At 44.0% G+C, this 72089-nt stretch overlaps 2 protein-coding genes and 1 pseudogene across 25 annotated transcripts in view; 1 reads left to right on the forward strand and 2 right to left on the reverse strand.

Annotated features, from left to right (window-relative positions):
* The first annotated feature begins 16964 nt into the window (after positions 1-16964).
* Positions 16965-52945, forward strand: LOC148340969 (SRSF protein kinase 3-like). The gene is made up of 17 exons (XM_088290613.1): positions 16965-17307; positions 17738-17837; positions 36808-38162; positions 38494-38602; positions 38683-38770; positions 39476-39563; positions 39636-39742; positions 39866-40031; positions 40306-40331; positions 41712-41804; positions 45739-45772; positions 45889-46098; positions 49600-49697; positions 49797-49904; positions 49978-50047; positions 52357-52449; positions 52517-52945. The coding sequence occupies exons 1-17, from the start codon at positions 17298-17300 to the stop codon at positions 52699-52701; spliced, it is 2940 nt and encodes a 979-aa protein (XP_088146739.1). The 5' UTR covers positions 16965-17297; the 3' UTR covers positions 52702-52945.
* On the reverse strand, positions 49147-49253 carry LOC148340970 (U5 spliceosomal RNA; annotated as a pseudogene).
* A 15842-nt stretch (positions 52946-68787) lies between the features above and the next one.
* Positions 68788-72089, reverse strand: part of LOC148340971 (peripheral plasma membrane protein CASK-like) — a 77107-nt gene continuing 73805 nt past the window's right edge. For 17 of the 24 annotated variants that reach the window (XM_088290624.1, XM_088290621.1, XM_088290622.1 and 14 more), the window contains 3 exons: positions 70734-70817; positions 70531-70557; positions 68788-70341 (listed from right to left, as the gene is read on the reverse strand). In XM_088290624.1, the coding sequence (XP_088146750.1) occupies positions 70165-70341; positions 70531-70557; positions 70734-70817 (288 nt within the window). In that variant the 3' untranslated portion in view covers positions 68788-70164. The remainder of the gene's footprint in view (positions 70342-70530; positions 70558-70733; positions 70818-72089) is intronic. The other 7 variants (XM_088290638.1, XM_088290636.1, XM_088290625.1 and 4 more) reach the window with 1 other exon arrangement.

Raw genomic sequence — 72089 nt, forward strand, 5'->3', positions numbered from 1 at the left:
TAAAATTACAGGCAGCTGTTGTGTCTTAATGTGTGATCCATTCCGACATATGTTTTGACTCATAGTGTATGATAGATAGAGAGAAATATGAGAGAGAGAAATGAGCTAGAGAGATAGATATGCAATAGACAGATAGATAGATCTGAAATAGATAAGAGAGATATGAGATAGATATGAGAGATAGATGGATGTATGGATGGATAGATAGATGGATCTAAGACTGCACGATTTTGAAAAAAAAACAAACATAATTGCGATTATTCAGACCTATATTGCGATTAGAATTTGATTTGCGTTTTTTTTTTTATGTTACACGTTAAAATGCATTAAAATGCTACTGTTTGTAAAATACGTATTAAGGAGTATTAATGACAAGAGCCAAGCAGTATGTCAGTCAAGTGAAGGCTGTAGCACTGTCTGTCTTTATTGTGCACTTCTGTGACTCGCTGGCGCTCAGTACGGCAAGCGAGATGGACATAAACAATCACGGACAGTGGTCATATCTCACAATACTGTAACGAATTGGGTTGTCTGTTGTCTGTTGACATTTGTGTTTCTCTGAGTTGTGTTGTGTCCGAGTTTTGTGAATGCATCGCACAACTCACTGGACGGGAGGTGTGTGCGAGAGAGAGAGAGAGAGAGTGATCCGTTAAAAATGACGACGCAAGTTGCCAATGTTTGTTATGGCCAACAGAGCCGTTTTCTGTAAGAAATAAAAGTGGAGAACTGAATACAATTCTGACATGGTCTTTTAAGATAAGATAAGATAAGATAAGATGTCCTTTATTAGTCCCACAATGGGGAAATTTGAGGTGTTACAGCAGCAAAGATATAGATCACACAGAGTCGGCGGCGTAATGTAGCCGTTAATGTATAACATTAGCAGCAGACATTCAGAAAAAGCATGCAAATATACACAGTATAAACGTATCTAAGTGTAAGGAAACACTCCTAATGTTTGTCCATTATACGGAGGGGGAAACGCTGTAATGATAAAAACTACTGAATGATTGAAAATACTGCAATCATAAAAATATTGCAATGATAAAAGTACTGTAATGGTAAGAGTACTGAAATGATAGAAAAGTACTGCATGATAGAAAATACTGCAATGGTAAAAGTACTGTAATAGTAAAAGTACTGCAACGATAGAAAAATACTGCAATGATGAAAGTACTGCAATGGTAAAAGTACTGCAATGGTAAAAGTACTGTAATAGTAAAAGTACCGCAATGATAGAAAAATACTGCAATGATAAAAGTACTGCAATGATAAAAGTACTGTAATAGTGAACATCCTGCAGTGGTAGAAATCCTACAGTGATAGAAGTATTGTAATAAGAATACTGTAATGGTAAACAAAATACATCATTGGTCAATATTTAAGTACACCCTTGGCTGAAAGTACAGTAGTAGTTAATATTGCATCCTAGGACTGCACAATTGCACTAATGCCCTCCCGTTTGTAGGCCTGACCCAATGTTCTTGTTAAAAAGTCTGACAGCAGTTGGCAGGAAGGAGCGGCGAAATCTCTCTTTGGTACAGCGAGGGTGTAAAAGTCTGTCACTGAAGGAGCTGTAAAGTGTTCTCAGAGTGTCATTGAATGGGTGGGCTGGTTTGTCCAGCATTGATGACAGTTTTGCCGTCATCCTTCTGCCCCCCACTGAGTCCACAGAGTCCAGGGAGCAGCCCAGGACAGAGCTGGCCCTCCTCACCAGTTTGTCCAGTCTCTTTTTGTCTCGGCCCGAGATGCCTCCTGCCCAGGAGACCACTCCATAGAAGATGACTGATGAAACCACCGAGTCATAGAAGTTCCTGAGGAGTGTTCCCCGAACGCCAAAGGACCTCAGCCGCCTGAGTAGGAAGAGTCTGCTCTGACCCTTCCTATAGAGAGCGTCTGTGTTGTCGCTCCAGTCCAGTTTATTGTTCAGATGAAAACCCAGGTACTTGTAAGTTGAGACCCTCTCAACGTCTGTTCCCTGGATATTCACTGGTGCAGGTGGAGAGTGCAGACGCTTGCGGAAATCCACCACCAGCTCTTTGGATTTCCCAGCGTTGATTTGGAGGCGGTTCTGCTGACACCAGTCCACGAACCCCTGCGTAACCCCTCTGTACTCCCGATCGTCATCGTCAGTGATGAGGCCGACAATCGCAGAGTCATCAGAGAACTTCTGCAGGTGACAGGTTGTGGAATTGTATTTGTAGTCCGAGGTGTAGAGGGTGAACAGGAAGGGAGCCAGCACAGTTCCCTGCGGCGCTCCCGTGCTGCAGAGGAGCACGTCAGACACACAGTCCTGTGTTCTCACGTACTGTGGCCGGTTTGTGAGGTAGTTGTGAATCCATGTGATGAGGTGGTGGGCCACTCCCGCCTGCTCCAGCTTGTCTCCCAATAAGGCGGGCTGGATGGTGTTGAAAGCACTTGAGAAATCAAAGAACATGATCCTCACCGTGCCCCTCGCCTTCTCCAGGTGGAAGAGTGAAGTGTGGAGCAGGTAGATGATGGCATCATCCACACTGATGCCAGGCTGGTATGCAAACTGGAGTGGGTCCATTGAGGAGCTGACCAGGGGGCGCAGATGGACGAGGACCAGTCTCTCCAGGGTCTTCATCAGATGAGACGTCAGCGCCACTGGTCTGAAGTTGTTGAGCTCCTTCGGATGGGGTGTCTTTGGAACCGGAACCAGGCAGGATGTTTTCCACAGCTGGGGGACTCTGCCCAGCTTCAAGCTCAGGTTGAACATGTGCTGGACGATTCCACACAGCTGGTCTGCGCAGGATTTGAGGAGCTGGGAGCTGATCCCATCTGGGCCTGCCGCCTTCCTCGCCTTCATCTTCCTCAGCTGGTTCTTCACCTGAGATGTTGTGAGGAACAAGGCTGAGCAGGAGGAAGTGGTGGTTGTCTGATGAGGCTGGGAACTGGAGCCTGTGGAGAGAGAGAGGGGCGAGAGAGGGGGAGAGAGGGTCTTGTTCGCAGTGGCAGGAGGGGTGGGTGGGGGCTGCATCAGGGAAGCCTGAGCGGGGTCAGACATTTGATCAAACCTATTGAAAAATAGGTTCAACTCATTTGCCCACTGAAGCCCCCCCCCCTTCTGGGTCTTACCTGCTTGTCCGTGGCCTGAGATGGTCTTCAGGCCCCTCCAGACATCCCTGGCATTGTTCCGCTGCAGTTGTTCTTCCATCCGCATCCTGTAGGACTTTTCCCCCTCTCGGATCCTCCTTCTCAGCTGACGCTGCACTCTCTTCAGCTCGTCCTTGTCGCCTGAAACAAAAGCCCTCTTTTTCTCCTTCAGGAGAGCTTTAATGTCCGGTGTGATCCAGGGTTTGTTGTTGGAGAAACATCTTACAGTCCTGGTGGGAATGGTGTTCTCCATGCAGAAGTTAATATAGTCTGTAACTGTGTCTGTTAGACCATTAATGTCCTCACCGTGAGCTTCGCTGAATACCTCCCACACAGTTGTGTTGAAACAGTCCTTCAAGGCCTCCTCGGCTTCTCCGGACCATCGCTGAACTGTGCGTGTCACAGCTGGCTGCCTGCGGACGAGAGGTTTGTACACAGGCAGGAGAGCAACCAAGTTGTGGTCAGCTTTGCCCAGCGGGGGGAGGGGCAGTGACGTGTACGCCTCCTTGGTGTTGGCATAGAAGAGGTCCAATATTTTATTGTCTCTGGTTTGGCATGTTACATATTGTGTGAATGAAGGCAGAGAGGAGGAAGGAGAAGCATGATTGAAGTCACCAGAGATAAGGAACAAGGCATTTGGGTGCTGTGTTTGTAGCCTGCTCACAGCTGCATTCAGTACATCACAGGCTGTCTCACCGTTAGCAGAGGGAGGCACGTACGCCGCCACCGCGATCACATGACTGAACTCTCGCGGTAAATAGACCGGACGCATGCTAACAGCTATCATCTCAATGTCCCGACTGCAAAGTTGATCCTTAACAGTTATGTGCCCAGGGTTACACCATCTATCATTAACAAACACAGCCAGCCCTCCCCCTTTTCTCTTACCGCTCTCCAGTGTCCTGTCCACGACGGCGTCCGGCGTTAGCTCTGTTAGCCACGACTCCGTGAACACCAGCAAGCTAGCCTCCCGGACAATCCTCTCGTGCCGGGTTAGCGCTGTTAGCTCGTCCATTTTGTTGGAGAGGGATCGAACATTCCCCATAATAACGGACGGGAGGACGGGGTGATATCGTCTCCTCCTTGCCTGGCGTTTAGCCCCCGCACGACATCCCCGTCTCTTCCTCCTCAGCTCGCGGGGAATATCGGGTCTCGCTCCGGGAGCCCACGCGGGGTTAGCACGGAGTGCTAACAGCTGATCTCTTGTGTACACGATCGATCCGTAGCTCCGAGTTTCGTCTCCGGACACGATCGCGCAAAAAACAGCCCCCAACAGTAGTAAAACCACCGCAAGTTGGATGTCCATTGCTGAGGTGAGGTAAAAATAAAATAAAAAAGGGTAAAGGGAAAAAACACACGAAAAAGGCTCAATAGTGAGCCACGCTGCTGTAAACAGGCAGCCACTCGCGCGGCGCCGGAACCGGAAGAGGACGCTACACTGGTGTCAGAAGTTAAAAAAAAAATTTGGAATTTGCACTACAGCCAGTCTGCTCCGCTCGGAATTGTGCAGCCGACAAAGGCGTCCTGGTGAGTCTGTCAGGGACCTTGCCAACGACTTTGAAAGGTTGGTTCACCGCACCTATGACCGTATGCCTGCATTCATTCAAGGTGAATGGGCCCGCAACCATTTCCTGCAGGCACTTCCACCAGGCGAACTGCGTGTACAGACAGTGCTGGCTCACCCCAAGTCCCTTTTGGAAGCTGTGGAGCTTGCGTCAGAGAGGGAGATGCTGTGTGTTTCGTCCCGGTGACCATTGTGGATGATTCGCTGAGAATGAGGACTGCAAACGGAGCAATGTTGCACCCGCCTGGGCAGAGGAGCTGACTCAGCTGGTTCGGGCAGCCTCGCTTCGAGGAGGACGGTGGTTCAGGCCTCGGCAGAGGATCTGCTAGGGCTGTGGTCAACCAGTCCACTTGGTCCGGGAGTGCCCTAAGGCAACGCCAAACCAGGGAAAAGAGATGGGGACCGCATGATCGGGGTAATGCGGATTCCCAGGATGGTGCCCCGACATGATACGAGTGACACAACAGCACTACTCAAAGACGGGGGGGACATCATGCCCAGTGGGTCGTGTTGATGGACAATTAGAACAAGTGATAGTGGTGGGTCGGACTTGGGTGGAGGACTGCTAGTACACTCTGTTGACTGTAGAGGGGGTGAACTGTTGTGCACTTGTGGACATGGGTTCGTCTGCGACTCTGGTGAGGCCTGATGTTGTGGGGAAAGAAATTGCAGACTGTTACTGGTGAGCGGGCACCGATGGTGGGGGAGGCATTGGTAACTCTGGGACTGGGAAAGGAGAGGGTTTGGTGCCCAGTGTGGGTTGCAGACCTCAAAGACATATACTGGGGTTAGATATCCTGAAAACGCTGGGCTGTATAATTGACACAAAAAGGGGAACGCTTACTTTTCCAGATGGTCACATTGTCCAGATGGTTAAGCGACCGTCACTGCAGGGCTATTCCTCAACCCATTCCATTACGGTGCTGCCCACTGTGACAACCAACAGCACAGCCTGCCCCGTCTTGCCTGATGGACCGTCTTCACCAAATTCCATGCCTACCACCGCGGCATCCCCGTTTAGCCAGCACACAGATGGACAATGGGGAGAAGAATTTGGCGGTGAAGGAAGTTTGGTTGAAAAACTGTGATGGACTGACTTCTGACGAACAGGATCTTTTGTGGCAGCTCTGACTTGAGTTTAAAGACTGTTTTTCATTGTTAGAGGAAGATGTGGGCCGCACAGATCTCAAAGAGCACCACATTGATACGGGAGCAGCGCGGCCCATTAGGCCGTGTCCCCCTAGCCAAGCAGGCAGCAGCAGACAAGGCCCTTCTGGTGATGCGAAAGGCGGGTCTCATCGAGCCTTCCACTAGCTCTTGGGGTTCTCCCGTTGTAATTGTCCCAAAAAAGGCACAGCCTGACCTCCGGTTTTGTGTGGACTTCAGGCCCCTCAACAAGGTGACGAGAAATGATCCCTACCCCTCCCGCGCATCGATGAGGCCCTGGACATCGTGGCGGGGTCGTCATGGTTCTCCTCGCTGGACCTCCACAGTGGATACTGGCAGGTTCCTCTTGCCCCAGACGCCAAACCAAAGACAGCATTCATCGCTAATGGGGGTTTGTGGCAGTTCAAAGTCCTTTCATTTGGTCTTTGTAATGCCCCTGCCACGTTTGAGAGATTAATGGACAAGATGCTCACTGGTATTCCACACCAAGAGTGTGTGGTGTACTTGGACGACCTCCTTGTTCATGGTGCATCATTTGGTGCAGCTTCCAGTTCTCTCAGGAAAGTTTTGGAGAGGGTGGCGACAGCGGCATTGAAATTGCACCCGCAGAAGTGCCATTTCATGAGACGGGAGGTCGCGTTCCTGGGGCATAGACTGGGGCGGGATGGTGTCAGCACAATGGAGGATGAAGTCCAAGCTGTCAAGGACTGGCCAACCCCCACCTCTGTGCGGGAACTGAAGAGTTTTCTTGGACTGTCTTCATATTACTGACGTTTTGTGAAAGGGTTTTCGTGCATTGGTGCACCCTTATTCCGATTGCTGCAGAAGGGGCAGGACTTTGTGCGGACTGAGGAGTGCCAGTCAGCATTCAGCTCACTACAGCGAGCACTCACAAAAGCCCTAGTTCTGGCTCCACCTGACCTATCCCTCCCTTTTGTTCTTGACACTGATGCCAGCAGTGTTGGGCCGGGCGCGGTACTTTCATAGGTGACGCCTGAAGGGGAGAGAGTGGTGGCATATCACAGCAAGATATTTAACCGTTCTGAACGCCGCTGTTGTGTTACTCTCTGTGATCAGTGCCGTCCGACACTTCAAATATTACCTCGGGGCCTTCATTTCACAGTCAGAACTGAGCACTCTGCCTTACAGTGGTTGATGACCTTCAAGGATCCGGAGGGCCAGTTGCGGTTGTGTGGGAGAACAAACAGGGGGAAGATAGTGACATCGGTCCAGTGCGTGCTGAGGTGGCCGTACAACGCAGACCTTCATGGTAGGAGATTGGCATGTGCTCATGTGCCACAAAGGGACTTTGGTCGATGTTTGACACCTCACTGCCGCAAGATGGAGTGCTACAAAGAGGATGGAAGGAACCAACCTGAAAAATATGTAATTGACTAGTGCTGGGAGGAGTATGCTGTAGCTGTTGAGAGTCCGGTTAGAACTCCAATAATGAGGATATGGTCTTGTGTTTCTCGTCTTTTAATAAAGTTGCAGTCACATTTCTTGATGCTCTATTCGTGTGGTTCTAAAGGGAAAATAATAAACATTGAACATTGCATGTTACCAATTAGCAGTGAAACGTGGATTGTACAGACAAACGAACAGTGTTATTAATGCTGTCACTTACTTGTCTCACGCACAACTCAAAGCAGGATAAATGTGGACTACAACTCAAACTTAGCTCGATAGACAGACTGACACGATTCTCCCCTCTTCCTCCTTCTTATATACACGGACGCACGCCCACGCACGTGAGTTGGAGCACTAAACTCCGCCCCCATAAAGGAGCCCGTGTCACAGTCTCTGAGCAGCCTTTTCTACAGCCGCCCCCATATTCACCTGTGAATATGAACAACAGAAAAGGTGATACAAAGGGTGATTAATCGTCCTTCGGCAGAGCAGGTAGGCTGATGAGTCTTGCCACAGGTCGGACGTAAGTTCTTCCCTTCACAGTCACTTCAGCTGATCTGATTCGAGTGTCTGGTCCAGGAAAGACCTGAGAGACTTTCCCTACAGGCCAGAATGCCCGTGGCAGCTGCTTGTCCACAATCATAACTACATCTCCCACTTGCAGATGAGCTGATTCATTTTGCCACTTGTGGCGGGCTTGAAGTCCTGGCAGATAGTGTCGCAGGAAGTGCTGCCAGAAATGGTCTGCTAGCACCTGACTGTGCCGCCATCTTCTTCGGCCAAGTGTCTCGGAGTCCTCATAGACAACTTGTGGCAGCGAGACGTCCCGCCGCCCCATGAGGAGACAATTGGGGGTAATGGGGTCAGGGTCCGCAATCTCAGATGAAGTGTAGCCCAGAGGTTTTGAATTGAGCATCCCCTCAATCTCAACTAGTACTGTGCGTAATACCTCATCTGTAACTATCTGGGCTCCGATGGTGACTTGAAGGGCAGTTTTCAATGAGCGAATTTCCCGCTCCCAGCATCCGCCAAAGTGTGGGGAACCAAGAGGGTTAAAGGCAAACCTGATTTGTTGGCCAGCAAGCTGTTGCTGGAGCTCAGGATGAAGCTCTTGAAATGCTTCCTGTAGTTCTCGTTCGCCTCCTCTGAAGTTTGTTCCCTGGTCACAGAGAATCTCTTGGGGTTTCCCTCGTCTGGCTATAAAGCGTCTAAGGGCCATCAGGAACGCATCTGTGTCAATACTAGGGATCAGGTCGAGGTGGACTGCTCTAGTGGTTAGACATTTAAATATTATCCCCCACTTCTTTCCGTTCCTGCGTCCAATCTTGATGGTGTATGGCCCAAAACAGTCTACGCCGGTGGAATAGAATGCAGGTTTGAAGAGACGCAGTCTGGCCGGAGGGAGGTCCGCCATCCGTGGAGGATTTGGTTGTCCTTTCCACTTCTTGCACTTCACACAGGATCTCTGATGCCGGCGTACGGCTTCGCGTCCACGTAGCACCCAGTACTTCCTCCTGATTTCAGCAAACACTCGTTCTGGCCCGGGATGCTATAGCTTTACATCATAATCCTGTATGATGAGTCTGGTCAGAGCATGTTTAGGGTCCAGAACAATGGGGTGCACTTCATCCGCTGTCAGGAGGGGGAGACGGCGAAGACGGCCTCCTACTCTGATAAGACCTGTTTGTTTATCAAACTCAGGTGCAAGTGGGATAAATCGACTTGATTTAGCAATGGGTTTGTTGACCTTTAACTGGGTGACATCCTCAGGGAATGACTCTCTTTGAGATTGTTGCAAGGCTTCCAGCTCAGCAGCAGCATAGGAATCAGCCGTGAGGGGCTTCTTGGAGTCGGCCGCCCCATGAAACTGCCGGGCAGTGGCCTCAATGAAACTGTCCCATGTCTCGTATTGAAGAGGATCTGGAAGACTAGAACTGGACAGAGTTAGCACGAGATGATGTTTCAGCTCACCTTCGGGGACGTGGTGAGGTGGAGGAGGTAGGTTGGGCCAGTCACGAGGAGTCTGTTTTAGCAGCGTAGGGCCATGGGTCCATCTACTGCCTCGGCTGATGTCTTGGAGGGTGAGGCCACGGGTTATGTCATCTGCCGGGTTGTCTCGTGAGGGCACGTATCTCCATGCACCTGCTTCTGTCAGTTCTTGTATCTCCGCCCCACGTGTACCCACGAAGACGTTGTATCTGCACGAGTCTGAGTTCAACCAGGTTAAGACAGTAGCGGAGTCTGACCATAGGGTGCAACTGCGTATGGGCAGGGTTAACTCAGTACTAATAACTTTGTAGAGCTGGGCACCTGTCAGGGCGGCACACAACTCTAGACGTGGCACAGACTGTTGCTTTTTGGGTGCAACACGTAATCGGGCTGCAAGGAATGCAATTTCAACTTCCCCCTCTGCATTCTCTGTCCTCAGATAAGCCATGATCCATATGCCAGCTCAGAGGCGTCACAAAATACATGAATGTCTCTTGCACAGTTAGGTTGATCCAGACTGGGGCTAGTGTAGCACCTAGGCAGGGCTATCTCAGGCAAGTGGACTAATTCTGCTTCCCATTCATGCCACCTCTCCAGTAGCTCTTGTGGAAGGTGTGGATCATCCCATTCTCTATCCTCTCCCACAGGTGGCGCACAATGACTTTAGCACGAGTGGTATAAGGCACAATGTAGCCAAGGGGATCATATTGGCTGGCTAAAACTCGATAGATATTTCTCATTGTAGTCACTGTGCAGTCAATGTGTCTGTGTTTGTATGTGAGCGAGTCAGACTTACAGTTCCATTGGAGTCCAAGTGCGGGCTCCTGGAGGTCGACTTGACTTTGGCTGAACCACAGCTCACAACTGGATGACCTCATGTCTGGTGCAAGATGCTCGATGACACTGGGATAGTTGCTTGCCCATTGCCTCAACTCGAATCCGCCCTCAGCCAGAAGACAGCGCAGTTTGTCTACAAGAGTCTTGGCTGCTATTGGACAAGGGAGACTAAGGAGACAGTTGTCCACGTAGAAGGACTTGTGGATGACATCACGTACGTCCTCTTCCGGTTGGCTGTGGTCAGTGACATGTTTCTGCAGCACAAATGTTGCACAGCAGGGGCTGCAGGTGGTTCCAAATGGGAGCACCTGCCACTCATACACATCAGGTGGGCGGTCCCGCTGCATGTCTCTCCATAAAAATTGCAGCAGTGGTCGATCTGCTGGCAGGAGCATTACCTGATGAAACATGCTCTGAATATCACTGCTGAAGGCAACGGCATGCTCCCTGAAGCGTAAAAGAACAGCTAGCAAGGAGGGACCGAGAGTGGGACCTGGTAGCAGAAGTTGGTTAAGGTTGTAACCTTGGTAATGGAATGAGCAGTTGTACACCACCCGATTTTTCCCATTATGTTGGACTTTATGGTGCGGTATATACCACGCTTCTGGGCTGTGCTCTACTTCGTAGTCTGTCAACTTCACGACATAGCCAGCATCTACAAGCTTCTTTATCTCCTCTTTGTAAACAGCGGCTTGTTCTGGGGAATTGGATAAGCGCTTCTCTATGCCTCTCAGGAGTGACAGTACTGCCACAGGGCTGGCTTTGAGGAGAGGCATGTTCTTAACTCGAAGAAGGGGTGTGGCATAACGCTTGGTGCCATTGATATCGACTCTCACCGTTTGTTCTTGAAGTAATTTAACTGCCTCCTGGTCCTGTCTTGACCGAACTGCTAGCTTCTCGCTGCGGTAGGGAAGCACCTCCATCTGCCATAACTTCTCAACGCATGAGAAGAGCTCTGTGGATGAAGGGGTTGACGTAAAAATGCAGTGACTTACATTCGGGCTTGACTTGATGGCTTGGGTTGGCCCTTGTAGAGTCCATCCAAGGCGTGTCTTCACAGCTGCTGGCCCAACAGGTGGTCCTGATCTGACTGGCTCTATAGGTGTGATGAGGTGCGTGTTGTCAGCACCAATCAGCAGCATCGGCTGGACCCTATTCAGTGACAGAAGAGGCAAACCTGACAGATGTTTATACTTCTGCTTAAGTGCGGCAACTGGATGAGAATGCTTTGCTAGACTCAGTTGAGCGGCTGTGAAGGCATTCGGGATACTATGTATCTTGTCAGGGCTGTCAGCTGGCGAAATCGTGAACGAAACTGACGCTCCATAGAGCTGATCCAGTCCTGGTCGGATCGTACGGAGAGCCATCACCTCCTTTCTTCCTTGAAGGCACAACTGTTTGGCAGCAGGCTGGAGCAGTATTGTCCGCTCAGAGCCATCATCTAGAATTGCATATGTCTCCAAGGATTTGTCACCGTTCCTCAGGATGACTTTACTGATCTTCAGCAACACCTTCCGGTTGTAGACTGGGCGGTCTGCATACAGGACTCTGTTGGTTGTGCTTACGAGGCAGCTTCCTGTTGGCGGTGAATGCGGTGCTTGTTCCTCCTCCTTTCTTCTCTCATTCACGTCATGCAGCACAAGCAGATGTTTCCTGCCACAGTCCTTACAGGGGGCTTTGAGCGTGCACTTTGCCGCTTGATGATTGCGTCCACATCGCCAGCACTTCTTATTGACTCTAATCCACGTCACCTTTTGTTCCCTAGTCAAGTCCTTAAAATTAGAGCAGCTGTTTAGGAAGTGCTTGTCATTATCACAATATGGACAGTAGGCCTTTCTCTTTTCCATCGTATTTGTCTTGTCAGCTGACTGTCCAGAGGCAGGTGGGTCTGCTGCACAGCTTGATCCCGAAGCTTTCTCAGTGTTCAGGAGGATAGTAGCAGACTTACTTGAAGATTTAGTAGCGCGCTTGTTATCATGCCTCTTGTTGAACGACTCGTCTCTCTTGGGGGGCATAATGCCGTCTTCCTGAACTTCTAGCTCATATTCCAGCCAATCAGCAAATTCGAAAAGGGTCGGAATGGAAACTCTAAGTGGATGGATGAATCTTTTAAAGCTGGCATTGAGGTCGTGGGGGAGTTTACTTAAGAGCCTCGAGACATGAGAGCCACAGGTTAATTCAACCTGAGCTTGTTGACCCAGCTGTTCTAACATGCCCACTAGTGAGCGCACGTTGAGAGCGAATAAACGAAAGCTCTTAGCATCACCACTACGTATGTTTGGACCATCCATTAGCGCTGCGATCCGTTGCACAGCAGGCTTGTGGGGCTGTCCATACATCTTGGTCAGAGCCAGCATCGTATCTGTGTAGGGTAGCCTGGAATTACAATAAGAGTCAGCCACGAGTGAGGCTTCTTCACACTTAAGATGATCAGTGAGAATCTGGTACTTGTATCTCTCAGTGGCGTCATGCAGTAATAAATTCTCTAAGGCTAACTTCATACGTGCGAACCCTCTGGGGTCTGGTGATGTGAGGCTGGGAATGGTGGGCTTTGGTCCTCTGTATGTGGTCTCTCTCTGTGGAACATGAGAGTAGGGCACTCGGGGGAAGGCTGAATCTCTGCCACCATATGAATCTTCATACTGTGGGTCACTAGCTCTGAATGAGTGAGCGGGATGCCTTTGGCCATACATGTCAGCACAAGATGCACTTTGCGGGGGTGTGGCAGCGTAATATGGACTATATCCTTGATCTGCGGGTGGCTGTGAAACTTTGACTTGTGAGAAGTCCTGTATCAGGTTTCCGGACGACCCGCGTGCCTGATCTTGTAGCTGTGAGTGGGCTGGATTGTCCGGTTGGCTTCTGGTCGGGCGTAGATTGCTTCCGTCAAACCCACTGCGGTATGTGCCTGGAGGTGGAAGGGTAGGAGGAGGAGGATTGGACTGTAAGGCAGTCATCAGGCTCTGAAACTGTTTGCGGAGTTCAGCATTTTCTTGGCGCATCTCTTTAAGGGCGGCATTAAACTCACTGAGTGGGTTGAAATCCTGCCCCCTGGTGGGTTGCAACATAAAGTGCTGAGACCCCTGCTCGTGCTCAACATCCCCCAAATTCCCCGTGTCAAAGCCTTGGCTAGCCGGTGGTGATGGGGATCTACTAGTTGAGCGCTCCGTAGCTACGTGCTCCTCTGGTAATGCTCTAGTAGGAGCAGCTGGTCTTCGGAATTTACTCAGCGCACCTGACCCACTCAAGTCATAATAAGACATATAGGAAGGCACCAATCAATCGTTTAGGTTGGCCGCCAGGTGCTGCTAATTCTGAGTCCTGCATCTTCAAACAGCGATTTGCCATCCCACTCGAAGGACCATTGAAAAATATGTAATTGACTAGTGCTGGGAGGAGTATGCAAATCGCTGTTGAGAGTCCGGTTAGAACTCCTATAATGAGGATATGGTCTTGTGTTTCACGTCTTTTAATAAAGTTGCAGTCAAAGTACACATTTCTTGATGCTCTATTCGTGTGGTTCTAAAGGGAAAATAATAAACATTGAACATTGCATGTTACCAATTAGCAGTGAAACGTTGATTGTACAGACAAACGAACAGTGTTATTAATGCTGTCACTTACTTGTCTCACGCACAACTCAAAGCAGGATAAATGTGGACTACAACTCAAACTTAGCTCGATAGACAGACTGACACGATTCTCCCCTCTTCCTCCTTCTTATATACACGCACGCACGCCCACGCACGTGAGTTGGAGCACTAAACTCCGCCCCCTTAAAGGAGCCGGTGTCACAGTCTCTGAGCAGCCTTTTCTACACAACCACTGGGGAGACACAGTGGCAAGTGGTGGTGCCGGAATGCTTGCGTGAGAGAATGCTTAGGGCATTGCAGGGAGGTCCAGAATCACGGCACTTCGGTGTCGGGAAGACACTCCGCCGACTAGTACAGGGATTTTACTGGGGCCAACATCGACGAGATGTAGAGGACCACTGTTGCCGTTGTGATAGTTGCACCGCAAAGAAAGGTCCCCCGAACAGATCCTTTGCTCAACTCCAGCAATGTCCAGTGGGGGCCCCCATGGAGAGGGTGGGGATTAATGTGCTTGGGCCATTTCCGTGCACAGAGAGGGAACTGCTACATCCTCGCCGCCATAGACTACTTTACTAAGTGGCCTGAGGCCTACTGCTTGCCGGACCAGGAAGCGGAAACCATAGCCGATGCACTTGTGGGGGGAATATTCAACAGCTTTGGGACAGCTGAAGTGATTCAGTCAGATCAGGGCAGGAATTTTGAGTCGTGTTTATTTGCAGCTATGTGTGATAAGCTGGGCTCACACAAGACCCGCAGAACGCCACTTCATCCTCAGAGCGATGGACTAGAGGAGAGATTTAATCGCACAATGTCTCAACAGCTAGCAATTGTAACAGCCAGACACCAAAAAGACTGGGACCGCCACGTTACACTTGTGTTGATGGCCTACCGGACAGCGGTGCAAGACTCCACCTCCTGCACCCCCGCACTTCTCATGCTTGGTAGAGAGATCCGGTTACCAGCTGAAATAATGGTGGGCAAACCACCGGACTCTCCGGTGGATCCTGCAGGACCTGAATATGCCAGGAAACTCCAGGACTGCTTAGAATCCGCCCATTAGTATGCCAGATCCCAGCTGAGGAGTGCTTGCATAAAGCAAAAGACGTACTACGATTTGCGGACCAAAGGACGACACTTCATAGCAGGGGGACTGGTCTGGGTGTACAGTCAACAGAGAAAGAAGGGCAGGTGTCCGAAGCTGGACAGCGACTGGGTGGGTCCTTGCAGGATCCTGGAAAGAGGGGAAGTCGTATATAGGGTCCAGCTGCCGACAAGAGGAAGGAAGGTGGCCCTATATCGTGATTGGCTCGCCCCCTACCCTGGGACTGCTGCTCCTTCAGAGCCAGGACCACAGATCGGCGGAGGCCTCGATGCTGTACCAGCATTATGCCCAGAGTTCCTTGGAGACTCGGGCAGCCAAACCAACCTTGCCCAGGATGGACTGACTGCCCTTAACCCCTTGTCTAATTACTGGGCCTGCTTTTACTCCCCCAGGCCTCGCCGTGGGTCAGGGGCGGCCCCGGAGAAACCGCAGGCCTCCTGGGCATTTGGGAGACTTTGTCCCCTCGGAGGCGAGGGACTTTGAAAGGGGGGGGGGGTTAGGTTAACGAATTGGGTTGTCTGTTGACATTTGTGTTTCTCTGAGTTGTGTTGTGTCCAGGTTTTGTGAATGCATCGCGCAACTCACAGGACGGGAGGCGTGTGCGAGCGAGCGAGAGAGAGAGAGAGTGAGCCGTTAAAAATGACGGCACGAGTTGCCGGTGTTTGATCGGTTACAGCCAACAGAGCCGTTTTCTATAAGAAATAAAAGTCAAGAACTGAATAGAATTCTGACAAAGTCTTTTAAAGACACTACAATACATCACACTTTTATCCGTTTCTGCTTCGATTTTGCTTTATTTTATACACTCTTCAACTTTTCCTTTACACTTGTCTCTCATTTCCTTGCTTGTCACTGCAGCATATCCGCTCATCTCCGCCACCGCACTCTTCCTCACGCATGCGTGCACACACCCACATGTCACACACAAGCTTGTCACAATGCTTGTGAGTCAGTTTAGTTTCAGACAAAGAATTTGATCAATATTATTATACAAATCACTAATGTCGCCATTTGATGAAAAGTACAAGGCGCTCTCTTCCGCCGATTATATTATAGTCATTTTTTGGGGGCTAGAAAAAGCAGTATTTTCACCATTGCTTGTCAGACATGCACAATCACAAGTTACAATATTGCCATTCGTGCTGAAAAGATGCTTTGAGAGGGAGCTTGTCGCCGGTACGCACAAATACTTCAGAGATAGTTTTCCGATACCAATTTTTTTTCATAATGTGAATGCTACTGTTAGCGATCTTAGCTTGGCACGTGAATGACCGTTAGTTATTGCCTCCCCTTCATCTGTTTATTTCAAATCTGTTTGACAGGCTTCATACTCAAATCGGTGGTGCTGTTTTAAACTTTGAAATACGTTGGTCGTGTTGCCTCTGGATCTGATGGTTTTTTTGATGCAGTTCATTTTTGTCAAATCTGCCATACGTCCAAATAATAGACGTACCGCCCGTCTATAGCACGAGCATCTCCCTCTCCTCATCTATGGTGGCTGAAGTCACTTCCATTACATCCACTTCGGTACACGGCAATCACAGAAAAAAACTGATGTGCACGCCTAGTGTGTTATTGTCGGACTGCGCTGACTGTAGGCACCCGAGTGCAGACTAAAACGTGTTAGCCAACAACACTGATTGGCCACCGCCATTAAGACCCGAACATCGGCAATTCTGGTTGGCTAATTCATCTGTCACTCAAATGCCAAAGTTTGGGGGAGCGAGGAAAAAAATACAAAACCTCACTGTCTTGCGAGTAGATAATCGCACAACGTCAAACCTCTATGTCGATTCATTCGTGCAGCACTAGATGGATCAATAGGATAGAGAAACCACAAGAACGCATCATATAAAATGCATTTTAAAATAATAAAAAAATTAAATAAAATAAAGCTGACTACTTCGTGTTTTTCACCTATCGTGGGTTATTTTTGGAATGTATCCCCCGCGATAAATGAGGGATTGCTGTATATATATATATATATATATATATATTTAAAGATACATAGATAGATATAAATTATATATTTTTCTTTACTTTTTTTACTTTAATTATTTTTATCTATTTATTTAACATTTTATTTGCATGTGTACGCTCAGCTTCGTGGAAAGTGCGCATGCGCCTGCGCTGGGTGTCAGGTGTCTGACCGCCAGCAGCTGTTCTGGGCAGTGAATGCTCGCGTCGACTGTAACACACCAAGAATAACCCAATAGGTTCTGCCACAGATATGCCATTGAGCCGGTGCTCACCGGGCAGTGGGGAAAGCCACTGTTTTCACCCCGGCGTGCCGCGATTTACCAAGGCTAACGTCTGACAGACTTACTGACAGAGTTCGTCAGCTGGTGTAACGACGAACCTCACGGGTCGGCTGAGATCCTGACCCGGTTTTGACCTAGTGCCGCTTGGACCCATCTGAAAAGCTGGACTGTCTCACGAGTCTGTTGGGCTAACGAGGTTAAATGCTTACAGTCAGCTGGGACAGTCCACATTGACCCACTTGGGTTCGGGAGCCACAATGCTCATCGGTAAAGTATGATGAATTCCATTTGGTGTGTCGGTATTGCGAAGTCAGTGTTGTGCTTTCACTCGAGCGTGGAATATGGTCATACGCTGTATTGGTCAGCATGCTGAGTGCTAAATCTAACCGGCTTCACCATCACAAAAATAAATGTTCCGTTGAAATAAAATGATTATATTCGCAGTCAACTCCAGTGCATCATCAAATTCAAATGGTCATTTGACTGACGTGAGCTTTTATTAGAGTCCAGTGGAGACGTGCAGATATCTGCTTATACGTGAGCGTGTCTCTTAGGATAATATTTGCTGAGTTGAAATTAGGGGCAGGTCCTTTACATTTTTCTGAACATGACAAAGACACCTGACTAAAACAAGTCATGTACGTTGCAGCCATTTTGCTTCCGTGGCTTTTTGCTGACCATGAATGTATGCCTCCAGCAGCCTCCGCTGGGATCGCACGTGCAACCCCCTCCTCTGGAACCAAGAAGCAAAGGCGGCGAGGCAAAAAGCACCGCAGGGTCCGCACTGACGAGACCCGGTGAGATGAACGCACGTGGACTCTAAATTTATGAATGGTTTGGTGTTCTCTGTACTCAATGCACATGTAATGCACAGATTTGCCAGTGTACTGCACACATGAACTGGGCTAGGCTTAGCTAGGCTGTCCAGACTTCAGTCAACTTTCCTCTCCAGCCTTGTGCTGACATAGCTGGTGTCCACCTGACTCACAGAGGTTTAGTTGTCGGTACACAGCCAGTCACAGCCATTAATAGAACCACACGCAATTCGTTTGTGTATCTGTGTCTCAGTGTCACACTGAGAATGAATATCCAGCAAGTTTTTTTTCCCTGATTATGATGATGGAAGTGCTGTTTTTTTTGCCATTTGTTGCATTTACACTACATACTTCCCATTTATTTTACTGTGTTGCGGTTATGATACGCATCATGTTGGTGTAAAGCAGTGATTCTCAAATAGTGGGGCGCGCCCCCGTGCGATGCTGATGCTCGTGGGACCCGAGGGATCATTCTTTTTTTTTTTCTGCCGTTGTACGGCTGAACGAAGCATCGTTTTGGAACCGAAAAAGGCAATCTCAGACAACGCGAGTTTGAGCTCGTCAAAGCTGATTGTGCCCCTAGTTCACGCAGTACTGATTAAAAAAAAAAAAAGCGTCGCCCTGTCACGCAGTACTGATTTAGAATTAGAATTAGAATTAGAAATCCCTTTATTGTCATTGTACTCAAGTGTGCAACGAGATTAGAGGGCTCCCCTCTCCAGTGCAATACAACAATAATACAGACAAATATATAAATTAGATAAATAAATAAGAGAGTGCAATTGAATTTAGTACTGAATAGTGTATATAAAAACACATCACAATGCTGTTCTGCAAGGTAAGGGTGTTCTCGTGTGTGTGTGAGAGTTCAGAATGGAGATGGCTCTCGGAAAGAAACTGTTTCTCAGTCTATTGGTCCTCGATTTGATGCATCTGTAGCGCCTGCCAGAGGGCATCAGGTCGAACAGGTGTGAGTTTGGGTGGGTATTGTCTTTGACGATGTTGAGAGCGTCGCCCATCGCTCGTTGTCCCGGAAGTGATTTCTTTCGCCGCAACTCAAATGCTCTGCGCCAAGCTATCTTGCGCCGCAGCAGAACGTCTTTATTTGAACTATATGTAAATCCGCGCACATCACCAGTAACAAGCTACGTGATGGCAAACAAACGACTTCGCAAACAAGTAGCGTTCTAAACGAGGAGGTGAAAAAGGAGTCGCTAAGCGCGCTAATCACTAAAATGAATTGCTTCGATGTATGCTCGACTTTTGACAGAAGTCTGACTCGAACCGCGTTTGGGCGGAGTGCCAGCAACTATGAACAGAAATGTTGTATTGCAACCATTACGTATCGAAACATAAAATAAGACGACGGCTAGCAATTTAGCAGACGCTCTCAGGCTGGAACACGGAAATGGCAGACGTCATCACAACGAAGAGGTTCGAACGTCAAACGTATTGTAAACATAAAAAAACGTATAGTAAACATATTAAAACTGTTGCTTTATGTTATTTATACAGAATTTTTGTTTAAAATCCCCCTGGCTCTTTTTGTCTTTTCTATATTATGTACGTATTAATAACTGTTTGGTTTGCTCATGTTAATAAAAATAAATTAAAACAAACGTATAGTAAATATTTATCATCTCATCAATATTTGCACAACAGAGTGGTGAGTTTCGAGATCCTCGCAATAATCGTTCTCAAAATGATATTTTTTTAAGGGCTATTTTATTGCCAATCTAACATCAATATACAAAGAACATGTACATTAGTACGAAATGTGAAAAAAAATGGTGGTGGGGGGCGCAAATTGTTTTCTTCTTGGTAGGGAGGGTGTGACAGGAAATAATTGAGAAGCACTGGTGTAAAGTGAAGAAATCAAGGGTCATCAGATAAAAAGCTCAAGCATATCAGATATCTGCCAATGCAAGTGCAGTAAAAACACATAAATGTGGTACACCCCTTAAATGCCAGCATGATGTCGTCCTAATACATGTGCACTGATCAATGACTTATACACACCCGCGTCTGCTCAATGAACACACATGGTAAAAACATCCATGAACAGTGTTGGGTAAGTTACTTCCAAAATGTATTATTACATGTAATATTACATATTACATGCTACTTGCATGTAAAGGTAATTAGCTCCTTAACAATATTACTGTCTAACTCAGTTAAGCAAGTTTAAGTTACTTTTAAGATACTTTTAAAAAAAATAATAATGATTTTGACACTTAGACAGAAAAATCCCAAATTGTCTACCATACTGTAGCTAGTAAAGTTAAATCGTGATTAAGATAATGAACTATGTAGTGTGGGTTCACTATAATATTAAATGGCTTGACTCCATGTTGGGAAATTACTACATTTTTTACTATATTTGTATCAACAAGATTTATTTTTAATCCAACTATTGTAACTGATATTTTGTCCAGTAAGTCAATAATACCAGACTGTAAACCATAAATGAAATGATCAACATACGCAAATTAATTTAAGCACAAAAATAGTGATGGATGACATGTACTTGATAATTCTGACAAAAAAAGAAAGATGGATAGATCATAAGGGCATGTGAAATAAAAGCAAAAATACTATATTGATAGTCAAAACTGACCTTATTTTTTCGTTTTTATTAATTAATAATTTCTAATTAATCAAGAGGATCAAGGTAATTTTAAAAAAATGTGTGGAAATACGAACGCATTAGACTTATTTATTTTATTTTCACGTCGTTTCTCCTATTGAAGGTGCCAAAGTGTGATGTCATCGGCACCGCGATTTACATTTTGATTGCGAACTGTCAATCAGAATGACCACTGTTTTACATTCTGAAATTGATGGCACAAAATTCATTAAAATCTCGTAAAATTTTATTTTATGAAACCATGACTGTGATTGGTATCACAAACAATAATTTTCAGTCATTAAGAAAAGAAGGCTGATTATTGTTTAAGTACAAAAGAAACTCTACAAAGAGAGTTCTAACGTCCAGTCCACTAATTCGTGCTGCATTACGTATGCAGGGAGATAAAAGAACTCTGACGGTAAGGGTGACATCTTTTTGTAGCTTACCCAGTAAGGGAGGAGGACTGCTGCAGTTTCTTATATAGGAGTTGATTAAATTCCTGTCAAATCTACACTGTTGACTGACGCAGTACCTGTAATAATATTAAAAAAAATAGGGAGTAACTTGTTATATTCATTGGTTACTGCTAAAATGTAAATATATTACTGTAACGCGGAACTTTTGTAGGACGTTACCAACAACATTGCTGATGACATAGCAGATGAAAGAGTGGATGTCATTGCATTAATAGTGAAGAGGAAAGCAAAGCTTGGCTATCTAATGGGATAAAAGAACAGGATTGTGACGATGATAACTGAGGATGAAGTGTGTACACGTTTCACAAACTTGGATAATACTCTGACCAAGTTTATGGATTTACAAACGAAAGTGCACCATTTATTGGAAAAGCAAATCCGATCACACAGACTGGTTCAAACGGAAAATCCTCGCTGTCAAAGCATTTACCCCAACATTGCCCACGAATAATCTAAACTTCAATGAACCACTGGCAGTTGCGTATGGTCTAATTATGCTACATTAGAGGTGTGCAGAAGGCATGGCATTATTTGTGTGGCACATTTCATGTCAAGAATTCAAAGTGCTTTACATATTAAATCATTACAGAAAGCAGACATTACAAAAATCCCAGTAAAATCAATTTAGGGCAAAATGACCGAAAAGTTTATCATGACATAAATACATATACACACACATATATATATATATATATATATATATATATATATATATATATATATATTGTGGCAGTTGAAATGAGCACACACGACTGGCTGTGAACACGTCTTTATTCCAAGACTGCCAACAACAGACTAATGCACAATCACAAATTTGCGCCAACAAACATTCACATGAATACGCCCCCAAACGGGATGCCTGCTGGGTGAGAGGCATGCTCCTAATGTCGGCCACACATCCACCCCCCAACCAACGCCCCGCCCCCCCCCCCCACCCCACGAACACCCAGAAGGTCGCTCAGAACGAAAACCTCACAGGGGGCTTCATCGGCCTGCCACAACGACTACGCAGGCCATCCTTTAGCGGTGCAGTTGAAACCCGGTGGGCAGGGGGGTCAGGCGAGACAGGAGCGGGAGCACGACACACAATGCCGTCGCGCGGAAGTGAGGGCGTGGACTTTGGAGGGCGACCGCGGCGAGGGACGTGGGCCGGCAACAGCACATTGCCTGCAACCAAATGAGCTGGTTTTAGCATACCTAACGAGACGCACTCCCTTCGCCCACCCATATCAAACACAAAACTCTTATCGCCGCGCTCCAGCACCCTAAACAGGCCGTCATACGGTGGCTGCAAGGGCGAGCAGTGGGCATCGAGGAGCACAAAAACAAAACGGGCTGACATAAGCGCGGACTGCACGAATACCTTGGGAACACAGTGGTGAACCGGTGCAGGGCTCAGGGGCCCCCCCCGACAAAAAGGAAAAGGGCGGAGCGTCTGAACCGTCTGGCAGAAATTCACCAGGTACGCGAAGCGGCTGACCGAGCACCAACTCAGCAGGAGCGGCGTTAAGATCTTCCTTCGGCGCTGAACGTAAGCCGAGCAAAATCCATGGCAGACGGTCGACCCTGTTACCGTCCGATAACGCAGCTCGCAGCGCAGCTTTAAGTGACTGGTGAAAACGTTCGCACAAACCGTTAGCCTGCGGATGGTAGGCAGTAGTGCGGTGCACACGCACACCCAAGGATACTGCCAAAGCTGACCAGAGCTCGGATACAAACTGGGGGCCCCTATCCGAGGTGATATCGGACGGCGTGCCAAAACACGCGACCCAGGACGACAGAAACGCACGGGCTATATCCACCGAGGTTGTGGAGGACAGAGGAACCGCCTCTGGCCACCTAGTCGTCCGGTCCACCATAGTGAGTAGGTGAGTAAAACCTTGCGAAGGGGGAAGGGGACCTACCAAGTCCACATGCACATGGTCGAACCTCCTGGCCGGAATCGGAAAAGGTTCAAGGCTCGACCTGCTGTGTTGGTGGACTTTGGCACGCTGACATGCTACACAGGCCACTGCCCACATCCTGACGTCCTTACGAAGCCCGGGCCAGACAAACTTGGCCCCAACCAGCTTGACCGATGCACAGACGCCAGGGTGTGACAGGGAGTGGATCGAATCAAAAATCCGGCGACGCCATTCCAACGGAACAGCAGGACGAGCGCGGCCTGTGGACACATTACAGAGGAGAGCAGTGCCACCGCCCCGCAACACCACCTCCTCACTGCCTTGAGGTTGCGGATGTCAGGATCAACGGACTGGTCGGCGGCCATTTCCGAAAAATCAACCCCGAGCTGGACTGGACACACGATCACGCACGATAAACAATCAGCTACAGGGTTACACTTACCGGCCACGTGCCGAACGTCTGTCGTAAACTCGGAAATGGCCGCCAAGTGCCGCTGCTGACGGGCCGACCATGGTTCAGTAACCTTTGACATCGCAAACGTAAGTGGCTTATGATCCACGTAAGCCGTGAAACGGCATCCTTCAAGAAGGAAGCGAAAGTGGCGCGTTGCAAGGTACAAAGCCAACAACTCCCGGTCAAAAACACTGTACTTGCGTTCGTTATCCCGCAGCTTACGACTGAAAAGCGCAAGAGGCTGCCACACATTTGCCACGAGCTGCTCAACCACTGCCCCAACAGCTATATCAGAAGCATCTGTAGTTAAGGCAACTTGCGCTGTCGCAATCGGGTGGACCAGGAGAGTCACACTCGCCAGTCGTCCTTAGTTTGTCGAAAAGCCTGTTCCCGCCGCGCAGACCACTCAACAGTATCATTAGCTTTCTTATTTTTCAAGGCATTGTAAAGAGGCTGCAGGAGGTGGGCCGCACGCGGGAGGAACCGGTTATAAAAATTAACCATGCCCAAAAACTCCTGCAGCGCCTTAACTGAGGCCGGGCGGGGTAAATCCACCACCGCCTTCACCTTGGCGGGCAAGGGGACCGCGCCCTGTGCTGAAATCCGGTGGCCTAAGAAATCGATCTCAGCCAGACCAAATTGACATTTCGCTGGGTTAACGATCAGACCATGTGAATCAAGACGCTTGAAAACCTCTGTTAAGTGCGACAGATGTTCCTCTGGTGAAGGACTGGCCACCAGAATATCGTCGAGATATACAAACACAAAGTCGAGGTTGCGCAACACAGAGTCCATCAATCTTTGAAAAGTCTGTGCTGCCCCCTTCAGTCCAAAAGGCATGCGCAGGAATTCAAAAAGCCCGAACGGGGTTATCACCGCGGTTTTGGGTACATCTTCCGCCTACACAGGCACCTGGTGGTAACCACGGACCAAGTCCACTGTGGAAAAAATGGTGGTGCCCGCCAAACGGGCGGAAAAGTCTTGAATGTGTGGAATGGGGTAACGGTCATGCGTGGTTACATTGTTAAGGCGACGAAAATCACCACAAGGCCACCAGGAACCATCACTTTTAGGCACCATGTGGAAGGGCGAGGCCCACGGACTGTTAGAACGCCTCACAATCCCCAAACGCTCCATTGTAGCAAACTCCCCTTTTGCTATCGCCAATTTGGCCGCGTCAAGGCGACGCACGCGAGCAAAAACTGGCGGGTCGACCGTGGGTATGAAATGCTCCACCCGTGTTTAGTGCATGCGGTGGAAAAAGCTGGAATCGTTAGCGAGGGAAAGTCTGTCAGCAAGCGCTGATAAATGTCACCCAAAGCCAAATAATTCGCATGCATTAATGGCCTGAGACCCCCAGCCTCACACGGAAAAGTAGCGAAAGAAACAGCGTCAATCAAACGGCGGTTTGCGACATCAACGAGCAGTCCATGTACATCCAGAAAATCCGCGCCGATAATGGGAACCGTGATTGCGGCAACAAGAAAGTTCCACTGGAAATCACGCCCATGGAAGCACAGAGTCACCAATCTGGAACCAAAGCTGATGATGGGCGAGCCGTTAGCCGCACGCAGGGGTGGTCCACAAACGCCGCCCGCCTTGTCAACGGCGGAGGGTGTAAGCAGGCTGACTTGCGACCCGCAGTCCACCAGGAAACGTCTTCCAGAGGACGAGTCTGTGATGAAAAGCAGCTCGCTCTCTTTGCCGGCGCCCACAGCCACTACTGAACGCCGGCGTTGGAGTTTCCCGGAGCCTCGTAGGTGCAGGGGAGTACACAACGCCAAGCCTTGGCGCCAAACCGCTGATGGAAGAAGCAGAGAACCTTCTCGCGACGCTTTCGAACGACCACTCCGGCCACCGTTGACGGATCCACGTCTGATGTCATCCCAAGGGGGGAATCGGCCGCCACACTTTGCACAGCGAACCGTCTCGTAGCCAGCAGAACTCGATCCGCTTCCTCAGCCAAACCTCGATAATCACCGGTCGCCAGACAAGCGGAGTTAGCCAACACCGCGCGCACCGGAGATGGTAGCTGTCGCAGGAAAATGTGCGGGAAAATAAAACCGCCCTCATCCGAACCCAATAGCGACAGCATATTGTCCATGAGATCCACCGCCGTGCCATCGCCCAAACCAGGCAGGGAAAGGAGCCTGTCTGCCCTCTCTGAGTCCGACAAACAGAACCTTCTCAGCAGAAGCTGTTTGAGCGCGTCGTATTTCCCGCCATGTGGAGGTGCTCGCAATAGCTGCATAACACGACGTGTAGTCAGTTGGTCGAGGGACGCCACGACCATGTAGTACTTCGGGTCATCGGAGGTGACTCCACGAAGGTGGAAAAGCGCTTCCACATGCTGGAACCACAAAGCCGGATCGCTCTGCCAGAACTCCGGTAGCCTCATGGTAGCGGTGACGGCTGCAAGATGAGGGAGTTGGGGCGGCATGGCCGAGGAAGACATCTCTTCATCTACTACTTGAAACATACTCAGCGTCGGGGTCACCAATGTGGCAGTTGAAATGAGCACACACGACTGACTGTGAACACGTCCAAGACTGCCAACAACAGAATAATGCACATATTCGCGCCAACAAACATTCACATGAATACGCCCCCAAACGGGATGCCTGCTGGGTGAGAGGCATGGTCCTAATGTCCGCCACACTATATATATATATATATCTCTCTCTCTCTCTCTCTCTAAATATATATATATATTTATATATATACATATCTCTCTCTCTCTCTCTCTCTCTCTCTCTCTCTCTATATATATATATATATATATATATATATATAGATATACATATATATATTATATCGTATTCAAGAATCAAAGAAATCTATTTGAACAGTCTTTGAATTAAATATACTTCATATTTTGTGATTTTGCATCAATTTCAAAATATTATTCAAGTAAATATCGGTTACAAGCTTGTTGTTGTACAGGCGTGTTAACCATGACAGCCCCACAACATCCAGAGCCTTTAGGAACTCCGGGCGGATCTCATCCACCCACGGGGCCTTGCCACCGAGGAGCTTGTTAACCACCTCGGTTACTTCAGGCTCTGCTTCCTCAATGGAAGGCGTGTCGGGAGAATTGAGGAGGTCTTCGAAGTATTCTCCCCACCGACTCATGACGTCCCGAGTCAAGGTCAGCAGCACCCCATCTCCACTATAGATAGTGTTAATGGTGCACTGCTTCCCTCTCCTGAGACGTCGGATGGTGGACCAGAATTTCTTCGAAGCCGTCTGGAAGTCGTTTTCCATGGCCTCACCGAACTCCTCCCACGCCCGAGTTTTTGCTTCGGCAACCACCGAAGCTTGGCCAGTCGGTATCTATCAGCTGCCGCCAGAGTCCCACAGGCCAAAAAGGCCCGATAGGACTCTTTCTTGAGCCTGACAGCATCCCTTACCGCCGGTATCCACCAACGGGTTTGGGGGTTGCCGCCACGACAGGCACCGACCACCTTACGTCCACAGCTTCGATCGGCTGCCTCAACAATGGAGGCACGAAACATGGTCCACTCAGACTCAATGTCCCCTGCGTCCCCCGGTACGTGGGCAAAGTTCTGCCGGAGGTGGGAGTTGAAATTCTTTCTGACAGGGTATTCTGCCAAGCATTCCCAGCAGACCCTCACGATATGTTTGGGTCTGCCGGGTCGGACCGGCATCTTCCCCCACCATCAAAGCCAACTCAGCACCAGGTGGTGATCAGTTGACAGCTCCGCCCCTCTCACCTTGGGCAACTCCAGAGTGGAAGAGTGTCCAACCCCTCTCAAGAGGACTGGTACCAGAGCCCAAGCTGTGTGTGGAGGTGAGCCCGACTATGTCTAGTCGGAATTTCTCTGGCTCGCACACCAGCTCAGACCCCTTCCCCGCCAGAGAGGTGACTTTCCATGTCCCAAGAGCTAGTTTCTGTAGCCGGGGATCAGAGCGCCAAGGACTCATATGGCAGACAACCCCTTTGGCCCCTCCCACAAGTGGTGAGCCCATGGGAAGGGGGACCCACGTTGCCTTTTCGGGCTGTGCCCGGCCGAGCCCCACCTCCAGGCCTGGCTCCAGAGGGGGGCCCCGGTGACCCGCGTCTGGGCAAGGGAAAACGTGGTCCAAAAATGTTGTGCTTCATAAAGGGGTGTGGTAATAAATATATGGAGTTTGCATGTTCTGCGTGGGTTTCCTCCGGGTGCTCCGGTTTCCTCCCACATTCCAAAAACAGGCATGGTAGGTCGATTGAACACTCTAAATTGCCCCTAGGTATGAGTGTGCCTGCGGATGGTTGTTCGTCTCTGTGTGCCCTGCAATTGGTTGGCAACCAATTCAGGGTGTCCCCCGCCTACTGCCCGAAGATAGCTGGGATAGGCTCCAGCACCCCCCGCGACCCTAGTGAGGAGAAGCGGTATTGAAATGGGATGGATATATATATATACAGTGAACCCTCGGTTATCGCGGTTAATGGGGACCGAGACCACCCGCGAAAACTGAAAATCCGCGAAGTAGCGGCGCACCTTCAAAAATGCTTAAAAAAGAAAAAGTGCGAAGTAGCGGCGCACCTTCAAAAATGCTTAAAAAAAAAAAAATATATATATATATATATATATATATATATATATATGGGTAGAGAGAGAGAGAGTGAAATTCATGTTATAACAAAAAAAAAATTATTATTAAAACTTATTTTTTTATTCCCCAACCATTATTTTTGTATTTATTCAATTACTTCTTTTTGTATTTATTTAATTACTTCGACTTTTACCTGCTGGTACGCCGTCCGGTGTGCCCTGTAAAATGAAAGGTGGCATTCTTCATTTATTTATTTATTCATTTATTCATTCATAACTGACAGCCTCACGCTCCGCTCATGCCCGGGCGGAAGGTGTTCCTCTTCGGCTTAACTACCACGCACGCCGGCCGGTCTCCTCCGGAGCTCTCGCACGGTCCCGAACGGAGCGAAATGTTGCCCCGCTAGTGCCCGGGCGGAAGGTGCTCCTATTCGGCTTAACTGTGACACACGCCCGCCCTCCTCCCCCGGAGCTTCCATTCGGTTAAACTTAGGGGCCGCTTGACACCGCCCGTGCCCGGGAAAGGTGCTCCTCTTCGGCTTAACTGTGACGCGAGCATGCCCTCCTCCTCCGGAGCTTCCATTCGGTTAAACTTAGGGGCCGCTTGACACCGCCCGTGCCCGGGCGGGAGGTGCTCCTCTTCGGCTTAACTGCCACGCACGCCGGCCAGCCTCCTCCGGAGCTCTGGTACGGTCCGAACCGCGCGAAACGTTGCCCCAAATCGTGCCCCGGGGAACGTGCTCTTCTTCGTCCACTCTCCTCTTCGCCCACGCTCTTCTTCGGCGCACGCCGGCCGTCTAACCGTTCCGGCGCCCCGTCGTGCCGCTCGGCGAAACTACAATGCCCCCGAATATTTTTTAGACCCGCGAAGCACTGAACCCGCGAAAGGTGAACCGCGAAGTAGCGAGGGTTCACTGTAAATATATATATATATATATATACGCCTGTATGGGCTTACTGTGCGGAGTTTTCGCTACTTTATAGAACTTAAAGCATCATTGGAGTGGTACAAATTCAATTCTGAACGGCAAGTTATTATTTTAAAAAGTCATTTGTGTGTATTGCCAACGTGTACTTAACTACCATCGCAGCACGTCCAGTTTAAAACACCATTTGATGACCAAGCACACCGCTGATGCCAATTCTCCAGCCCCTTGTCAAACTTAGGCATCCATGGGTAATTTGCGACAGAAACCGATGGAGACTCGCCGTAGCCATAGCTAAGTGGGTGGCCACTGCGCGTTAGTATCGTGGAGGACGAAGGTCTGGCTGAAATAATTCGCATTGCGTCCAACAACTACACTTACAAATTGTTCTAGAGTGAAAACTTTGCAACCCTCATTCAGACATGCAGGAAGCGGAGAAGGCGGAAGCAGTCGCACTCACCGGTGATTACTGGACTTCTCTCAGTCACCACAAATACCTCGGTGTGACAGCCCATTATTTTGACCCATTTCATTTGCACTTTGTTGGCATTGTATATTTCTTATATTACGCCAATTTGATCCCTTAGAAAGGCTGTTGAGATGCTGTATTGTATGACTTGAATCCAATGCTTTATTTTTTCAATTAGATAAAAAAGTATTTGCATAAAAACAAAAAAGTAAATTCTCATATATTAAAGGTATCACAATTCAATAAAATATTGAATTATATACATAATACACAAAAAAAAATGGGAGGGATTTTTTTTTACAATGAAAAAAGGGCTTTTTTTTTACAATGAATAAAATGTGTGATTAACTATGAGTTAACTGTGAAAAAATTCGATTAATAATGAATGATGATGATTAAATATTTTTAAAATATTTTAATCGCTTGACAGCACTAATATATATATATATATATATATATATATATATATATATATATATTATATATATAATGTATAATGTATATATATAATCTGTTACAGGCCCCAGGTTGGCAGGCGTTTTGACAGATAATAATGCAAGAAAAATGGTGAGAATGGAGATCAGTTGTTGCTTTTTCAACGGATCTTGTCAGAATCTTTATTACAATTTTTCAAAGGCGAAACACTGTTGTCCATAGGCTCCAACAAGAAGGATTTTAGATTACAACCACAGGACATAGTCATTACACTAATTAAACAAGATAGAAATCTTTACAATATAAAACATTTAACATCATGTTTTTCTTTTAACTTAATACACAAAAGCTTAAGACGGTAACAGTCGCGGCCATTATACACACTCACGCATGGCTATCTTCTTCACGGTATTCAAAGGCACCAAATGGACAAAGTAGCCCTTTGTCAAAGTTTCACAAATAATCAAATATATATATTAACAACACTGCTAAAATACATACATGTAATTGATGTCATTGAAGCACATTACTAACCTGCAAATGTCAGAATGTCGAACTCACGGAAACTACGACACAACACCACTTTTCGGCAGCCTGTTGTGAAGATACAATCGCATCGTTGGTACTGTGCTGTTCCTATACTGCCCTCTGCTGTCGAAACACACACACTTTTCAAATCAACCTGGAAAATGAATTTCCCTTCACCCCATCAAACATCCCAAATGAACCAAACTGTGACCACATATTTAGTGGGTCACACACTCCCCGACAAAGAGAAAATGCTTCCCGACATTTAAAACTTTGAATTGAACTTCCAATCAGAATCAGAATCAGAAATCCCTTTATTGTCATTGTACTCAAGTGTGCAACGAGATTAGAGAACTCCCCTCTCCAGTGCAATACAGCAATAATATAATTAAATATATAAATTAGATAAATGAGAGGATAAATAGTGAGATGGAAAATAATACAAAATAGGATATATAAAAACACATCACGTCGCTGTTCTGCAAGGTAAGGGTGGTTGTGTGTGTGTGAGAGAGTTTAGAATGGAGATGGCTCTTGGAAAGAAACTGTTTCTCAGTCTATTAGTCCTTGACTTGATGCACCTGTAGCGCCTGCCAGAGGGCATCAGGTCGAACAGGTGTGAGTTTGGGTGGGTATTGTCTTTGACGATATTGAGAGCCCTGCTGAGGCACCGGGCGGTGTAGATGTCCGACAGTGAGGGGAGAGGGCAGCCAATAATCCTTTGCGCTGTTTTGACCGTCCTCTGGAGCCTCACTCTGTCCGCCTCAGTGCAGCCGATGTACCAGGTGGAGACACAGTACGTCAGCAGGCTCTCAATGGACGAGTGGTAGAAGGCCAGCAGCAGCTTCCTGTCCAGGTTGAAGTTCCTGAGGACTCTCAGGAAGTGCAGACGCTGGTGGACCTTCTTTACCACTGCTGTGGTGTTGTGTGTCCAAGAAAGGTCATCGGAGATCTGTACTCCCAGGAACTTGAACGTGTGGACCCTCTCCACACACACGCCTTCGATGCAGAGGGGGGGCGGCACCGTCTTGTTCCTCCTGAAGTCGACGACAATCTCCTTTGTTTTTGCAGTGTTAAGGTGCAGTCTGTTGTCCTTGCACCAAGCTATCAGTCTCTTTACCTCCTCTCTGTAGGCTGTCTCGTCACCTTCCGAGATCAGACCGACCACTGTCGTGTCGTCAGCAAACTTGACAGTGGTGTTGTTACCGTGGGCCGGGCTGCAGTCGTAGGTGTAGAGGGCGTATAGGAGAGGGCTCAGCACGCATCCTTGAGGGGAACCAGTGCTCAGCGTACGGGTGGAGGACGTGTAGGGGCCGAGCAACACAGTCTGGGGTCTGTTGGTCAGAAAGTCCTTAATCCAGATGCGTGTGATGGCAGGGAGGCCGAGAATGTCCAGTTTGGCGACGAGGACCAGGAAACAAGGAAAACATTTAATTCCCACAAAAGCATGTTCCCAAATACCGTACCCTCAACCTAGCTGTAAATATTTATTCTACACTTTCTCGCATCAGTTCCCATAAGACGCTAGTGTACTAAAAGGCAGTGTCTGGTAAGGGGGGAAATAGGGCATGGGAAGGGGCTGTGTCCCCCACACTGGCATAGCTTGAACTGAATAAAGCGCAATTGGACCCATCAGTTCCTGTGGTCGATAGGATGGCTGCCCAAGTGAATCATAGGTTAGAATGTGGGGGGGTCTCCTGTCCCAAGTGGATCTCCCTAACTGGCTCCTCCTGCGATGCCACAGAGTCGGAGATGAGTTGTTCAGCCTCATATCCACCATGTTGTTGAAAATCTTCGGCCTGGGTGTCTGATTGTTCTCCCGTAATCTCTCCCTCGGTTGTGACGATGTGATCCTCCTCAGATGTGGGATGTCCTAATAGCAATTCACTTCTTCGGGGTTCTGGCAACATTTGGAAATTGTCCTGGTTTTGCTGATGCTCACGGTTAGATTTCATATCCTGTAACCTAGGCGTCTCATCATCAGAGTTCTCTGAGTCACTGCTCTGTGATGTGTGACCTATCTGTTTCTTGTTATTGTTCTGCTGTTTATTTCTCCGTTGTGATGGACTCTTCAGCTGATCAGGTAAATCTGCAGGTAAGTCATGAATGATGTGAAGGAGGTTTCGATGAAGTATCCGTATCACCCCCTGCGTCGGGACAAACTTTGTAAACCGGGCTGTCCCCCACTCGTTCTTTCACAACATAGATAAGTTGTTCCCAATGGGACCTCAACTTCCCTGGTCCACCTCTCGCATTCATATTGCGAACAAGGACTCTGTTGGAGCACAACTCCTTTGACGTGGCGGTCATAATACCGTTTGCCTCTTGCGCTGGATTTTTGACTGTTCTCTGATGCAATTTGATAGGCCTCCTTCATTTTCAGAGCCCACTTATTCGCATATGTCTGTGGTGTGTCAGTCTGGTCTTTGGTTGACAAGCCAAAAATCACATCTACTGGAAGACGCATGTGCCGGCCAAACAGGAGGTAATGGGGAGAGAAGCCTGTTGCCTCATGTCTGGTGCAGTTGTATGCATGAACAACCAGAGCTAAGTGCTGCTTCCAGTTACTCTTGTCTTTTTCCTCCGATGTTCTCAACATCTGCAGCAAAGTTCTGTTGAACCTCTCAGCTGGGTTGCCCTGAGGGTGATATGGGGTTGTCCTTGAGTGAGTAACTCCAACCAGACGTCCCAGGGTCCTGAAAAGGCCATTTTCAAATTCACGGCCTTGGTCGTAATGCAACCGGGCTGGGTAACCAAATCGCGGTATAAAGTCATAAAATGTTTTCTCAGCCGCTGTCCTGCCAGCCTTATTTTTTGTTGCATAAACTGGGGCAAACCGGGTAAAGTGGTCTACCACAACTAATATATATTCATAGCCACCATTGCTGGGTTACAAATGCTTGTAGTCTATTGAAACAAGTTCTAGTGGTGCTGAGGTGGTAATGCTCCCCATTGGTGCTCTGACGTGTGTTACAGGTTTCTTTTGTTTGAGGCAATGGCACTTCCTGGTCACATTATTTCCTTCTTCATGAATGGCCAATAGAAGTGGTCTCGTGCAAGGTGGATGACCCTCTCTGCTCCAACGTGGCCCATGTCATCATGGAGATGTTTTAGTACTATAGAGTGATATTGTGATGGTAAGAGGAGATGTTGTCACTGACCAGTGATCCGGTACAACAATTGATCTTTCATGTGGAGCTTTCCTCACTCATGCATCAGCCTTCTCACTGCGCTACTAGCTCCCTTTCTGTCCTGATCGGTTAATTCTGTCTTTGTTTCCTTCAATCGAACCAACTCACCTATGGCAGGACCTGCTCTTTGCGATTCAACTAATTCACTGTGACTAATGGTGAGTGGTGACACCTTCACATAGACTTCTGAGCCTGAAGTCAGATTTAGTGCGGCAACATAATCAACATCTTGCTTCCTTGCACTCTCACAGCCTTCCCATGTAGCTTGGATGGTTTCTCTCGTGAGCTCCTCAGTGCATTCCCTGACATCGTAATGGATGTTAAGCGGAATGCGAGAGAGGGTGTCTGCATCGACATTCACTTTTCCCGGCCTGTACTTTACTTCAACTTGGAAGTCTGCCAGCTCACCCACCCACCTATGGCCCACTGCATTCAATTTAGCTGTTCCCATTATATATGTGAGTGTCAGTATATACCGTGAAATGTGGTGCATAAAACAAATAATCCCAAAACTTTTCACATATTGCCCACTTTAGAGCAAGGAACTCTAGTTTCCCAGAGTGTAAATTGTAATTTTTCTCAGCGGGAGACAGAGTCCTTGATCCATAAGCGATTACCCTGAGGTTTCCATGCTGTCGTTGATATAACACAGCACCAATTCCATTCTCAGAGGCATCAGTGTGCACAAAGGGTAGTTCAAAGTCTGGATAAGCCAATACAGGTGGGTAGGAAGTGCGTCAAGAAGATGCTCAAGTGTCCTTTGATGCTCATCCACTGGACTGGAGTATTTGATGGCAACTGGGCTTTTTTTAGACTTTTGGGTTTCACCCGTGCAACTATTGTGTTTCCCTTTACTTTCAACAGTTCATAAAGGGGTTTTGCAATGCTGGAGAAGTTCTGAATATAGGCTCTGTCGTAACCTAGGAACCGTAGTAGTCTACGTACTCCCCCTGCTGTGCTGGGCTTTGTTTTTTTTTTTAGTGACACAATTGCGTCGATATCTCTTGGGTCAATTCTTACACCATCTGCCGAGACCAACCTCCCTACATACCTTACGTCCTTCTGGAACAGCTCCCATTTTGCTGGTCGAAGCTTGACACTGTGGGACTGTAAGGCTCTTAGAACGCGACGTACGCCATTCACATGAGCAGTGAAGGATTCAGAATAACAGAGAATATCATCCAGGTAAGGTATGCAACAGATGTCCCGCAGGGAGTCAAGCATCTCCTCCATGCTGCGCTGAAAAGCAGCCGGGGCATTGGAGAGTCCAAAATGAATCCTCACCCACTCATACAGGCCCCAAGGAGTAATAAATGCTGTTTGGAACCTTCAGCAATGTAACCCTGGTGATATGCCTTGCCTTGATCCAGAATGCTGAACCAACTATGGCCTTTCAGGGTGTCTAAGAGGTCCTGGATGTGAGGTAATGGGTGGCAATCTGTCACTGTCTTTTGGTTCAAAAGTCTGTAATCTATGCATAATCTCAGTGACCCATCCTTTTTACGGACACAGACGACAGGTGCTGCATATGGGGACTTTGATTTGACGATCCACCTTTTTGCAATTAGGTCTTGAATATATTATTTCACCTCTTTGTAAAGGGGTTTAGGCATGGCAGCGTAGGCACGCTGAACTGGGATGTTATCTTTTAGGTTAATTGGTCATTTGTAAATTCGGAATGCATCCTATGTCATCTTCATTCTGAGCAAAGGCGCCCGACTCCTCATACAACATCTGTCTCACTTCCTTCTGTTGCTCATCACTCAGGTGACTGACATGCACAGGAGGGTGCCACAGAGTGGCAGATGGTTGGTTACTGTCGGAGGGTGGGGGCGACAAAGTGTTAACAGTTTCAGCATGAACTTGCTTCTCTTTACTGCTTAGGCTGTCTGTCTCTATCACCTTGTCAATAATTTCATTAGTGCCCAGAACTGTAGAGCCGGGTAGAGTCACAGCACTGTTAGTATGGTTGGATACTGGCACCTTCACAAAGGGTCTGGCTGTCTGTTGAATTTCCATCAACCCTGCTCCTACGCTCAGTTGTGTTCACGGTATAATTTCTAGACCAGGTTCAAACGATAAAAGCGAATTTGAATCACGGCATCTATCACTTACCAACCCTTACGATGGCCTCTTGCTCTCCATGTGTTGGCTTTGTCTGTAAGAAGCTTACTATGGCCTCTACTTCAGCGCTATTTCTAATACCCCAGTGAGCAGTTTCTCAAGAATGGATATGACATTTGGTCGACATTCGGGACTTTTGACAAGTTCTTGGATGACATTAAAACCGACTAATGGTCTCTCTAGCGTTACTCGACGAACTAAGAAGGGTACTCGAATGGACAAATCTGGATCATCATTTCCTTGCAAATTTAAAATGACTTCAATCCATCCATTATCTGGCACTTCATCTCCTGTGACCGCTGTTACACTGAGATCTTCTTCCATGAGCTCACAAAGAGGGAAAATATCTTGTCCCGGTAAATATTTTTCCTTCCAAGCACGGTCGACAATGTTGACAGTGGCTCCAGTATTTAATAGAGCAGTTACAGCGTGACCGTTCATACTTCACTTTAAGAGGGATTTTCGCCCGATTAGTGGTGTGTATATATATATATATATATATATATATATATATATATATATATTAGGGGTGCAACGATACGTGTATCTGTATTGAATCGTTCGATACAGTGGTCACGGTTCGGTGTGCACTGGATCGAACAATACGCAAAATGTTATGACGATGAGGAGCAACGCTGCCTACTCCGCCTTTTATCTGTAAATCGCTCTCAACCGATGGCCGGTCAAAAAATTCCAAATCAGTTGTTTTTCTTGTTTGTATATATATATATATATATATATACATTACTTTTGCATGCAAGTAACATTTGGGAGTAACTTGTGCAGCACTGACAATATGTACTGTGACTATGTATTGTTATTCACTACCCTGTGACGTTGTTCAGTCTGCCCCCTGGCAGCGGTGCGGCATAAAAAGTGAAAGCTTTTACCCATTAAATTAAGATGTATTTGACATATTAATTGCATGCATTTTGATAGGGATGACAAATGTCGATTGACACTATAGATTATTAAAAAAACAATAAAATCTTACCTGTCGTCTTTGCGATATATGTTGTCATAGTGGCCCAGCTCTATCCAGTTTCAGAATCAGAATCAGAAATCCCTTTATTGTAATTGCACTCAAGTGTGCAACGAGATTAGAGATTGCATATTTTCTCAATATCGTGCAGCGTTACTGCTTACTGCAACCATTGATAATGCAGTTATTATGATGTCAATCAAAAGTAGCTAAATCTGTTGAAACCTTGACTCCTTTCAGTAGTCGGTGTGCTTGCTGAGGGTCTTTCTCTCTTCTAGTTCTGATGACCTTACTGACAGACCACAACCCCTGACGCAGGAAGACCTCTCAGTCCCGTCCTTCATTCCTAAAAGAGCCCCACCTGTTGGTAGTACAAGTAATTTCACCACAATTGAAGCCCGTGAAGTAAGCCACCATTCGGTGGATACATGCTTCCCTCACTTGGACCCCACGACCAAAGATCTTACTCATACCCCTTTAGATTGCCCCCCATTTCCTCAAGATGTTCCTCACAACACCATGCTCCCCCATCCTATCCCTCTGACAGAGAAACACTTCAGCCAGCCACTTTCTATTACACACGAGAGCCCTGCCTTCAGCCAGCCACTTATTATCCCAACGCAGAGTTCCATCCATAACAAATCACATCCTATTTCACCTCAGAGCAGGCATTTATTTTCTGTCCCATCTCAGAGCGTCACCCCCAGGTATTCACTTCCTGACCCAGATGAGAGCCCCATCCACAGCCAGTCACATCCTGCCCAAGCTCACAATCCAGCCTACAGCCATGCACTTTCTGTCTTGGCTCACAGTACTTCCCAAAGCAAATCACTTCCTGTTTCTCCTCAGAGAACAAATTTACTTTCTGTCCCACCTCAGAACCCTCTCCATTGCCAGTCACTTCCTGTCCCACCTCAGAGTCATGTCCATAGCCAATCACTTTCTGTCCTCTCTCAATGTCCCCCCTGCAGTCAATCACTTTGTGTCCAATGTCAAAGCTCCACCCACAGCCCTTCACTTTCTATCCCATGTCAGAACCCCAACAACAGCCTGTCATTTGATATCTCATCTCTGAGCCTCACCCACAGACAGTCATTTTTGATGCCATCTCGAAACCCTGCCCAGAGCCATGAACATCATGTCTTATCTCAGGTTTTTGCCCACAACCTGTTACTTCCTGTCCCATCTCCGAGTCCCAATTACAGCACTAGCCAATCACCATCAAGTGTTCCAAAGGAGATGCCATACGAGTTCAGCACATGGACTCATTTAACATCTGAAAATTCTGAACCTCATCCAGCAACAGCCAAAACCACCACCTTGTGCCCGGCTAAAGACCACACTACTCCTTCATTAAGCCCCTCCCACCTGAACTTACTGCTCACCTCAGTGAGCTCCACCACTAGTGTCTCCTCATCTCACCTTTACTCCCCACTGAGCTCCTCCTCCGCCAACTCCCTTCCAAACTCAACCCGTAACCCTCCAAGTTCTCTGATATCATCAGTAACAACGTGCACAGCCATGCCGTCATCAGCTCCTCTGATTCCACCACCTGCAGAGTTAACCCTGTCCCCTTCTCAGCTTCTGGGGTCTGATGATGAAGAGCAAGAAGACCCGTCAGATTACTGCAAAGGTGATGTTTTCAACATAAGACCATATCTGGTCATCCAGGAATTTTTACCCGCACATGATCATTATCTGGAACAGGGGTCCTCAATCATGTTCCTCGAGGGCCGGTGTCCTGCCCGTTTTCCAGCTCTCCATGCTGAAACATACCTGATTCAAATGACCAGATAATCAGCAATGTCTGGAGAAGCTAGATAACGGTTCTGATCATTTGAATCAGGAGTGTTTCAGCAAGGAGAGATGGAAAACAGACAGGACACCAGCCCTTGAGGAACAAGATTGAAGACCCCTGATCTTGATGCAGTATATTTGTGACTGTTCCTGTCCTCGTGTTCCAGGTGGTTACTACCCAGTCACCATCGGGGACCTCTTTAATGGGAGGTACCACGTGGTCCGCAAACTTGGCTGGGGACATTTTTCTACAGTTTGGCTCTGCTGGGACCTGCAGTATGATTCTGTACAGTGTTTCTTGTTTCTCTACATCTTTATGTTCTCTGACCATGTGTCTTCCCTTTGTTTGGTGTCAGGAGGAAACGCTTTGTGGCATTGAAGGTGGTGAAGAGCGCGCCCCATTACACAGAAACTGCACTGGATGAGATCAAACTGCTCAGATGTGTGAGGTTCAAACCTTGGACTGTCACATCCAGCAACTAATCTTGCACTGTGTCCTGCACAAAGCCCTAAATCTTGTTTTACGCCTAGTCGTGGATGAAGTCTTGCACCTATTCTTGCACATACAGGACTCAAACTTTGTCCTGGGACTAATCGTACAATTAGTTTACTAACTTGTCCTAGGCATAATACTGTACAGATATTGCATGTAAATTTATATGTAATGATAGTCCTAATCTAGTCCTGTACGAGGCTTTACACCTTCTTTTGCAATTATTTCGGCATGTGGTGTTGCACCAAGTTGTATGTAGTCCTGAATGTACTCTTACACCTTGTCCTAGACCTAGTCCTGCACTAGCCCTCTACCGACTCCTTCACCTATTCTTATACCTGGTCCTACTCCAAGTTTTACACGTATGCTTCATCTAGTTCGGAATGTTGGCCTGCACTTTATCCTAACGTTTAGCCTCCACTAAGACCCACACCAAGTCCTGCATCCAATCCTGAATTAAGTCCCACTTCTAGTACCACACCTGATACTACATCTTGTAACACACAACCAGGCCCAAACCCAGTGTTTTACATTGTTACACACTTACTACCACACCCACTCCTCCATCTGGTTTTACGTTTAGTCAATACCTACTCCTTCATTTTGCCTGACATGTCAACAGCCAAAAGTCCCACGCAGTGTTTCTCTGTGTCCAGGTGAGGGACAGTGACCCATCTGACCCCAACAGGGAGACAATTGTCCAGTTAATCGATGACTTCAAGATTTCTGGAGTCAATGGAGTGCGTATCCTTCATCCCATCTACCTGACTGTCTGACCATTCTACCTGCCGAGTCTTTATCCTCAACCTGTGTTAGATGTGTGTATGGTCCTGGAGGTTCTTGGTCATCAGCTGTTAAAATGGATCATCAAGTCAAACTACATGGGCCTTCCTCTGGTATGTGTCAAGAGCATCATCAGACAGGTAACACTCACATACAGACACACACACACACGCATGCACGCACACGCACACGCACACACATCCACACGACACTAGATGTCGTGTCACATGTGTTGTACTCTGTTTGTATTGACATGTTTGCAGGTGCTACAGGGTCTGGACTACCTGCACACAAAGTGCAAGATCATCCACACAGATATAAAACCAGAGAACATCTTGCTGGATGTGGACGAGGTCTACATCAGGAGGCTCGCTGCTGAGGCTACCATCTGGCAGCGAGCCGGCGCTCAGCCGCCTCATGGCTCATCAGGTGACTGACAGGCACTAATTGGTCAGTTTCTCCTTGAGGGCTGCTGGATTTGTCACACTGTCTTTGATGCTCTTCTAATTTGCATCTAAGGCTTCTCCGATTAAGTCAAGACTTGCTCACTGGTCTTTGGACCACGTCCTCATTGCCTGACTTGTGCCTGACTTGTCTGCTGTTTTCTTTTAACCTCCACTTCCATTTGTTTTCTGCACTTCCTGTTTTTTTGTTCTCATGTTCTCTCTATTCGCTTGGTCTTTCTCTCGCTGTGTCTCTCCAGTCAGCGCAGCGCCCAGGGACGTCCAGGTAAGAGTCAAAATGTAACGCCTGCTCTTTTGTGATTGGTTGCTCTGCTTGAGCTCTTGGCTCTTGACTTGTGACTGATTGGACCAAACTTAATGAAACAACCCGATAGTTGCATCCCATCCTCAACATCATAACCACCCATGCAGTCACCCACAAACACAGAAAGCATTTTATAAATAGCATCAGACTTTCTGAAATACTTCACTTCTCATTGATTTTGGCGCAACAATCCGACACACTGATGTGCTCAGGCTATCCTCTCCCTATGAGTCTTGTAACACAGTTCAGGGTCAGCGGCTTTACTAACCTATTTTATATCCAACATTCCTGTAAATGCCGGGATCCCTTCCACCACAGAAGCCACATAGTAGGCCACGTCGTTGTGTTTCATTTACTGTGTTTATGTTGGGTAGTGGACTGACCGACAACACGTCTGCAATAATCAGGGTTTTCCCAGGAGCATATTCAGCGATGGGGGTTTGAATCTCATTCGAAGACGCTAGCAATGTACGGGTAGATTGTCCAAGCTATGATTATTGATGAGAGGCACAAGTGGCTTGTGATCAGTTACCAAATTAAACTGTTCCAGTCCATTGTTATCTGTCGAACGTCTAGCATGTGCAGACACCAGCCGATGCTTCCTTTTCTATCTGTGCATAATGAGATTCTGCATCACTAAGCCTTCGGGAGCAATAAGCTACAGGTTTCGAGTGACGCCCATGGCGTTGGAGTAGCACACCACTCAGTCCAGAGCTACTCGCATCAGCCGGCACAGCAGTTGACTATGGATTTCTGAGCGGGACAATTTTCATTCTTATGCTTTGCGTTCTCACATTTTCCACATTGTCCAATATATCTCTCTTTGCTTAACGTGTTGCTTGGTGCACCTGTTGAACTAATCGGTCACGTCACGTTCCATCCTGGCTAAATAAGTCCTGCAATGAATACGGTCCAAAAGGGTCATCCATTCCGTACGTTTCACTTTTGAAACTGACCTAGCTAAAACCAGTTTGTATCCAGCCATCCCTGACCTTTCTCAGCTATTTAATTGTTGGCCAACAAAAGCAGAAATGTGGGATGACTATTGTGGTATATTGTGACCAGTTATGGACTTAACTATGCGAAATCTTGCTTGGCCAACAAGTTCGAGTGCGGTGAGGACCCGACCGCGTGCCTCTCTCGACATAAAAAATTTAATTCTGCAAAATAATCCATATTTTTGTGAACTATTCCTCTAATCTGCGATGGCAATGGAATACAGTTATTTTTTTTGTATCCTAAATACCTAATGCCAGTACATGTATTTCGATATATATCGTACAATATCGTTGCGCCTTAATTCATTCACGTACATGTGTGTGTCTGTGTGCGTGTTCGTAGGTTGGTAAAATGTCCAAAAACAAGAAGAAAAAGTTGAAGAGAAAAGCCAAGCGGCAAGAGAAACTGTTAGAGGAGAGACTGGTGGACATTAAGGTACTACAATGACTTTCAAACGTGAGCGTCCTCACAATAGTGTACTATTACAAATGCTAATAGTGTATGTATATATATATATTTATATATATATATATATATTAGGGCTGTCAAAATTAAAGCATTAACTCAGCTGAATCAAAAAAAAAAATTAACTCAGTTAAATATTTTAACTCAATTAACTCAGTTTTATTTACTTCAAAAATAATTAGTATACTTTGCAAATATTGCACCATATTAGCTGAACATCTTTAGCATGCCTCAGAGCAAAGCATCGTGTTCAAGTTACCACTGGGCCTTGCAAACCAACACTGCTGGAGTGTGGCGCTTGTGAGAAATGTTTCGAAGAAAAATGGCTGTAAAGATGCCTCCATTTTGATCGTATTCATGAATCAAAGAAATCTATTAGAACAGTCTTTGAATTAAATATACTTCATATTGGGTGATTTTGCATCAATTCCAAGATACTATTCAAGTAAATATCTGTTATAAGCTTCGCGAAAAAATTGTAGTATAAAAATGTGATTAATCGTGATTAATCATGGAATTTTTTGTGATTAATTGGTTAAAAAAATAATCACTTGACAGCACTAGTATATATATATATATATATATATATATATATATATATATATATAGTAGGGCTGTCAAAATTAAAGCCTTAACCCGGGTGATTAATGCCAAAATTATTAACTCAGTTAAATATTTTAACTCAGTTTGATTTACTTAAAAAATAATTTGCATACTTTGCAAATATTGTGCCATATTAGCTGTCTTTAGCACGTCTCAGAACAAAACAGCCACTGGGCCTTGCAAACCAACACTGCTGGAGTGTGGCGCCTGCGGGCAGTTTTGAGAAATGTTTCAAAAATAAATGTCTGTAAAGAATTCTCCATTTAGATCGTATTCAAGAATCCAAGAATGCTATTAGAACACTTTGAATCAAATATACGTCATATTTGGTGATTTTGCATCAATTCCAAGATATTATTCAAGTAAATATCTGCTATAAGCTTTGCAAAAAATAGTAGATGAAAAATGTGATTAATCATGGAATTTTTTTGTGATTAATTAGTTAAAAAAATAATCACTTGAAAGCACTTATATATATATATATATATATATATATATCTGTCATCGTCCGTTTTTGTCCTGTCATGTTTGTTTGTTTTTGGCCAGCTGGAGTGGGGGCGTTTCCTTCCAGCGCTTCGTTCCGGCTCATGTTGTCATGGCTGGAGAGATGCGCCCACCAGCCACGTACCTGTCACTCGTCTCGTTCTTGATTACGGCACTATTTAAGGACTCCATGCCGACAACTCAGTGTCGGAAGATTCTCCTTGCTCATGATCCTCCCAAGCTGCGAATTGTTTGACGTCTCGTTTTTTGACTTCCGTGATTCATGTCTTTATTTCATTCGTGTTTTCTTGGTTTATTGATTAACTCGTTCGTGCTTTTTCGTGAATTGGTTTCCTTGTCCTTCAGCGGCAAGCGATTTTCGTTTCGTTTTTGTTCCTTGCCTTTTGCAAACGTTTTTCGTTCCCGTCATTATTTTCCTGGTGTGTTTTTCCACCAGCGTCCTTTGTTGCACTTTGTCGGTCTCGCGTATGAATTATATTGTTTGTTGTAAAATAAATATAGTTGTTTTATATATATATATATATATATATATATATATATATATATATATATATATATATATATATATATATATATATATATATATATATATATATATATATATATATATATAGGCGGCACGGTGGCCGACTGGTTAGCACGATGGCCTCACAGTGAGAGACAGCACCGGGCGTGGGTTCAATCCCGGCCGGCTACGGCCATCCTGTGTGGAGTTTGCATGTTCTCCCCGTGCTTGTGTGGGTTTCCTCCGGGTACTCCGCTTTCCTCCCACATTCCAAAAACATGCATTGTAGGCCGATTGAACACTCTAAATTGCCCCTAGGTATGAGTGTGAGCGCGGATGGTTGTTCGTCTTTGTGTGCCCTGCAATTGGCTGGCAACCAGTTCAGGGTGTCCCCCGCCGACTGCCCGAAGATAGCTGGGATAGGCTCCAGCACCCCCCGCGACCCTAGTGAGGAGAAGCGGTATAGATGATGGATGGATATATATATGGCGGCACGGTGGTCGACTGGTGAGCATGATGGCCTCACAGTGAGAGACAGCATCAGTCATGGGTTCAAGCCCGGCTCCGGCCATCCTGTGTGGAGTTTGCATGTTCTTCCCGTGCCTGCGTGGGTTTCCGCCGGGTACTCCGGTTTCCTCCCACATTCCAAAAACATGCATGGTAGGTCGATTGAACACTCTAAATTGCCCCGAGGTGAGTGTGAGTGCAGATGGTTGTTCGTCTCTGTGTGCCCTGCAATTGGTTGGCAACCAATTCAGGGTGTCCCCCGCCTACTGCCCGAAGATAGCTGGGATAGGCTCCAGTACCCCCCGCGACCCTAGTGAGGAGAAGCGGTATTGAAAATGGATGGATGGATATATATATATATAGAGAGAGAGAGAGTGCGAGAGAGAGAGAGAGAGAGAGAGATGACTGTGACTGGCTGGCGACCAGTTCAGGGTGTAGTGCGCCTTTCGCCCGTAGTCAGCTGGGATAGGCTCCAGCACCCTCCCGTGACCCTGTACAGGATAAGCGGTGTGGATAATGACATGACAATGACATAATATCTTGGAATTGATGCAAAATCACCAAATATGAAGTACATTTAATTCAAAGACTGTTCTAATAGCTTTCTTGGATTCTTGAATATGACCTAAATGTTTATTTTCGAAACATTTCTCAAAACTGCCCACAGGCGCCACACTCCAGCAGTGTTGGTTTGCAAGGCCCAGTGGCTGTTTTGTTCTGAGACATGCTAAAGACAGCTAATATGGCACAATATTTGCAAAGTATGCAAATTATTTTTTAAGTAAATCAAACTGAGTTAACTGAGTTAAAATATTTAACTGAGTTAAAAAATGTTGGATTACCTGAGTTGAGGCTTTAATTTTGACAGCCCTAATATATATATATATATATATATATATATATATATATATATTTATATATATGTAGATATATATATATCTATATGTATATATATATATATATATATATATATATGTATATAAATATATATATATATATGTAGATATATATATATATGTATATATATATATGTATAAATATATATATATATATGTAGATATATATATATATATATATGTAGATATATATATATGTAGATATATATATATATATATGTATATATATATATGTAGATATATATATATGTAGATATATATATGTAGATATATATATATATATATATGTAGATATATATATGTAGATATATATATATATATATGTAGATATATATATGTAGATATATATATATATATATATATATATGTATGTATATATATATATATATATATGGATATATATATATATATATATATATATAGAGAGAGAGAGAGAGAGAGAGAAATATGGCGGCACAGTGAACAACTGGTTTGCACGATGACTTCCGTAGGTTTTCTCCGGGTACTCCGGTTTCCTCCCACATTCCAAAAACATGCATGGCAGGTTGATTGGAGACTTTAAATTGCCCCTAGGTCTGAGTGTGAGTGCGGATGGTTGTTCGTCTGTGTGCCCTGCGATTGGCTGGCAACCAGTTGTCCAGGTGTCCCCTTTCTACTGCCTGATGACAGCTGTGATAGGCTACTGCGCCCTCCGCGACCCTAGTGAGGACATGCAGTACAGATAATAGATGCATAGATGGATAGAAAATCAAGTCGCACCTGAGTACAAATCACGGGACCCGCCAAACCATGAAATTAAAAAAGTACGACTTACAGTCACAAAAATACTATTGATTATACTATCAATTCGCAATCAATAAAATTGACTCCGTCTCGTGTTTGTGTTCAGAAGATGGATGAGGAAGATGACACACACACTAACTGTGAGTACACACCATAGTAGTACATAAACCATGCAGTATGTATTTGTAACGATAGATACACACACACCCTTCCTTAATCTTGTGTGTTTCAACAGAAAAAATGTTTGCGTCCACAGGCTCGCCAATCGTCAATGGCAAAACTTCCTGCAACGCAACCAATGACAAAGTGAGACCAAGATCATCTTGTTCTTTGTTGGAGGACAGTTGTAATGGCCATGGCCCCAGACGCTTCTCCAGCCCCTCCTCCAGCGTCTCCAGCTCCGTGAACTCCGCCACGTCAGAATCGATACTATCCACACAATCAGGATATTCTGGTGGACAACACTGTGAGAACACACTTCCTTGGGAAGACAATTGACCTTTCGCCAAGACCCCCACATTTTAAGCTGTCATTAAGAGTTCAATATGATATTTCTACTTTCTGTACTCCCTTTGTTTTGGTAGAGCCTTGGTTTCAATTTGAAACTTTGAAAATTTTAAATTTCTACAGAAGTATATAAGGTGTGCAGTACATCCTCACAATCAAACCAAATTTAAGTAAATCCTCTCTTGACTATTACAGTGGTCCTCTTAGCAATTCGCTACTTGTGAATGTATCTATTTGTCGATAATTTTTTTTCATAACCTAGCCATAGTTATCTGCTGAAAAACTGGCCTGTTGTCAGTTTTTATGCTTTTTGTAATTATTTAAAATGCCACAAGATGAAAAAAGCACTATCTTGGCATCATGAGCTACTGCATGTTGATTGACAAATCTCAACTGAGGGACAGTTAGAAACGTTTTCCAGAGGCATCAATTACATGTTGTTTTTTTTTTGTTAGTTTTTTTTTGCTATTCATGGCAAGCTTTTGACTGCGCAATCATTCAAAAGCAAAAAGCAATAGGACTACGCAAAGGTTACGATCAGGAGCATGTACAACCCCAATTTCAATTGGGTTTGGACATTGTGTTGAACATAAATTAAATACAGAATACAATGATTTACAAATCATATTCTACGTATATTTACTTGAATATATGACAAAAACAAGATATTTAATGTCATAACTCATTAACTTGATTGTTTTTAGCAAATAATAATCAACTTAGAATTTTATGTCTATAACACATTCCAAAAAAGTTGGGACAGGTGGCCAAAAAGACTGCTGGAATGCTCATGAAAGACGTAACAGATGGGAGCTGGTGGGTTACATGATGTGTAGGAAAGGACCTTCCCTCATTCCTCAGTCATTCACAAAGAAAGATGGAGCAAGGTTCACTTCTTTGTGAACAACTGGATGAGGAAATAGTCTAACAGTTTTAGGACAATGTTCCTCAGCATCCAGTTGGAAGACCGATCATCTACAGTCCATAATATCTTAAAAAGGTTCAGAAAATCTGGAGAAATCACTGCATGTAAGCAGAAAGGCCTAAAACCAACATTGAATGCCCGTGACCTTCAAACCCTCAGACGGCATTGCATAAAAAACAAAAAAACATCGCTGTATAAAGAATATCACCACATGGGCTCAGGAACACTTCAAGCAACCAACGTCTGTCAATACAGTTCGGCGCTATATCGTAAGTGCAACTTCAGACTATACTGTACAAAGCCATTTATCAACAACACCCAGAAACGCTGCTGGTTTCTCTGGGCCCAAGCTCATCTGAGATAGTGTGATGCAAAGTGGAAAAGTGTTCTGTGGTCTGATGAGTCCACATTTCAAATTGTTTTGGGAAATTGTGGACATTGAATCCTCTGGGAAAGTGGAAAAGAAACCTCCAGAGTGTTATTGATGCAAAGTTTAAAAGCCAGCATCTGTGATGGTATGGGGCTGTGTTTTTGCCAATGGCATGTGTAACTTACACATATGTTAAGACACTGTTAATGCTGAAAGGTACATACAGGTTTTGGAGATACATATGTTGCCATCCAAGCGATGTCTTTTTCATGGACGCTCCGGCTTATTTTAGCAAGACTATGCCAAACCACATTATGCATGAGTTGTAACAGCATGGCTTCAGTAGAAAAGTGCGGGTACTAGACTGGCCTGCCTGAAATCCAGACCTGTCTCCTAATAAAATGTGTGCCGCATTATAAAGATCAAGATAAAGATGTCCTTTAGGCGGAAAATATGACAACGGAGTTCTCGGACCGTTGAACAGCAGATGCTGTGCATCAAGCAAAAAGGCAAAGAATTCCAAAGCTTTAACATTACTGTCCTCAGTTCCCAAATGTTTATTGAATGTTGTTAAAAGAACAGGCGGTAAATATGAACACTGCAGTAAATATGAACCTGTCCCAGCTTTTTTGTTGTAACCATAAAGTTCTAAGTTGATTAAAAACAATCAAATTTAGCAGTTTGAACATTAAATAACTTGTCTTTGTCTTCTATTCAATTAAATATAGGTTGAACATGATTGAAAATTATTTTATTCTGTTATTCTTGCGACGCATTGTGCCAACTTTAATTGGAATCGGGGTTATATGTTAGGATTGGCGGGTGGCCGGGCGGAAGTGTCACGATCCGTCTGTTTGTGTTTCAGCCGAGTGGGCGTTCCTCCCGCGCTCGTCCCCCTGGCAGGGAGAGACGCGCCCACGAGCCGCGCAGCTGAACCACATCGCGCTCTTGATTTCGGGCTACTTAAGCCACTGCCGCGGACCAGTCCGCGTCGGATTATTATCCTGCGATGCTCACGCCCATGCTCCTTGCTCTAGCTTTTGCCCCTCTTGTTCCGTGTGAAGATTATTGCGTTTGCGTTTGTTTTTGCCTCAGCTACTTCTCGGCTCGCTTTTCGTTCTCGTTTTTGCGGTTTGGATTTCCCTATCCTTTGGTGGTAAGCCATTCTCGTTTTTTCGTATCCCTTGCTGTGCAAGCGCTTTAAGTTCACTCGTCGTTTTTCTTTCCTGGTGTGATTGTGTCCACCAGCGTTTTTCGTTCTCGTCCCTGCGACGGCTGTAATTATAGATACCTGATTGCATTTATACTTCCTATTCATTCGTATCTTCATATTGATGTGGATTGATTGTTTAGCTGACGGTCCCAATAAATACCTTGTTAAAGCAACTTTCCGTTGTCAGCGTTTTAAGGGTCCACCCTCCGCTTTCCGGCCTGTCGATCGTGACAGGAAGAGGACCCAAAATGCAGGGAAGCCAAGGCAAGGGTAACGTAAAGGGAGTTTAATTAACAAAACAAACAAAAAGGCAAACAAGGTACCTGGAACAAACAAACGAAACAATGAGGACGAACAAAACGCGACTGGACAGAACTAAACTTGACTATGAAACAGGGACAGTGACAAATAACCATGAGCTATGAGCTATGAGCATGAACGAGAGCAAAGAGTAACAGTGACATGAAGAAAGGGCAAAGCAAGATAAAGATAAAGATGTCCTTTATTAGTCCCACAATGGGGAAATTTGAATTAGATTTGCTGTTCCTCCCCACGGAAATCTTTAGTAAAAGGCGAAAGATTTATTCGATTTGAGAAGAAACAAGAGCGTACCAAGAAACAAGAGCGTATATATACACATATATATATACATATATATATATGCACATATATATATATATATATATATATATATATATATGCACATATATATATATATATATATATATATAAATATATAATATAATATATATATATAAAATGAATTTAACAGTGCTTCTGGATAAGTGTTGGATCTCTGTTTTCTTCTGGTGTGATTGGCCAGTCAGTGTTTTGGGGTGTTACGCTTAGCGAGAGGTCAATTGAACAGGCACAAACCACAGCCGCACAGTTTTGAAAAAAAAAATGGATAATACTCATCATAGTTTGTATCTGTGTGCTTGGGCGGTCACAGTGTTTAGTACGTCAGACTTCATCCTCAGTCCTCTTGACCCTCAAAACGCCAACAAGCTGCGAGTGAAGATTGCTGATCTGGGAAATGCTTGCTGGGTGGTGAGACTCCCCATGTGCTCATATACTCTTTGCACCACAATCTCTTTCTGAACAAATTAATCACACTGCTCGTCCCCCCTCTCTGTCTCCGCCCCCCAGTATAAGCATTTCACTGAGGACATTCAGACAAGACAGTACCGTGCCTTGGAGGTTTTGATTGGAGCCGAGTATGGACCACCGGCTGACATCTGGAGCATCGCCTGCATGGTACAGGCACGCCTGCAGCCACAGCCAATCGGCACACATAAGCAGAGTCATGAGTGTGTTTTCAATATTTCAGGCTTTTGAGTTGGCCACTGGCGATTATTTATTTGAACCTCATTCTGGAGAGGATTACACACGAGATGAAGGTAATGACTGCATGTGCATGCACACACATTAACCACTGGTGCTTTTGTTAAGATACTTGAATGCTGTTCAACAGTCAGTGAGGCAAACTGCCATAGATGTAGAGGCGTTCGGTTGTCTGATTTAACATAAATCCGTTGGTAACACTTTATAATAAGTACTCACTAATATGCATTAGCTAAGCATTTGTAAATGCAACGCAATCGTTTATAAAGCATTATTCTGACATGAATAATCCTTTGCATAAAGTTTGTAAATACTACAAATGTTTTACTCATCATGAATAAGCATATTGGTAAAGCATTGGTACTTAGTGAGTTTAATAATTTATATTGCATGTTTTTTACATAAATAATCAGTAGTATGTCGTTAGTAAACAGTTCTAAATGGTTTACTCATTATTAATAAGCTCATCCGTAACAAGCTTCATGAATGCATTTTCATACTTTATAATTGGCAGATTCAACATGACTAGATTATGTATTGCATCATTCACCAATCTGTCCTTTGGGAATGGTTAGTAGTTTGTAAGATCATTTGGAAAGCATACGCAAATGACTAACAAATTATTTAGATATACATGCATCCACTCATACACGAACAAATCAGACAAGTTCTATTTGTTAGTGAGTGTTAGTTGATGTTTTATAACAACGTACTGATTTCTTTATCAACAAGTGTGTTATTAACACTTATTAACACAGGAGTTCATTATTTTTTGCGGTTACAAACCACTTACCATTCATTAATAAAGTACTTTGTGTGAGCTCATCTAAAGTGAGCACTACCTATGTCCTATAAAGCAGTTTTTCAAATTTATTTGAGCCAAATCACATTTTTTTCATTGAAAAAAATCCCGTGGCACACCACCAGCTGAAAATGTGAAAAAAGTGTTTTTTAACATTGAAGAAAGACCTATTAAAAGTCTTTAATATGAATCAAATAAACAAAGAATAAAGTATCTAATAATCTTTCACATTTATACTCACTCAGTGTGAAACCTGGGCCTGTTTCGATGAACACAGAGCAGATATATTGGCAGGAATCAAAGTATTAATTCCTCTGCCACGAGTGAGACTTTTTTGATTTAGCCACAAGTTCAGCGACGTGGTTGCGAGCTTTAAGGGCTCTCTCGCTTACCTTTGCGGTTTTTCTCATGAAAGTTGCTTGTTTCTCCATGTGTTCACGCAGGTGAACAAAATACGCCATATTTTTGTTTTGAAGTAAAGGGCGTTTCGTTTGGAGATGGCGTTTAAGCGTGCTTGCATAGCACCGTTGGAGAGCTTTTCACCACATACCAAGCACAACGGAGTCGGTGTCGTTGCATCTCCGGAAAAAGTAAATCCAAATGAAAGATAGCTTTCGCTGTATTGCCTCACAGGAAAAACTTTGCAGGTCGTCTTTGCTTTTTTTTTTTTTTTTACCTCCACTCATACGAGGGTCTTCATTTAGGTCTGGGTTTTGTCCAGGGTCCAGTTCAGAGTCAGCATTTTTTCTCTTCAAAAACGTATCCATTACTTTCACCGTCGTTCTGTTATCCACTTTTTTTATTCTGCTATCCACTTCTCGCCGCATCCGCGCGTCACTAATTCGATTGTCTCCAAGCACAAGGCAATTCGCTACCTGCTGCTGCTGCCGCCGCCTACTGGTATGGAAGAGTACTACATTTTACTACTGACTCTGCAGGCGCTAGACCGCACAGGTACACAAATTGGATAATTTCCCACGGCACACCTGACAATATCTCGCGGAACACCAGTGTGCTGCGGCACAGTGGTTGAAAAACACTGCTATAAAGGACATATACATGAGATTTAAAGGCTGACAAAGCCGAAAGACTCCCACAAATTTGTTGTCTTAACAGACAAAGGAAAGTCACAACACAAAGGCATACAGAAAATATTACTTTATTTTTTTTTCATTTATTGATATTCATAGGGTATACCAACGAGGGTACGGCTACATAAAAACTCGCCAACACCAACAATGGAGCACAAATAAATCATAAATCAAATTTTTTATGAAAAAATATAAAAACTTTGAACGTAAAAAAAATGGTCTGCGAATATTGCAGTCATAAATAAACGGGGAAAAAAACGCAAAATAGTCCATTGCTCTTTTACTGCCTTACTTTTAGTTATGAGTGGAATGCCAAGCGTCACTGCCGCTAGCACATCAACTCCTTTACGACTTGTCACCACGTTTCCATCCAGAGGTGTTTAATCGATCGGATTGATGATCAGAATATAATCGCATTGTACCTGCGTCGCCTTCGTTGAGTTGAATCCTTCTAATGATGTTTCGTTTTCAGATCACATCGCTCACATTGTCGAGCTGCTGGGCTCCATCCCTTTGCCGTTCGCCTTGTCTGGCAGATACTCCAGAGAATATTTCAACAGACGAGGTGAGCCTACGCGCAAGGCCTTGGTGTGTGTGTCCAATATTTCACATGACCTGTATGTGGTCGTCAGGTGACCTTCGTCACATCTCCAGCCTGAAGCCGTGGGCTCTATTTGAGGTCCTCTTGGAGAAATACGAGTGGCCTCTGGACCAGGCCGCTCAGTTCAGCGACTTCCTGTCCGGCATGTTAGAGTTGGAGCCAGAACGCAGGGCAACCGCCGCCCAGTGTCTGCAGCATGCCTGGCTTCAGCCATGAGCGCACACTAAGGCATATGTGAGAACGGTCATGACGGCGTAAGTAACCGTTGAAAATGACTCTTTGCTTTCTTTCACTCACTGGAAGGGATACCATAGCCCAGCGCACGAGGGTTTTTATAGTTCTGGAATTTTCATTATAATTAGTTTTGAATTTTATGTTTTTATTTCATCTTGAGTTTTATTTTTGTAAATGTATTTGTTTTTAATCGTTTGTTGTTGTTGTTTTTCCAAAAACGCTTAGGTTTAGTTTAGTTTTCAGGTTTTTTTTTTTTTTTTTTTTTTTTTTTAAGGGGACCCCGAAATGTTATTAGCCAACCACACATCATAAATCAGGTTCATTTTTAGGGTGAATATATATGTTATCCCATATTTTACTCTATTAGTATTGCATAAGAATTCTTCCACAGTGTGACCTATTTGTGACCATATGGTTGACAAGACCCTCAGGAGATGAATGCAGGAAGATTGGAACAAGGCTGCAACAAAGGAGGTGTGACCGAGACACCTCTGAAACCATGGACTTTCATGCCGGGACAATAAAAGTCACGCTGGTGGCTCCTATCAGTCTACTACTGCCTTTTGCTCTGCGTTTACAATCATAACTGCCAGGTTTACATTATCCCCCCACCCCTTTGATTCCTCAGAGAAGAAAGTATTGTTACCTAGGTATTCCCCAATAAAATAGAGGGCTCGGTGGAGTGTGCCTCAGAACGAAGTTGGAGCTGTAACTGAGCACACCTCTGTTCGTTCTCCTCACGAGTAAAAAGAAAACTCTCGTCTTCCTTTATTTATTGTCTGTGTTAAGAGAATGCTTAGGTGATTAAACCTGACATTCATAAAACCTGAGCCCTGAGCAAATGTAGTAATTTTCAGTCAACAGAAAGTAGAAAAATTGCCGCCCCTTGAGGTGGTAAAAATGGGCGGATTTTGCTGCTTATTTCATGTTCCACAAACACAATATTAATCAGAATGCCTCGTTAAGACTAGTGGAGCCGCATAGAACATCTTACTGTAAAGAAAGTTTTGGGGTTGACTTCTCCTTGAAAATGTTGTGTATTATGTGCCAGAAAAAAAATCCATAATAAATATTGTGTAGTAAAAAATACAACAAATATTATTTTAAAAAACATTTTAAAAGCATACAGTACGGGTACTGCATAACACAAGTGAAATGACAATAATTGTAGTGCATAATACTTCTTTTAAAGTTGGGTAGATCACTAGGATACCTTTTTTGCCAAGACTTGAATTCCTGTTTAAAAGTAAACCTGGTTGTACAGTGTAATTTTTTAATATACTGTGTATGTTTTTTTTTTCATACATGAGCCAAAAAAGAAAAACACTTCTTACCAAGCTTAGGATGAGTTAGATGACAGAAGCAAGGGAGCCAAAACACAACACAAACACACAAAACTAGTCACTGAGAAGCAATGATTGTTGCTCCTCTGCGACTTCAACTCACGGGCAACTGTTGGAGTTGAGTCACCGTGGAAATGAGTAAATAAATGAGAAAGTAGTTTTGTAAATCAACCTTTAAAAGCCAAACTCACTCCAATGCGTGTTTGTTTTTTGTACTCAAGAAGAAAAGGGTCAAATAAAGACTCAACAACTGATTAAGATAAGATAAGATGTCCTTTATTAGTCCCACAATGGGGAAATTTGAGGTGTTACAGCAGCAAAGTTAGAGTTCCGATATTTAGTTTCTTCAATTTTTGGAGTTCAGGAAATAGTACAAAGACAGATATCTGGGGGGCCTTTTCTTAATCTCACGAGAAACTGCACTCGGGCGAGCACAGTCAAAAAATGCGCACCATCTTTCAGCCCAGCTTCAGTTTTTATAGGAGTTTTTTATGTCAAGGGTAATGTAGGTTGAATCGTTTGAATCGGTCGTCCTCGCTCCCTCCCACGGCACGGGTCCACGTCCAAGGGAAGGTCCTCCCCAGGTTAGTCATCGTCTGGATAGTTGATTCCCGTCTGGTCCCCAAGACTGGCACGCCAAGGCTGGCCTTCTCCGGCGGGCAGTCTCTCTGTCTCTCTCCCCGCTGGCATTCCTCTGTAATCTGGTCGGTGTGCATGTGTGCGTGTGTATGTGCACGTGTATATGCAGGTGTATGTATGTGTCTGTGTATGTGCAAGTGTGTATGTGCAAGTCTGTATGTGCGTGTGCTCCAATCTCCAATTGTTATGTCTTTCGGAATGTGTTTTTCGTAATGTTAAGGATGTTTCTATCAAAACAAGCCTGAACAAATGAATCAACCAGCCAGGATTGTCTTTCATCACGCGCGGAGCAGCCCCCTGCAGTCAGAGGAGAAGTTGGAGCTTCCTGCTCCCCAAATGGCTTTTATTTGCATCATAGCATAAGCAATTTGAATATGCAATTCATACAAAATGGAAAACTTGACATTTGACTCCATCACACTCGCCCACATTCTTCCTGCCTATTCTAACGGTTTCAGCTTACAAGACACCTTTTGGTTTACACTTCTGCTTAGTCTAACCACAAAAGGGAGCATGTTCACTTTGAACTTCATTTGACCAGTGTAGTGTATTTTCACAAGGTTTAACATACACAACTTATTTTATGGCCATGACGATATTGTTACTTTGGGAATACCAAGCCTTGTGTTGGACCTCCCTAATACATAAGTTATAGCCTTGTGAGGCATCGGGCCTCAGCATTATCTACGAAGGGTCAGGGATTTGAACAGGGGTCATCAACGCCCCAAGGAAGGTGTTTACAGAAAAGGGATCTGGCGTCGATGGGTCGCATCTGCGAGGGCGCCCGTACCTGGCACCCATAGGAGGCTGTCGAAAAGTTCAGTTAAAGGCCAGCAAGATAAGAATGCATATGCAATAAGGGAGAATTGGATATTAACGAAATTTACCACACCTGGAAGCATAGTTATAGTTTGAAACTTGATCAAATGAGAAAACTAAACAAACAAAACTAACAGATGGAAAGACAAAACTTAAATTTCTTAAACAGCTATAGCGTCTATGTGACACCTTCAGTGCCAAATTTGGTAAGTTTGCATCTCTACAGCCAATGTGGAGAATGTACTTCATCGTATTTGTCCATGAAGTGCTGTGAATGTGAGGGCTGCTCATGGAAATGCTATGTGTGGAAATTTGTTCTCACTACTGAGAATTTCAATAAAGTTCGCACATTCAAACTATGTACTATAAATTTAGCATATGAGAATAATATAATAAATCAGTAAACATCATGACTACAATCCCAGTCAATCCTATCTATGCACAGTACTTCTACTTTCATTTGATAAATGCTTTTTGGTTCATCAATGCTTAACATATTCAGTAAATATGAACCTCCTAAATTAAATAATTGACCTTCTGTCCTGTAAGTGTTTAAAATAATGCCAGTAATACAATCTTTCACAACTGAATGCCCTTCTTAATGATAAAAACTAAATAAATACATTTAAAATCAACCTCACACACAAATTAATTGCCAAAGATAAAAACGAAGGACATTTCATTATAATTTGTTAGTTTTAGTTTTGTAATCATAAAAGTGTAGTGTCAATTCAAGTCAACCACCAAAAAATACTTTACTACGACAAGAATATGTTCCATGTTGCCCCACTTGTCGAAACACGCCACTCTGATTAACATTGTCTTTATAGCAATATGATTTACAAATTCTCAGGAAGGATTCACAACTCCAAATGAAATCAAATGAATAAGAACTTAACAAATGACTGTCTTGAGTTGACGTAAACTGAGCAGTGTTAGTGAAAGTGGAAATGTAATTGCTTGAAAAACTATATGCTCTTCCTGTCGATGTGCTTAGCAAAAACCCCTGACTTCTGTGTTAGACGTCCATTTAAACCAGTGATTCTCAGGGGGCGCGGTGCGATGCGGAGGGGGGCGCGTGGGACTCTGGGTAACATGCTTTTTTCCCCGCCGTAGTACGGGTGAACGATGCATCGTTTTGGGACCGAGTTCACGAAGTACTGATTAAAAAAAGCGTTGCCCTGTCGCTGGTTGTCCCGGAAGTGATTTCTTTCGCCGCAACTTAAATGCTCTGCTCGCGCTATCTTGCGTCATCAAAACAAAAACGTCATCAATATTTGCACAAGAGTACTGAGTTTCGAGATCCTCACAATAATCGTTCTCAAAATGATGTTTTTTTTTATCAATTTAGCTTTGTTAAGGGATATTTGATTGACAATCTAACATCAATATACAAAGAACATGAACATTAGTGATAAATGATGGTGGGGGGCGTGAATTATTTTCTTCTTGGTAGGGGGGGCGTGACAGGAAATAATTGAGAAGCACTGATTTAAACACACCTGATACCAGTGGTGGGCGTCAAGGCCTTCTCTGTTGGCCTAACATAATTAAGAAATCATGATAATTTTTATGATAATAATTCTAATAATTATATAATTAAATTCATATATGTATGCATGCATGTATGTATGCATACATGCATGTATGTACCTATGTACAGGCTGGAACGGGTGGAGAAAAGTGTCAGGTGTAATGTACGATAGAAGAGTTTCAGTTAAAATGAAAGGAAAGCTTTACAGAACCGTGGTGAGACCAGCGATGTTGTCTTGTCTGGAGACAGTGCCACTGAGGAAAAGTCAGGAGGCAGAGCTGGACGTGGTAGAGATGAAGATTCTGAGGTTCTCTTTGAGAGTGACCAAGAGGGATAGGATCAGGAAAAAGTTCATCAGGGGGACAGCACATGTTGGGGGCTTTGGAGATAAAGTCAGAGAGGCCAGGCTGAGATGGTTTGGGCATGTCCAGAAAAGAGAGTTTCCAAGAGGCCTAGAGAAAGACCAAAGAGGGGGTTTATGGATGTAGTTAAAGAGGACATGAAAGTAGTTGGGGTAAGAGCAGAGGATGCAGAGGACAGGGTTAGATGGAGGCAACTGATTCTCTGAGGTGACCCCTGATGGGAACAGTCGAATGGAAAAGAAGAAGAAGACTCCGGTTTCCTCCCACATTCCAAAAACATGCATGGCAGGTTGATTGGACACTCTAAATTGCCCCTAGGTATAAGTGTGAGCATGAATAGTTGTTCGTCATTGTGTGCTCTGCGATTGGCTGGCAACCAGTTCAGGGTGTACCCCAACTACTGCCCAAAGATAGCTGGGATAGGCTCCAGCACCCCCCCGTGACCCTTATGAGGACAAGCAGTACAGATAATGGATGGATGGTTCTAGGGTATCTGAACTGTGTGTGTGTGTTCCACATGACCACGTTATCATATTTTACCAGTCCGTCCTGTGTCCGCCACCTTCTTTCTTTTAAAGGGTGTTCGTTGAATTTAAAATCCCAAATATTACGCTATTTTTCATTTTCGTATTGCGGTCAAAAGTAAAGATGTCCGCATACATTTAGGGGCAGAGTGATTGCAGTTTTCTGACCAATTAAGCGGCGTAAGTGCCACTCTCCCTGTCCTTGACCCTCGTTATTTCCAAATATGTCCATTCTTTTACAGACGTCTTGCCATGTTACACGATGCTTTGAAAACTTGCAGGACTCTTGCATGCACACATTGACATATTCGTCGCGTATTCACCCATTTCGATCAAATATAATAGTGAAATGTCGCTGGGAGGTTCTCCCAGCATGCTTTGTGTCATTGAGGATCTAAATAGCATTTAAAATGCTTGATCCAATCTTCCTGCATTCCTCTCCTGAGGGTCTTGTCATTAGCATGGTCCAAACTTCGGTTACACTTAAAGGATTTCATTCATTTGACTATTAAAGGAATATAAGTTTGAGCTTAACATAGTTCATGAGATGTTGCTGCATCCAGTGTATGAAAATGTGATATTGTAAAGTGCTGAGTGTGTGTGGGCGTGTGAAACTGTGTGTGGGGAGCGTAAGCAACAGAATGGGGGTTGCGGGGGTATGCAAGAATGGAATGTTGCAGGACAGATGGTGTTCGCCAGAAGGAGTGGGGAAGCCGAGATGAACCAAGCACAACCAGGAGGAGCCGCCACGGGATTCGGCGGGGGAAGAAAGACCAATAAGAGCAAGCTAAAGTTAACTGCAGGATACACATAGCCAATAGAATCATACCAGGATGCCTTTGTCTTTGTGTCATTTACATATTGTATAGTCACTACTGGGCAACTCGGAAAAGTTCAGTTCTGTTCTGTTGGTGGCAAGAGAGGGGTAGAGTTGTATTGAGAGGGATCCGAGACCCAGGCGAATATGTAGTCTGTGTTTTGGGAATAAATCCACTCGTGCGTGAAAATGCCGGCTTCCTGATACCTGTCTATTGCAGAACGAGCGCGCATATTGTTGGATGAGTGAGAGTTGGGTAAAGTCGCAAATTGGAGTCAGATTACTAATTTGAGTTTACATTGGTTTAAGATTCAATTCTAACATTGATTTAAAGCTAAATTCCAACAGCGTTAAGAATAAATAAATAAAAATAAAACATAAAAAAAAAAAAAAAAGTGAAGAAAGACATGAAGTAGAGATGAAATAAGAAAAGAGAAAGAAAGAAAGATAGAGAAAAGAGAAAGAAATTGTATATAGAGTTAGAAATCCTGTGCATACTAGTCGATGGCAGGTCCATGAAGGATAGTGGAGTGAGAAATAAAAAAAAACCCTGTGAATACTAGTCAATGGCAGGTATATGAGGGACGGCGGAGTCCGAGAAATTCCGTGGAGAAAGTAGGACGGCGGAGTCCTGAGTACACTTAAATTCCGTGTGTGAATGTTTGCACAAACCGTATGTAAAACCCTGTGTGAAGTGGGTGAGTGAATGGTGTGATTGGGGATTACAAATACCACTTGGTATTTTATCCCATGTAAAAACAGTAGGATTATAAACAGCAGACTGTTGTGGATGCAATAGGCAAGAATTCTCCACCTGAAAAGGTTGAAGTGAGAATTACCACAACAGGAAATTTGAGTTGCTGTCCTACTGATAAGAAACCAGTTTTTAGAACACCCTAGGTGTTGACAAACTGGTCCAAATTTTCTAAAATGGGGATATTAGGTAGTAAAATAAAACCCAGGGATACGCTGCAGTGTAAAGATTGGAAGTTCATCGAAAAACAGGATCCTGATAAAATTCAGTATTTAGACAAATGGATAGCTGAACATGGCTTTAATGGTCAGTTAAATACACAAAAAATAGCCGCATTGCAGGGATCAATCATAGGAAAGACGAAAAAAGACCCCAAAAAGATGAAGAAAAATGGCTTTGAGGAAGCAGAATATTGGATGTGGGTAGCCTTAAAAAGAGAAGAGGGATACAGCAAACAAAAAGAGAATGAAAACAAAATAAGCAAAGGAAAGGAATGCGAAAAGTCAGGTAGAGCAAATTACACTGAAATAGGAAGAGTAAAACAAAAGGATGATGAGACATTTGAGCAATACAAAGTGAGAATGACAGCTGCGTTTAAAAATCACAGCGGGCTACAGGAAAATGGTAATGTAAAAGGGCCATTTCAACAGCAGTTGAAAAATGCTTTACATGCAGGATCAAGAGAGGAAATTCATAAGTGGGTAAATAAACCTTACATTTGCCTACCAACAGGTACCCTGGAGGAGTATGTAAATCACGCCCTCCATGCTGAGAAGATAGAAAATAAAAAGAAGCAGAGGTCTTTAGACAGGACAGGTCAGGTAGGACAGGAGGTCTTTTATCAAGGTGGAAGGGGCAGAGGTAGCTTTAGAGGACAAAGGGGCAGACGACAGAGAGGAGGAAGAATAGGAAGAGGAGCAAACAGGCAAAATACATCAGGCTGCTGGCGTTGTGGTAAAGAAGGCCAGATTGCAAGAGATTGCCCTGAGAAAAAGCAACCTTCAGCATAACTAGGATAGGAAGCAGCTAAACAGGATTTTGAGGCTGATCAAGAAAACAGATGAGTTTCTAGATGAAGAGATCCTCCTAAATTTACAAGAGATATTGGCCTTTGATTAAATAACTGAGCTGAAATAACCTTATTGGTAAATGGGTCACCAATTACCTTTTTATGTGACACTGGTGCATGTAGGATTGCTTGTAATAAATCAATTCCAAATGATAGAGCAAGAGAAATGTGTCATAGTCAGAATTGCAAGTGGAAAACTGTCCAGAGTAACAGAATTAGAACCTGTGTGGTTGAGGGACCCAGAAGGACACTGAGTTGGTTGCATAAATTGAAATTAGGTTTACTTTTACAGAACAATGAGAGCCCAAGTTGTGGGGATGTAATTAATTTACAGAAAAAGATTAGTGATGGCACAATTTATACTTACATGATCCGACAGACAAGGTATATCATTCTGATGATGGTTTTTACTTAATTGTATACTTGTGTCTCCTTCAGAAAGGGAGAAGTAGGTGTTATGAAAACTTAACAATTGAATGAAGCTTTTGAAAGTGAGCATGAGAAACCTTTGCAAGAGCATAGGTGTTTCCTGATTTTGTAGTTTGTGATTTGATACCTTGATTGTTTTGAGTGGCTTTGGTAAGGCTACAGTGAATTTGGAAAATTAAGAAAAAAAAAGAGTGAGGAAAATTTGACAAAAGGCAATGGGTATAGGTGTAATCGTAAATCATGAGTGTGCTGTAACAAAGAGTTCACAGCTCTTTGAAGTTAGATGCTTGTTCCCAAGTAGAGGGAGGAAGTCAGAGAGAGAGTTTGGTGATTGAAGAAGGTGTGACTCCAACAATGAATGAGGATAAAAATTAGGTTCTTCTGTAAGGATGAATTGATTAAATAAATTCAAAATTTTATGTTTCATACTTCAGTTGATGATGTTTGTCTTAAGGTAGACCAGAAATAGAATGAAATGCAGAGATAGAAATGACACAGGCAAAAAGATGGTAATTTGATTAGAAGGGCTAGTATTTAAAGCAGAGAAGAAATTAGACTACAAATAACATTGATGTGTACTTGTTCATTTTGAGGTACACATGGTTAAAGTAAAATGAGTCACAAAGTTATAAAAATAGGAAATAAAATAAAATTAACATGTTTAAGATGAACAAACTATTGCAAAATCTTGGTTCCAAATTATGCAGAAATTATTGCTGTAGATAAAGATAAAGATTAAGATAAAGATGGTCTTTTATTAGTCCCACAATCTGGAAATTGCAGAAACAAGTGCAACCATAGTTTTGTTCCATCCTCTGGTTTTGAGAGTACCACATGCGGTTTCTGCATTGCTTTTGCAGATGAACATGAAGTTTTTGTCACCAGCGGGACATTTATAGTGTATGAATACATTGTTATCGTAACCACATCTGATTATAGAGAGATGTACAACATCTATGTCGTTATTATGTCAGGAGGATGGTACAAAACTAGATTATTAGGAGTTAGTAGAAAAAAGTAACCAAAAGTAAAGGCATCAAAAAGATTCGCCTTCAGAAAACAGAGAAGTACTATTTGTAGATGGCTCATCTGTGAGAAATAAATAAAATAAATAAATAGAATACTGTAGTTGTAACAAATGACACTGAAAAACTCAGCTCATGCAGCAAAATTAGTAACTTTAACAAAAGCGTGTGAACTAAAGAGAGTAAATTGTGTTACTATTTACACATATAGTCATCTTAAAATGTGCTGCACATACATCGCGCACGGACAGTGTGTCCCTCAGGAATGCATTTGCAGACAAAATGGCTAAAGCGGCAGTCGCGGGCCAGACATATACGTTAGTACTAGAAGATAACACAAATTTGGATAACGACACATGATGAAACGAGCGACAACAAAGTCCCAAAGTTAGGCAAAGGCTTTGGAGGAAAATGGCGTAACATCGCTACGTGATCTGTGTATGACCAAACAATAATCTTTACAAATGGGCTGCTATATTGAGTCATGGGATAACACATGTCTCAACAGGGGAAATGGTGCATCAGATATTACGTTATTATACGGCTTACGGCTTTAATGCTTATTCGAAACATTTTTGTAGGGCATGTTTAACGTGTGCGAAACACAATGCACAAGGTAATTTGAGTCCACGCAGAGGACTCTTTCCTACACCACAATATCCATTTCAAATTATTCATATGGACTTATTTGAACTAAACCAAAGTGAAAGAAAAAAAAAAGAAAAAAAGAAAATAAATGTTTGGTCATCATAGATGTGAATTCGAAATGGTTAGAACTCTTTCTAACCAACAAATCCAGATGCATTGACAGTGGCAAAAGTACTTTGTAAGGATATCATTCCAAGATATGGTATTCCTGAAAATAATTAACAGTGATAATGGTACCCATTTTGTTAACTAACTTGTGAAAGAGATAGGAATGATGTTTCACATTGATTTAAAGGATAATTGTGTTTACCACCCTCAAAGCTCTGGATTGGTGAAAAGAATGAACGAAAAAAAAAAGTGAAAAAGCTTTGCATTGAGAAAACGGGGAGGAAGTGGACACAGTGTATGGAAATTAGTAAAACTGTTTGTAAAAACGACAAGCACTGTGACTTTCCATTGAATGTTATGCGAGTCGCCTCTCTGTCCACTTTTAAACCTCGTTTGAAGATGAATATTCGGGCCTTTGACTCAGCACGAGACTGTTGCTGTTCTGTTGTTTTTCTGGTATCTACTGTCTATGTGTTTATGTGAGTTAATTTGAGTTATATACAGAGAGTTGCATTGTATTTTATTTCATTGTATTTAGGACTGAGACGTTGTAAAACATTGTTTGGTAGGCCTTGCAGAATACCTCAAATTTAAGAACAAATGGGAAATAGATGTTGAAGCAACTTTAGCTGACCATATGTGTAAAGTGTTAGGAAAACAAAAGACAGGCGCAAATTTAGAGTGATAAGGATCTTCCTGTCTCCCAGCAGGGCACTAAACGAGTGAAGCCAGGAGACTGGATGCTTGAAAGAAGTTTGAAGATAAGACATTTGTAATTACCCAAGGGGGGATGCCATGTTAAGTTTTATTGACAGCTCTCACAGCTGTAAAGATGGTAGAAGAGTCAACATTGGTACATTTGACACGTAAAGAGGTCATTTTGGTTGGAATCTCCTATAAAGGAGATGAGCGGAAGTCTGATGATAGGGTGGTCTTATTTCATAAGACACCAGACTAAGTAGAGGGGATATTTCAGACAAAATGACCCTGAAGTGGTTAAAAGCAGCTGTTCTATTTTGGATGTATACAATGTTATTCTGATATTTTTGTTGTTGTGTCATATGTGGGAACGATCCAGAGTTACATAAGCAAACTATGATGTGACTATAGTACAATACCAACAGTAAGAGTCCCAATTACTAATCAAAATGGATTTGCAAACACCCAGCAGATAATTGAAAAAAAAAAAAAGTTATGAGACATATTTGTGGAGCTTGGACGACATGTCTAGATTTGAGTTGGAACTCTCTAAGTAATACTCAAGTGGGCAACTATTGGTCCACAGAACAAAGTTACAGGAGAAAGTATGTACTTTCATGAAAAGATAGCAATTGGACAACGAGATATCCAAAATAAGCAAACGGAATTGTGTTAATTGATATTATATTAATGCTTATCTTGATAATACATGGATGGATCGGGTCAGCGTGTATCCTGTGACTAGAGTTGATGTAGATGAACATGTTTTCTATAATAATCGCTCTTGAAAATTTCAATTGTATTAATGTTGCTGACAGAGCTGAGCGGTTGGAAATTTTATCACCACCACTGTGTCTGGTTTTGATAGTGGTTGAAATAAACTTCAATCCACTATCAAGAGGGGAAATCTGGTGGTGGTGTGGATATGATAGATCATTTGATAAATCACCCAAGAATGTAACAGGTTTTTAGACTTAGTGCATATCTGTACGTGTTTTTCATAACTAGGCCCTGCTTGTAGATTATTGGTAGTTTCTGGAGAGTGCCATTTCTCAAAATGTACTTGATTGATCGTAAATGGTATGTTTTATATTGTTTGTGTATAAACTGTGTGAACTCTCCAATGTCATGACAGGACATCGGAGACGTTAAAAAGAGAAAGCAGAGCATCATGGCCAAAAATGATTCAACATACATGGAAGCCATCGGTGTTCTCCTTAGTGTAAGTAAGTAATTGTAAATTAACAGATCAAGTAACAGGATTTGAGTCCTGGAACTAAGAACGAAGAACGCAGACAGGTCAACTGCATCATCACAACGTGCAAAAATTAGGTAATTGGACGCAAAGTGGGTTTGAAACTGTGCATGAACGGCTATCAGCCAATCCTTTATGGCATTCCGGAACAGGATGGCTGTTGGTGTATTGTTGGATGAGAGAGGTGGTGTTTGTGCTATGTTCGATGAACAATGTTGCACATTTATTCCCACCAACACAGCGATGGGTGGTAGTCTAACCAGGGCCATAGAGGTATCAGGACTCTTAATGGTAAAATGAAAGGACAACTGGTCTTGACGCCACCATGTGAAGTTCCTGGATGAATGCCTTTGCACAATACAGAGCCCTAGTGTCCTCAATTTGGTATCAATCGCAGTTTTTGCAGCATTCTTGACCTTGTGCGGATGCTGTTGTATTCTGTGTATGCGTTCTCTCATTAACAGATTGATCATCACAACAAAATCGCCCATGGAGAACCGGATGGCTCGAATGTATCATTTGCTTGGCCCTGATCAAGAAGGTAATGGCAATGATGAAAATAATGATATGGTTTATGACCAACCTGAATTGTTTCCAGACCCTGGGAACTGCGAATAATTAACATTGCCTCTGAGTGTAAATGTATTTCTTTTCATAAATATGATCTTACAGTCGAAAATCTCACTGAAGTGACTGACGTATGGTGATGTGAGAATTTGAGTAAATATGTGATAAACAGGAGGGAAATGTTAGGTTGAAGATATATTTTATCCCATATTTTACTCTATTAGTATTGCAAAAGAATTGTTCCACAGCGTGACCTATGTTTGACCATATGGATGAGAAGACTTCACAGAGAAGCGGATGCCTGAAGACTGCAACATCAAAGGTGTGCCGAGACACACCTCTGAAACAAAAGGACTGAGACTTTAGTACCAGAGCAATAAAAGGGCATATCTGCCTTTTCAATCAGTGGATGACTGCCATTGATGTCTGTCTTTCCTCTTGTGTCTGAGATGTTTACATGTTCCTGCTGGTGCTCCCCCCTTCATTCCTTAAGTGCAAATCCATTGTATTGTTAGGGACTTCCCTAATAAAATAGAGGGCTCAGCGGAGTGTGCTCCAGAACGAAGTTGGAGATGTAACTGAGCACACCTCCGTTCGTTCTCCTCGCGAGTAAAAGATCAACTCTTGTCTTCCTTTCATTCATTTTGCCTATGTTCAGTAAATGCTTAGGTGATTGAACCTGACACGAACCTTAACTTGTATGTGTATATGCATGTGTGTGCGGATATGATTAATATATTTTGTCTTGTGTCTGTCTTTGAAAGTGAACAGGTGCTGCTGGCTGAACAGTTGGATAGAGGTATATCGGAAGACTGCAAGGAAAGGTTGAAGGAGCGGGTTGAAAGACTTCGGAAGGCGCTGCAGTCTGAAAATGTTTTAAATAGACTGTAGTGTTTGTGTGTGCCTGTGTTTGGAGTTTTGCCTGTTCATTGTGTTTTATATGACTGTTTTTCATGTTACTTTTTGCACCACCCATTATAAAAAGTCCACTGCTGTACTGTAGCGCCCTCTGATTTACAGCAGTCACAGTACTTAAATACACCAATGCTGGTCAAGACATTGGAGAAAAAAATCTAACTGAATGAATGAATCAGTTATTTTGTTAAGCGAACCCGTTGTGTGAGACAACTCTTCTTTCTTCAACTTAGAAACAAAGCTTTTTTACTGACCCCTCATATATGCCTCTGAGGTTTCCCACTATATAGTTCTAGATATATCAGGGGAGTCATTCCACTGTAGAAAAAGTAAAATCTGCAATCTCAAAAATATATATTCGCCATTTGTCAAATGGCTAGAATTACATTTCCAACATTTCAGAGGACAAGAACTGGCGCTCAATTTCAAATCAAGAGAAACTGGCTAACGGTCTGATATGGCTAGTGTGTGGTTACTTGACACTATTGTAGAGAGTAATCTGTTATCAATAAGAAAAAAATCTACACACCTAAATGTATTATGTGAATGAGAAAAAGACAATATTTTGGTGTTCGGGTAAACGTGACACCATGGGTCCACGATGCCCAATTGAGCCTTAAAGAATATTTGTTCATCTCCTAAAACTGCAATGTACCGTGTGTGTACTTAAAAGTTATTAACCTTTAAGATTAAAAAACAAACTCAAACTCTTTAAATGTAACGGTCAAGTTACTAATTAAAAAAATATTAAAACGTTTCACTGTTGTTGTTTTTTTGTCTGTTTAACCCAGGGGTGTCAAACTCATTTTTGTGGAGGGCCACATCGTAGTTATGGTTTCACTCAGAGAGCCGTTATGACTGTGAACCCATATAAAGGTATGATCACTTTGCGTTATCACATACACAGAACAAATTTATGGAAAGCCAAATCAGAAGTAATTGTTCAACAATTTTTCAATTTATTTTTAAAAGGGGAGGATTGGTGACAAATAAATGGAAAATATCATATCTCAATGTTGTTAAAAGTGAAGAAACAGGAAGTTTACGCACATGATTTGCCCTTCGCGGGCCACATAAAATGAGGTTGTGGGCCAGATCTGGCCCCCGGGCCTTGAGTTTGACATCTGTGGTTTAACCCTTAAAAAACAGCATGGTACACCTAGAGGCAGCTGAGTGTACAGCAGTAAGTAAAATGCTGCCGGCAATAATTAATTAAAGAAACCTGACAATCACTACAGAGCAGTGAAAGGCAATATTACAATTACTAGGGTATGTTGAAGCCAACAGCAAAGAAATCTGGAATGTCATAAACTGTTTATGGACCATACTGTGGGGTAACTGTAATAATCATTTGATACAGTGCACCATGATATCTTGTTTGGAGAGTTGGAGCAACATACAATTAACCAATTATGAGGTTTGAAGTAACCATACTCTATATGTAAGTACACGTCACATAGATTTCAACAGATTTACATTTTAAGAAGTCGGCTGGTTAGCACGACGGCCTCACAGTGCAGAAGTCCAAGGTTCGTTTCCACCTCTGGCCTTCTTGTGTGGAGTTTGCATGTTCTCTCCATACCTGCGCGGGTTTCCACCGAGTACTCCAGTTTCCTTCCACTTTCCAAAAACATGCATGGTAGATTGTTTGGACACCCAGGCTGAATTGCCCCTAGGTGGGATAGGCTCCAGGACCACAGTGGCCCTTGTGAGGAGAAGGAGAAGCAATACAGATAATGGATGGATGGATTTTGCAGCAGCAATGGATGAGAGGGAAAATGCTATTACGGATAGCATTTGATAGGATTAAATTAAATGAATTTGTGGGTAAAAGGTCTGTCACAATGTTGGTTACAGTGATATTTATCAGACTAACATACGTTCCAATTGATTAACTGATCATATCAAATGATATTGGGTTGTGGACTTTACATAAGGCTGTTTTTGGGGCCCATGATATTAACTTAATTTTAATGGTCTGGAATGGATTGAATAAATGGTTTATGAAAGCAAACACTCGCTATATAGTTTTGGAATTCACAGATTAATTACCAATGTAGAATTGGGTTTTTATAGATTTCGAATTGCACTTGGTTGTGGAATTGTGTATGTGGCTTGAATATAGGTAATGAGCTTTGTGAGAGGAAGTACAAAGCAAAGATTAGAAAATAGAAAGTCAGAAACAATTGTAGACCTATTAATTACGGTTAAGTTGAGACACTGAAGGGGGGGAATGAGAATGCTTAATCTATTTTTTTAAGAAAGAGAGAGACAGCGAGAGAAACAGAGAGACACAGACACACCCCCACACACAGAGCGAGAGCAAGAGTGAGAGGGAGAGAGGGAGAGAGAGAGAGACATTGCCGTTCCATGTTAAAAGCCATCCATCATGTAAGTTTCTGGAAATCTCAATGGGTGTGCTGTAAAATAAAGCGTCTTTCACAATCAAGATTTGCCAAACACAATACTGTGCAATACTGCATTGGAGCCTGGTAGTGTTTCGCCCCTCTAGCAAAATGAGCATCAATGAAATTACGTTTTGGAAGCTTTCACACATTCAATTCAAGATAATGGATATATTTTTTTTCTTTACAAAATGAATTAACAAAAAACAACATGTCATCCACAAGAGCTGCTTTGGACATTTACATTAGTCATTTACACACGAGTTAAAATGAGAACACTTGAAGAGGCACAAAAGCAACTGTACTCTTAAAAATAATCATGATGATGTCACTTATGTGACAGGAAAGCATTTTGTTACTTCTGGTAAAACATCAACATGTTAAACACTGAGCATCTTTTCAACATTTTTAAACAATGGCTCTCTGTAGTTCACGCAAATGACTCACCATTGAAACAGTTACACATAAAATGTTGACTTTACTCACCCTGAAAACAAGAACACGTCTTTTTTCCCTACAAACAACTCCTCAGTTGCAAAACATCAGCTCTCACATTTGATACGTCCAACCTACGTTAAGTTCGACCCTCTTCTAGCACAGGCATGACTCCTTGCACAAAAGAAGTAATAACAGTAGTGTGGAGGGAAAAATGGCCCCAGTGGTCTGCCCAAGAGAAACTGGGGGTGTGCATCGATGGTACAAACCTCTTGCCCATGTCTCAGGCAGTTTATTTCAGGTTTGCCTCATCTTTTCATCTTCCACATCAGTGATAGATGTACCTGCATGGTCACATGTGGTGCTTTGTGCATGGAAGAGCAGTGTCCTAACACACCAAAATGTGTGAGCCAACAACATGATCTTCATTGTCCTTTTTGTGCAAATTCTGATGTAAACAAATATGATCATAGGTTGGGAAGGGACATGTTAGGGGGTACAGAGGTGAGTTGCCAAAACGTAATCCTTTGACAAAGTGGTGGAATAAATAAGAGGTTGGGAGAACGAAACTGCCCAGTTTCATGTGCTTTTTGTTGGGTTTGTTGTCCAGCGACTGACTTGTGTACACTGTGGCAGCTTCTGATGTGTTCAAAGTTCAACTGGTTTGGACACACAGGTACCACATAGAGTGCCTTTGAGGACCCATGCACACTTGCTTAATGAAATACTTGCTATTGCCTTGTCAGTGTTATCAGTCATCAATTATGTTGAAAAGAAATGTACAAAATATAGAGCACACCCCACACAGCCCTAGACTATGTAAGGACAAAACTGCATTCATCTAACATCTTTTAGCAATGATATAATTACAGATGGATATGTATATATGTACACATTAAGGCCTTCAAGGCCAATGAAAGACAAAAAGGGCCAGAGTGGAGTCTTCATGGGGTGGGAGAGTTATTTCTTGTCCTATTACACCATCTACAAATACAAGATTTTGATCATACGACATTCCAGGACATTGCACAGGAGCCACGCATCCGTTCAGGAGCAACCATGAACGCCTCAGTGAGCTTAGCTCCCGCTGTCACTATGTCAGTACACCCAAGACACTGGCACCCACTGAGGGGTGTTGCACGCGAGCTCCACAGCCTCCTCCAGCAGGCGTAGGGTGTCGTCTATCTCATTGTTGATGATGGTCTGGTCAAAGTAGTGAGCGTACGTCTGCTGCAGCATCTCCGACTCTTTCTGGAGCCGCTGCAGGGAGTCATCCTGACCAAAACACATTCACACAAACCAGTAGTAACGAGGTAAGGAGCAGGAGATGGCAGTCCGTCTCCATGCAATGAGGAGCGAGAGAGATATGCCAATGACTAAAGACACACTCAAACGGCATCTTGGGATTTGACACTACACAGCCTACAATGTCAAACGCGCACAACATAGGTACTTAATACTTACAGGCAGTTTGCGACTCCACTTGGGAACCTTAATTTTAATTGGAAAGAAAAGGCATGCCAAAGAAAAGACAAACGCACTTAAAACAAAGAGGGCAGGTGAGAAATGCTTCGAGAAAAGGACAACACTGGCGTTGTTTGCATGAACAGAGTCAGGACGTGCACAGTCAAAAACGTGAAAAGCCATGTGAAAGCCAGTCACCGTACCTCTGTCAGGCCTGGTGTGATAGTGGGAGCTGCGATGAAGATGACATAGGGAGCAAACTCAGCGGTTCTGAGAATCTTTAGTGCCTAAAATGAGGGAGACACAGAGAAACACTTAACAAATCTGTGCAATTTGTTTTGCGTGTTTCCATTTGTCTGTATTACCAATGTTTATTTGCAAATGACAAAAATTGAGACTGATCACATTATACAGTTGTTAAGTGGATATTGTGCCCATAGCAGCAAAAAATGAAGAGGTGTCCAGTTACTTTTAGAACTGATTTTTAGATGTTATTCCAAAGCTTTGAATGGACTGGCCCAACAATGTATCAGTTTTATGTTATATGTTCTGTAAAGCATTTTGGTACAGCTGCAGCTGTTGTGAAAATGCTACATGATTAAAGCTGTATATTCGTTCACTCATGTATATGTAATGTCACTTGAAATTAGGAATGCAAGGAAATTCAAATGTCATGATAAGATAATATCACAATATGATGTTCATGTTTAATTACACAATATTGTGGGGAGGTTGGCAAAAAAATGCTCACAGTACTGTAAAAAACAAAAAACAAAATCACAATAGTGTTTTTGTACATAAAAGCATTGACAAAAAAATAGGCTAGGTCAGTCATTTTGTCATGTGTGCAGCAGCGCTAAGTATCACAGTATATATAGTTCATAATGCTGTGTTCGGCTGAAGCGGGCGAAAAGTAAAAAGGAAAAAAAAAAGAAAGGTTTTTTTTTTTTAAGGAGATGTAAAAAAATATCTGCGGTTATGACTGATTTCTGGGACTTTGCACAACATAGCTTTGTTCATGTAAACTATAATATGACCAGGTTTTCTCTTTGAGCTGTTTAATTTGCATGTGTGTGCGTGCATGGTTTATGTATAACACAAAATACAAATACTGATAAATAATTTCTATACAATACTTATTAGCCGTGTTCCTAATTATACATATAATTCAAAGATTACAGTTAAAATTAACCTCAATGCATGAATGACCGACATTGACTGATTACACTTACCGAGAACTTGCTAATGCATGCACACAATTTGAATCAGGTCAATTTGTGGAAGAAGTCAAATATGTTACATTCCCTTTACCTGGAAACTAGCGGCTTTTAAACATAGTTGGCCAAAACACACCAAATACAAATTTAACTGCACGAATAAACTAACAACCAGAGTGTGCTGGAAAAAAATGCAAAATGACAAATTAGCTTCGGAGTGGCTTGATCACAATGGCGGTATAACCAAAAAAAAAAACAAAACAAAAAAAATAGAAAACTTGGGCTTTCTAACAGATTTGCTGAGATTCTCATTATTATTTTTATTCTTTGGCTTTCAACACA

Source organism: Idiotropiscis lumnitzeri, chromosome 3 (genome assembly GCF_059441095.1).
Source record: "Idiotropiscis lumnitzeri isolate Australia: NSW breed Sydney's pygmy pipehorse chromosome 3, RoL_Ilum_1.0, whole genome shotgun sequence".
Classification (NCBI taxonomy): domain Eukaryota; kingdom Metazoa; phylum Chordata; class Actinopteri; order Syngnathiformes; family Syngnathidae; genus Idiotropiscis; species Idiotropiscis lumnitzeri.

Excerpts from the sequence above, each read along its gene's own strand:
- LOC148340969 (XM_088290613.1), top strand. Across the intron at positions 17,838-36,807 it reads GTCCGCACTGACGAGACCCG|TTCTGATGACCTTACTGACA; the intron begins GTGAGATGAACG and ends TCTCTCTTCTAG. Across the intron at positions 49,905-49,977 it reads TCTGGAGCATCGCCTGCATG|GCTTTTGAGTTGGCCACTGG; the intron begins GTACAGGCACGC and ends TCAATATTTCAG.